At 43.0% G+C, this 72,089-nt stretch overlaps 2 protein-coding genes across 10 annotated transcripts in view; one reads left to right on the forward strand and one right to left on the reverse strand.

Annotated features, from left to right (window-relative positions):
- Positions 1 to 5,982: 5,982 nt before the first annotated feature.
- FBXO25 (F-box protein 25) lies at positions 5,983 to 44,184 on the forward strand. 7 transcript variants are annotated; one of them, XM_053286124.1, is made up of 12 exons: positions 5,989 to 6,098; positions 10,300 to 10,442; positions 16,422 to 16,445; positions 17,552 to 17,652; positions 23,022 to 23,071; positions 24,578 to 24,670; positions 31,749 to 31,842; positions 32,580 to 32,764; positions 34,452 to 34,634; positions 35,079 to 35,222; positions 37,671 to 37,697; positions 42,967 to 44,184. In XM_053286124.1, the coding sequence occupies exons 2-12, from the start codon at positions 10,306 to 10,308 to the stop codon at positions 43,054 to 43,056; spliced, it is 1,128 nt and encodes a 375-aa protein (XP_053142099.1). In that variant the 5' UTR covers positions 5,989 to 6,098; positions 10,300 to 10,305; the 3' UTR covers positions 43,057 to 44,184. The 7 variants fall into 7 exon arrangements, with proteins under 7 accessions (XP_053142104.1, XP_053142105.1, XP_053142099.1 ...); XM_053286128.1 differs by lacking the exon at positions 5,989 to 6,098 and adding an exon at positions 12,525 to 12,672 and having other exon boundaries at positions 10,310 to 10,442; XM_053286126.1 differs by lacking the exon at positions 37,671 to 37,697.
- A 10,422-nt stretch (positions 44,185 to 54,606) lies between these two features.
- The window catches only part of TDRP (testis development related protein), a 69,891-nt gene continuing 52,408 nt past the window's right edge, over positions 54,607 to 72,089 (reverse strand). For 2 of the 3 annotated variants that reach the window (XM_053286161.1, XM_053286163.1), the window contains 2 exons: positions 61,898 to 62,001; positions 54,607 to 59,890 (listed from right to left, as the gene is read on the reverse strand). In XM_053286161.1, coding sequence (XP_053142136.1) covers positions 59,545 to 59,890; positions 61,898 to 62,001 — 450 coding nt within the window. In that variant the 3' untranslated portion in view covers positions 54,607 to 59,544. Of the gene's footprint in view, positions 59,891 to 61,897; positions 62,002 to 66,153; positions 66,303 to 72,089 lie in introns of all 3 variants that reach the window. The other variant, XM_053286164.1, reaches the window with a different exon arrangement.

Raw genomic sequence — 72,089 nt, forward strand, 5'->3', positions numbered from 1 at the left:
GGCCTCCCCGGCCATGCCCCCCCCCACGCCTCTAGTCTCCTGGGTGTGCCGCCCGGCGCCCAGCCAATCAGCTGGGGCACTGGGATGCACATTTGAAGAAACACCCAGGAGAATATGTGTGTGTGTGTGTGTGTGTGTGTGTGTGTGTGTGTGTGTGTGAGAGAGAGAGAGAGAGAGAGAGAGAGAGAGAGAGAGAGAGAGAGAGAGAGAGAGATTGTATATTTGTAAAACCATATTGTTGCATGACTGTGACAAAGTGTGTTTTTCTTCATGTTTCTGTACTGGCCAAAGACTGTAATAAAGTTTATCTATCTACTACTGTATGTGTATTGAACATAACGCACGATAAACTATGGGCTGCCCAGCACTCATGATAAATTCAGGGATGCCCCCACTTGACATCACAAGAGGATGTCCTGATGTGCTCTTAGGGCATCCCTTAATTGTGTTAGGGAGGTGTTCATCTGAATCACCCTCTGCACATGCTCCAAAACCCCATTTAAACAGATGAACCCCAACCTCACGTGATTAAGGAGCTTGTCAAAATGTATTCCTGTGCATCCCAGATCTTAATCATGTGTGCCAGGCACACTTGTCCAGACTGGCCCATGATGTGCATATGGATCTGTGTATGCTGTACACAGGTTGTACGTGTATTGAACATAACTTGTGAATAAGGCTATAGAAACATGTACATGTATAGAGAGCTATACTCGTGTACAATGTAACATCGGGCTTGTCACAGTCAACAAATCAGAAGGTGATGAAACACAGTGAATGGAGGGAACAATTTGCCTTATCAAAACAGAAAAATATAGCATTTCCCTTACAAATATAGATGCACAGCTGGTTTAAACCAAAAGAAGTGCTTTGTCATACAGCCTATGGAAGCCAGAAAATCTTGCAATGAAGACTATATCCCATAAAATTTCACAAAGAGGCATTTGTCATGTCTGTCATTGATTCTTGATTGCAGGAAGAAAAAGTATGTGAAACATCTGTTTAAATAGCATGCTTGATGTTCTCTGCAAGCTTATTCACAATTTCAGCCTGATAATATTTGCTGGCATAACATCCCACTCTGAAGGCACTTTGATCATTTCATGCTGCTTCTTAGCTCCAATACAGATCTGAGTGTGTCACCAATATCTAAATAGCTATATTGAAATATTCAAGTGGCATGCCGATTGCTTGTTTGAAAAAAGGCATTAATGAAATAAAAGTCATGGCCACTTACTGCCAGTAGCCCTTGATGAAGAAGGTACTTGTTTATCTGGAACATCGCCCTTATTTCGGTGTGCATCCCAAAAGATTAAACTGTTATAGAGCCAATGTTTTAATTACCCATGCTATTTAATACATTTATTGCAACTCACAGAATGAACTTTAAATTGAAACCAAGTACAGTTATAAGTAACCCCAAAGCCTTTGACTTAAGACAAGAATTAAGATCCTATACATTTTCACTCATGCTCTAAAAAGAATTGAATTTGCAAGTTACTTCTATGCCATGGAAACTTTATATTTGTCTTTATATTTGTACAGTCTGGTATATTTTATTTATTTATTTGTTTATTACATTTTATATCCCGCTCTTCCTCCAAGGAGCTCAGAGCGGTGTACTACATACTTAAGTTTCTCCTCACAACAACCCTGTGAAGTAGGTTAGGCTGAGAGAGAAGTGGCTGGCCGAGAGTCACCCAGCAAGTCTCATGGCTGAATGGGGATTTGAACTCGGGTCTCCCCGGTCCTAGTCTGGTCTGGCACTCTAACCACTACGCCACGCTGGCTCTGATGATGATAGCTTTAGAAATGAGGCTCCTTCCGCCTACCCTTTGCCTTGATCAGAGATGCAGCAGGCAGAAATTCATCAGGGGCATCGCTAGGAAGTGATTTTGTGAAACTGCACCTGTTAAATGTCTGCCTGGATGCATCCCTTCCCAGCCCAATATCAAACTGAAAGACCAAGGAAAAGTGTGGGTGCATGGAGCCTCATTCATAAAACCATCATCATATACCAGACTGTACAAAGTCTTTACAGCTTATATGGCACAGAAATAACTTGCAATTTCCATTCTTTGCCACGGCGGGGGGTGTCTCAGAAGGTTCCCCCCTCCCCCACTGGCCTCCCCCAGGTCCTTTTCGGACCAGCTTGGCCCATTTTCGGGCCTTCCCGGCCCTCTGCCTTCTCGCTGTTGCCATTTTGAAGGTCACCGTGCATGAGCACTGGCCTTCAAATTGGCTGCCACAAGCAGGCAAAGGGCCGGGACTGGAGGAAGGCTGGTGGGGGGAGGGGGAGCCTTCTAAGACATGCCCCCTCCCAGAAGCTGCAGCAGCATCCCCCTTGAGAGGCCAGCATTATGACCTGGACCCAGCAGTGAGTTATTTTTATATATGCGCACACACACACACACATTTTACAATTAGAACCCCAAACCAGCTCAAGCCCGAGCCGAACAGGGGTTCTGGTTTGGGGTGCCAAAACCGAACATACCTGGTCCTGTTCAAGTCCAGTCTGGACTCAAACCGAACCAGGCAAACAGGTTTTGTGTGCACCTCTACTTCTCTGGCTACAGTATTGCTCTGACAGGCTGATATGAGCTCTTCTGGCCATGGCTTTTCTTTTGCTTCTAATAAAGATGTGGCATGTTTTAATGATACTTATTAGTGTCTGCCTAGAAAGAAGTATATCCTAAAGGTCGTGATGTAGCCTCTGAGGATAGACGGAGGAGACGTCTTCCCTTTAGGCCTCAGGCCTCCACTTATGGCTGATAGGATAATGGCTTATTCAAAGTAGTCTCATTGAAATTAAAAGGACATTAGGCATTCCTTAACATGTTATTTTAATTCCAGTAGGATAACTTTGAGTAATGTTCCTCATTATGTCAGTCACTATCTCTTTCTTTCTGTATTCTCTGCAACATAGGAGAGGATGGATTATTGGCATTTTTGTTTTAAATATACTAAAGATAGATGTGAGAAGCTTTGGCTCTTGTCAGATTCCTTGAGAATAATCTGTGTGCTGGATGGGGTGCTGGTGGGTTTACCTCATGGGATTTTTACATTGTTTTCCACTCACATTTTTAAAAGGATCTTTCCATTATTCTCCCCTCCCCCAACACCATTTTTCAGGGCTTAACTGTTCCCTCATTATATGGAAGCAAGTCCCACATAGAACTGCAGGTTCATTTATTAAAATGCTGCTGGGAAAGGCATGTGTACCCCAGCGCAGCATCTTCTTTCTCAGAGTATTCAGCTACATGCTTCCAGAAAGCTCCAAAGAAATGCAGCAGGAAATACCAGAAACCATTCCCACCCAGTGCCAACAAACTATTATTGTGTCATAGACCTCCCTTGAACATGGAGGTTCTACATGAAAACCAAACTGCCAGTGAATATGGAGGCTTCATTTCTTATGTATAGGCAAGTGAAAGTCTGGCTCTGATGTCGAACCTCTATGTTCAAGGGCAGTCTATGCCACAATAATAGTTTGTTGGCACTTGGTGAGAATGGTTTTTGGAATTTCCTTGAGGTTCCTCCTTCAGAACTTCCTTGCATGGGGTCTTTGGTTCCAATCCTATATATTTTTACTCAGAAATAAGACCCAAAGAAATAAATAGGGTACCCCCCTTCTATATTTTGCTGAGTGGCTGGTAGGAAGGGGGGAAAAGAGAACCCACATACTTGCCTAGGATCTCTGCTGGTCCTGATTTCAATGTGTGTTTACTCAGAAGGAAGCCCCAGTGGAATCAATGGACCTAATTAGTAATTTATTCCAAGCTTTGCTGGGAGACTTTGCTTCCCCCTTTTGGTGTGGGTGAGAGAAAGGGGGCAGAGGGAGAAAACAAATGCTCATGAAAGGAAAGGGAGGGGGAGGAATGGTTTTTTAAGTATACAAGTGCCAGAGTGCTCGTAGACTGTCCTTATCAGGCACCTATGTTCAGAACCAGGAAGTCACTCACTAGAAATTGCCAGGACTTGCCCCTCCCAACTTTGGCTTCAGAATTTTCAGTTGGCAGGCTCAGTTATGCTCTTAGCCAACTTTCCCTTAGTTACCTTCCCTGATATTATGGGGATTTCAAATAGTAATTAATCAAAAATCACTAGATGGATGTTTTTCAAACCAGCAAAAGGCACCAGTTCTGTATGGACCTGATTTTGGGGGGAATGCTAAAAAGACATCAAACATTAAAAATATACATTATTGGTGGTGAAAAAAGGTCGCTAAAACTTTGAAACCTCTTTTTAAAGAGTTGAAAAAAACTTAGACATTTGGCAATAAATTTTCACCAAATTTGGAGGAGTACTGTCTCTTGCCCTCTAGTTGACGTGTGCATGATTTCAGAGGGATTGTTTGGATACACTTGACTTTATAAGCAATAGAATGTTCAAGCTTATAATGGTGGAATTTTGAAAACACTCATCTTAACTATACTGGCACAATGGTGCCATTATAATTCAAATTTACAGGGCACAGATCACAAAGCCCTTCTGTTTGTACTGTCCACCTTTCCCATTTCTAAACTGCTGTATCTCCGCCATCTAACATCTGATCTGCACCAGATTTAGAGGAGTGATGTCACTTGGCAAGTAGCTGATACATGGAAATTTTCAGGCACATTGGAAAGGCAGTTTATATTTGATGACCAATAGAATATGCTAAGAACGTAAGAACAGCCCTGCTGGATCAGGCCTAAGGCCCATCTAGTCCAGCATCCTGTTTCACACAGTGGCCCACCAGATGCCCCTGGAAGCCTACAGGCAGGAGTTGAGGGCATGCCCTCTCTCCTGCTGACAGTCCTTATGATTGTAGAATGTTAAAACAATTCCTCAGCTTAATTATAAGTCCCACAACTCTAAATTTTTTCTGAGAGAGTTGCCCCCACCCCATTTTCCCCCTGATAGAAGCTCTATGCATTTAACAGCTACATGACAGGCAAAAATTCAACAAAGTCACTTTTCTCTGTTAGTACCCCTTCACTTTGGAAACACTACCTTATAGAATTCCAGGCTGCTATGCAGTTGTTAAAAGTAAACCTTTGTTAAGAGAAAAGGTGCCAACGCTGTCCCAGTAGCTAAATGGAGACAGTAAAGCATTACATTCCTGTTGTCCATGTGGGAGTGGGCCGGAAAAGGGCAAAATGATCATGAAATTGTGGTTAGGGTAGGGAGGTTTCTTAGTACGTTTGTTTTCTGTGGGAGCAGCGGATCAAGGTAAAAAGGGACAAGCAACAAAATATCCTTTGTGGCGAACTCCCGATGTCTATTGTGGGTGGGCGGAAATCGTGCAGTAGTAGGACCCCAATTCACACCTTATTTTTCTATGATCATTCGGATGACGAGCAATGCATTTCTACTCTGTTTGGAAAGAATCAATACTTTCTGAAAACAAAATTTTAAAACGCAAGCTACAAATTACTAGAACAACGCTTTCAATCCGACTGCGTCCTGAAAGTTGGCGTCCTTTCTAAAGTTTAATGCAGCCAAATCCTCCTATGCATAAGACCGGTTGAGTGGAGCGCGATTTATTGAGTAGCAAACTTTCAAGGCTTGCAGTCCCATCCTGAGTTCAGCAGGACTTTCGCGCAAACAGGGCAGCAATGCAATCCAGGACGACCTTGCCTAGAAGTCCCGTTGGAGTCAGTGACACTTCCGAGGAAACATTCTTAGGGTTCGTGCTACGTCCATGCCGCCATAAGATTAAACCTAAAACTGAGTTGATTAAAATGTCAGTTCCCCGCTTGCAACTGTGCAGCTGACCGCATTCGAAGCAAGACCAAGCAGGCTCAGCCGCCTCCCTCCCCGGCTACCCACATCCCACCCTGCCGAGAAACTTCCCCTCCCCTCCCTTCCCTCCCCTCCATATCAAAACATCGACACGTGCTCCGGTTTCCTCTCATCACGTGAGGCGGGAGCCCAGGAACGTCACAATGTCCAAAGCAGCCAATCGCCAGGCCGGATATCGGGTGGCAACAAGCGCGGTGGAAGCCGACCAATCAGGAAAAAGCAAAGGGGTGGGGAAATTGAAGCTCCGGGTTGCTTCCGTCAATAACAATAATAGCCTTTGGACTCGCCAGTGCTGCAGCTTCTGGGTGCTGGTAAGAAGTGAAGGGGTGTAGGAAGTACCGCTGGGAGGGAAGGGTAGGGGTTAAAGCTATATGTTCCAGAACCAAAAGGCGTTGCTAGAGGAGGAAGGGGCTGCCCTGGGACGAAGGTGCTTGCGGGGCGGGAAAAGAGCAAGAGCAATAATAAGATTATATAGATAGATACTGAGTATGCTTTGGAGTGATAGCTTCCCCCCCCCCCTTCAAAATCCTGGGTAAGAGCCGGACAAGGAGAGGGAGATCTTCAAGTTTGGGGCTCTAGTTCCTTCCTCTCCCCGCCCCACGTCTTTTTGCCTTTTCACATAAGCAAAGGTGGATTTCACGTACGGCAGGGTGCTGTTTTCTTTTGTCTTGTCAAAGCATTGCTAGGGTCTTAAGTGTGCTGACGTATAGCACGCATCCCGTTTAATGTATAGTCTTCCTCAAAGTTGTCTAGTATTCTAGGGAGAAAAATGCATCCCATAGCGCTAGTAAAAGAGCCTTGAACCTTTTTGGAAAAAGTATTTGGTGAAGGGCATTGCAGCAATATCCTTTTAGCTCTTCACTTTTTTCTGTATCTGTTCTGTATCTTTTGCTTAAAACATGTTTAGTTCCTTTCTTCTATAGAGCTCAAGAGGGTGCATGTGATCTTTCTTCTCCTTTAAAAAAATACATTTTTATCCTGCCCTTCCTTGGAAAAACTTAGATCATGGCAACGACATGGTTCCACCCTCTCTTTTTTATTCTCGCATTACAATGCTGTAGGTAGGTTAGGCTGAGAGTCTCTGACCAAAAGCATCTACATTGCAAGTGGTGTGACCAAACAGAGAATTGAACCCAAGTTTTCAAAGTCCAACACTCTTTAACCTCTGAATCATATACACTTCTGCACTGTGTAGCCTTTCCCATAAACTGATGTTAAATAGAGGGCAAATGTGGCATTTGGAGAGTTCAGAATGCATTGTAATACTATGAGATCAATTATAAGACCCTCTCCCCTTTGTTGTTCATTATCAACACTTGGATTGAAGCAGGGGCATAGCAAGGTTGGAGTGGGCCCAGAGACAAGATTTTTAAATGCCCCCACCCACCCTCACTGAAGTAAAATTTATATATACCTATGTGCCACAATAGAACATCATCCTAAACTATTTTTTAAAAGGATTTGTAAATTGTGGACAATGCAAGTCATTTAATAGTACGAGAGAAAGACTTGTTGTTCTGGTAGCTCCAGGTCTTAACACTCACATCAATTTCGGAGGATGAATACAACTGAAGGAAGCCTGGGTGGGTGCGCCGCTGGGGGAGTCAATCATGTGACTTGCCTCTGGGGTCCCCCCCAAGGCAGTGGGCCCCCAGACAACTGTCTCCCTTTGCCCTATTATAGTTATGCCCCTGGATTGAAGGTCCTTGGAGGCTGGGACTCTTCTCTTTTTCTTTTTGCTTATGAAACTGCGATGTGTCATGTATTGGAATGGTGCTATATGTACCTGTGACTAAACAATAAGCTCTGGATCACTGCACAAAGGAGTAAGTAGAATTCATTTAAATAGCAGGCCCATAAAAGTCAGATGCAAGCATTTTGGGACAAGTGATGTTGATCACCTTTATTCTGGAGGTGTGAAGGAGAGGGACCAAGCACAGCACTGACCAAAAGTATGACCACCTTCTGCAACATACTTCTTGTTGTTTTGGAAATATATCCTGAGCTTTTGATAACATATCGGGGTTTAAATTTCTTTCGTTAACTGAGATGACATTTTAGGATATGTCAACTTACTGTATAAGGCAAATAAAATTAAACACACACACCCCCAAGCTTATGTTGGTTACTTTTATTGGCGAATTAGTACATCTTTGCTGGTATGAGATTTGTTCCTTCACAAATGCAAGTAAGCATACTCACTCACCAACTGTGCAGGGGAACACCAGGTTTGAGTGGTGCCCGTGCTACTGCGACGCTCTCCAAGCAGGTCAGCACTGCTGTGGAGGTAAGCTACTAAACACTGTGCATGTTGCACTGCTACTTCCATTGAGCATAATGGAAATAATGCTGCAACTACACTTGCACAACCTTTAGTAAGTTACTGAGCAACCTGCCTCTTCAGAAGTGCTGATGTGCTTTCGAGAGCTTTGCTGCTGTGCTGTCTCTTTCACCCAGCAGCATTCCCCTGCATAGTATGTGAGCAACTATGTAAACTAGTAGCAAAAAGCTGCAAGCCCCAAATTGAGCCATGAGTGCTGGTGTGCTTGACACTGATTATTCATATTTGGATTTCACACTTCTCTGAACTGGCCCATTATTTCCATAACTAGAACAAATTCACATGGTAGCTATCATTGCGAGGGGTGCCCCAAACTCATTGAAAAAACTCTTGATCGGTGGCTAAAAGTTGGGAATGAGGGCAGGAGCAGCTGAAATGCAAGTAGAGGAAGGGGAAATTTCAGGGTGATAGAAATGCAGGAAACTGCTCTATACTGAGTCAGACCTTTGGGCCCATTTAGCTCATTATTGTCTACATTGGCTGGCAGTAGATCTGCAAGGTTTCAGGCTGGAGTCATTCCCAGCCCCACCTGGAGATGCCAGGGATTGATCCTGGGACCTTCTGCAACAAAGCAGATGCCATGACACCACCCTGGCTGGGGATTGTTGCCTATAGAAAATAGCATCCTGTTGGCTGGACTTTCCTCGCTCAGGACAACTGCCACTTCCTCCTCCTACATTAACTTGAATTTAGTGTGAATCCCCATCTCATTTTTTAACCAACAATGAAAAGATAGCATAGTCTGTTTTTATAATTCCTTTAATTTTCAAATTATGGTATGTAAAGGGGTAACTTAATTCAGATTAAATTGAGTGTGCTCCCTGTGTATTCCGCATGCCGTACTATCTAGGGCTAGCCCTCCGAAGAGGCTTGATGAGGTAGCTGCCTCAGGTGCCTGATTAGCAGAGGCAGCCAAGGGGCCCCTACCAGCCTTCCAGCCGCAGCAGGTTGCCTTGCTCTTACCCAACCTTGGTGGTGGTGCCATTTTTAGTCCTCCTCTGGGTGGCTAAGCATGCCTGTCTCTCTCTACCACCTGAAAAGATGTGGGAGAGGGAAGGTGATAAAGCAGCAGGAAGGATGGACTCCTCCTCACCCACGGCCTACCTTCTCAATAGGCAGGGAGAGGAAAGAGCTCGGTTGCCTGGAGGAGGAGCAGCCTCCGTCTCTCTTGCTAGGTGTTGGGGGGATTTTGTGTGGAACTCTTGCAGGGGTTAGGTGGGGAGCTGCCAGCTTTGAAGGCATAGCTAAAAGTGATGGTTAGAATGACCAGAACAAGCTGCCTACTTCCTCTGGCCACCCTGTGCAACTCCTCCAGCCCTTTAAAGCCTGCTGGGATGTAAAGCCAATCCAAGCCTTCCAAGCACTAGCTGAGGTAGCTAGGTGAGGACAGGAAGGGGCTGCCAGCAAGCAGATGCCTCTCTGCTGCTGCACCCCTTCTTATAGTCTGTAGGAGTTGGGTTGAGAGCTCCCAGCTCCTGATCTGATCCATGCAGGCTTTGAAAGGGGCATGGGACAAGAGAAGAGGGTGTTTTTCTTGTCCCAAGCCCTTTTCAAAGCCTTCATCAAGGCAAGGCAGCAATGTTTGATTCCTCACCTAAACATCTTGTGCTGTCCTTAATACTCTCTACAGCCAGTGTTGGGAAAGTGAGCACTTGCCAAGGGTGGTAATGGTATGTTTTTGTTCATTTGATGGAGTTTCTCATCTTATTGTGATAGAAGGCTCAGAGATATGAGAACAAGGAGATGTGGCCTGACCATCTCATTGATACTTGCATGTTTTGTGGTTGTGTCTTTTATTTGTTCCATCTCTTACTGCAGTGGTACTCCTAAAGTAAACTTGTACCCTCGAGTCAGTGTCGACTCCTGGCGACCATAGAGCCCTGTGGGGTTTTTTGGTAGAATGCAGGAGAGGTTTACCATTGCCTCCTCCCATGCAGTGTGAGCTGATGCCTTCCAGCATCTTCCTATATTGCTGCTGCCCGATATAGGTGGGAAACATACCAACGGGGATTTGAACCAGCAACCTCTTGCTTGCTAGGCAAGTCATTTCCCTCCTGTGCTATTAGGTGGCTAGTGGTACTCCTAGCCATATGTCATAAAGAATGTGCTGCTTATATAGTAGTGAAATTGAAGTGATGTTAAAATTGCATTGATTGCTTATTGCCTTTAAGGAAACCATGCCTTTCTTGGGCCAGGACTGGCGGTCTCCAGGGTGGAGGTGGATTAAAACAGCAGATGGCTGGAAGCGATGTGAGCCTTGCAGCTCAGAACTTGAGGATGAGAACAATCAGCTTAACAACATCAGTCACACTGTGTAAGTTTTCTTGGGGACAAAAGGTGGGCCTGCTTGTAAGCTGAATATTGCTATAGCTGCAGTGCTTGTTTCTGAGGGCATACTTATATGCTCTTTTTTGCACATGGAGGATGCTGGTAATGACCTTGTTTCTGGCTGTATTGCTTATCTCTTATCATTGCTGTCGTGTCTGGAGCCATTTACAATGTGGATCCCCTGAATCTGTGCAATACAAATAATATTTATATACCGCTTATCAACAAAAGTCCCCAAAGCGGTTTACATAGATATAAGTAGTAGTAAGTTTATTACGGTCCTTAGACCAGCTGAACATTTAAAATAATACATTTATAATTTACAAAATATTCAAGTTGCTAATACAAGCTCTACGAAGTTTGTATGCAACAAAACAAAACTTGGCCACATTAACAGAGGTAACAGATTTAGAATTTGTCAGCAAAAAATCCAAGTAAAATTGATCCGTATGGCCAGGATGATGCTTTAAGAGAGGAGCAATGAACTTAATATGAGCATCCCTATAAAACTGACAATACATAATAACACGAACAACTGACTCTTTATCCCCTGAGCCACTTCAGCGGAACTAGAAGGTAAATAGACACAACGCATATGGAACTTGTTTATATTTCCCATCTAGGAGTGTAGGGGTGTGTCCGAACCGGTCCGGTGGCCATTCTAAAGAATGGCCAAACTGCTGGACCGGTTCGGCCCTGGCTGGTTCGGGTCCGGGTGGGGGGTATTGCTTTAAGGGCGGGGAGGGCTTACTTACCCCTCCCGCCTGTTTGCCCCCTCCAGCGCCTGTATTCAACAGAATAACGGGGCGCTGGAAACCAGCCGCCGCCCCCCGCCGCGGGCAGATTTGGCCAAAAACTAAAGGTACAAATGCCGCCGCCGTCGCCCGCCAGCCCTCCCTCCTTCCCAGCTGCCCGCCCGAGTCCTCACCCAATCTCTTTGAAAAAAACGAGAGGAGCTAGCGAACAAAGCTCCTCTCATTAGGGAATCCTGTAGCATACTGAAGAAGCTTTGCGCGTGCGCGCCGCAAAGCACGCCGACCGCCGGAGGCCCGGTCTACCCGCCGGGAAAAGGCCGGGTAGGCCGGGCCTCCGATCGCCGGAGGCCCGGTCTACCCGGCCTTTTCCCGGCGGGTAGACCGGGCCTCCGGCGGTCGGCGTGCTTTGCGGCGCGCACGCGCAAAGCTTCTTCAGTATGCTACAGGACTCCCTAACGAGAGGAGCTTTGTTCGCTAGCTCCTCTCGTTTTTTTCAAAGAGATTGGGTGAGGACTCGGGCGGGCAGCTGGGAAGGAGGGAGGGCTGGCGGGCAACGGCGGCGGCATTTGTACCTTTAGTTTTTGGCCAAATCTGCCCGCGGCGGGGGGGGGGGGCGGCGCTGGGGGCGGCTGGTTTCCAGCGCCCCGTTATTCTGTTGAATACGGGCGCTGGAGGGGGCAAACAGGCGGGAGGGGTAAGTAAGCCCTCCCCGCCCTTAAAGTAAGGCCCCCCTTCGGTGCCGGTCCGGACTGCTCCGGACCATGCACATCCCTATAGGAGTGCAGAAGGAAGGGCATTGAAACGTGCAAGGGTCAAATAGATATAAATAAAATAAAATGACTCCCTGTCCCCAAAGGGCTCACAATCTAAAAAGGAAACAAGATAGACACCAGAAACAGCCACTGGAGGGATGCTGTGCTGGGGATGGATAGGGCCAGTTGCTCTCTCCCTGCCAAATAAGAGAATCACCACTTTAGAAAGGTACCTCTTTGCTCAGTTAGCAGGGGATATAGATATATACTGATACTAAAGCAGTGGATCTATGATATGGAAATGCAGATTGATCGATCTCTAATCTCCAAAGAAGTTTTTCTGGGATTACAAATGTATAACACTAAACCTGCGAACTACTTGGATAAGATTACGATTACTAAGTATCGCAGGATGTTTACACTGGCCAGATTTAATGTGCTACCTTCAGCTGAACTAGAAGGTAAATTTAAAGGGATACCAAAAGAGCAGAGATTATGCCCTTGTGGTTCTGGAGAACAGGACTCTATTTTTCATATTCTACTCCACTGCCTCTTTTATAGGGACTCTCGATCTCGTTATATTTCCCCATTATTGGCTGATTTCTACGATGTTTTCTACGTCAACTACCTGCTCTCAGATCAGAAGGAGGAAGTAACAATTAAAGCTGCTAAGTTCTGTGAGGCAGCTAAGAATGTTAGACAACAGATGGTAAACCAGATTACGTTAACTGGAAACTGCTGATCAGGATGAGATAATACTGGATCTTTGAATATATTATTATTATATTATATGTGTATTATTATGTATGCCTTAAATTTTGGTCTATGACCGCAAATAAACATTATTGATTGATATAGAAGTTATAGATAGGGATGTGCATGGAACTGATTTGGAGGTCCTTTATGGGCCTCCAAACCGGTTCAAATGTTGGGTGGTTCTGCCGGTTTGAAAGCTGCTTTGAGGGTGGGGGAAGGTGCACTTTCCCCTCCCGCCACTCTTCCCCTGCTGGCGCTCCATTTTTAGAAAGTCCATTGGGGTGGCAGTATACCTCTCTGCCGCCCCATTTGCCCCCTTTACTGGAACTGACCGGAAGTATCTGACGTGTGTGTGCACAGTGGGCGCAGAGTGTGTGCGTGTGTGTGTGCGGTGGGTGTGATGTGCACATGCCTGATACTTCCGGTTAGTTCCGGTAAAGGAGGCAAACGGGGCGGCAGGAGGGAGGTATGCGTCTGCCCCGATGGACTTGCTAAAAACAGAGCGCTGGCAGGGGAAGAGCTGCGGGAGGGGTAAGTGCACTCTCCCCCACCCTTGAAGTATCAGTTGAAGCTTTCGAGTCTCCCCCACCTGGTTCTGTGCACATCCCTAGTTAGGTGCAGTATCAGGCATGGAAGGAGGCCAGCAGCGGCCCAGGTTCTGCCACCACCGTGGCCCGCCTAGCTCCGCCCCCTGCATCTGGCATCAGACATGGAGCATTTAGCCGTTTCCCCCCCCGTCTGACGTCAGATGTGGCAGCGTAGTTTAGCTCCCAAACGTGGCTGCATGGCCTCTTTGGGGAGTTAGATTGGCCAGCGCTTCGTTTGCAGCACAGCCAAAATGACTCTCCCTTCCTTTTAAAGGCAGGGACAGTTGAATGCAACACTGGCTGATTTAGCTCCCAAATGGCCCGTGTGGCCCCATTGTGGCTCCTGTGTGGCCCCATTTGGGAGCTAAATCATGCCTCTGCATCTGACGTTCTTTGAACCTGTTTGCTTAATGATGGCTCCACCCCGTGCAGTAGAGACAAGTGGCCACACTGAAACAGTCTCTGATGCCCTCCAAGTGTTTCGTGTAGTGTGTAAACAGGCCCTTCAGAAGGCAAAAATGCTACCATTGTTGCCGCTAGGGCACGCAAGAAGTCAGAATTAAAAATGCTATTTGAAGAATGGGGGTTGAGAGATGAGCTTCATTATCACGCATGCTTTGAGCCTAGAAAGTGAAAAAGTTAAATTAAGTTGTGGATTTAGAAACTACAAATTGTTGGAAAATTTAGGCTAAAGCTGGCCAGCAGAAGGTGTTGATTTGTGGACATCAAACTTTAAGACTCTAGACACGATCACTTTTCTGGAATAAAACATTGGCAGATGTATAATTCTAGACTTTTCAAATAGCTACAAATAATGCATAATGTTTTGCCATCTTCGGTTTAAACCAAATTGCCTAGATTTTGCATTAGTGGATTGGTGGAATTAACCTAACTGGTGTGGTAAATGTTTCAAAATAATATTCTCCGTGATGGAGGGGGATAAGTACTTGAGTTATTTACGTAGTTGCACGGTGGTGCTGGCAGTCCATATTTCATGGGGAAGGGGCATCGGTTTAATGAAAGATCAGGGCAGCTGAAAGCTACTTTGGTTTATTTGGAATAATAGCTTGGTATTCAGCAGTAATGTAACAACCTAATTATCTGATAAGAGTGTTGCCATGGGGACTCTGCTGTTTTAAATATAAGATGGACTGTTAGATCTATATTGTTAAAAATGGGTTAATGCTGTAAAAAGCTCAAAATTGCAGGTGTGGAGAGACTGTGATTCTCACTACAAAGGCATGGAGGATGCAAAAATCTGCTTCCTGATGCCAGCCTTGGAAACCAAAGCCCTGTCTTTCCAGTGGTGGCAGAGGTGACAGTCAAGGAGACTGTTCTTGTGCCCAGCCTGGGTTAGGCTGCATGTGAGAACTGTCGGGATTGGGCCTGATCCTGGCGAGCCAGCACCACCTAGCCTGGCTTTTTAGCTTGGCTGCTAGCCAAGCACCTGTCTCTTGGAATCCCCCAATGCATTGTATGTGTTGTATGGTGCATTGTGGGATTTATGGAGGCTGGGGTGCACTCTGGCCTGTTTACCAGCACTGCTGGGAGCAGTGGAGAGATGCACCCGCGCTGCTCCTGGCAGTGCTGGTTGTGTGGGCGCGCCACTTGAGCAGTGCCCAGGCTTAGAGCGGTCATCTGGGAGAAGGTAGGTTGCACCCTGCCCCCCGCATTGGTCGTGTGAACAGCCCCAAGCATTCTCACAGATAAATTCAGGAATGGTTTCTGTTGGGAAGGCTTTTACATCTGTGTAGCATGCAGACTATGGATGTGCACAGAACTGGTTCCATGCACACCCGGGAGGCAGGTTGGGGGGTTGCTTTAAGGTGTGGGGAGGGTGCCCTTCCTTACTTCGCCATGCTTCCCCCTCCGGCGCTGCTTCAAAAACCGCTGGCATGGGGCGGCTGTATGCCCTCTTGCGGCCCCGGTCAGCATAAAATCGGAAGTGGCGGGCGCACATGCACACATCACACAGTGGTCCCCTCACTTCCGGTTGTATGCTGACTGGGGTGACGAGGGTATACAGCTGCCCCGCACCAGCGGTTTTTGAAGCAGCGCTGGAGGGGAAAGCACGGTGAGGGAGGTAAGGGCATCCTCTCCCGTGCCTTAAAGCGACCCCCCGCCCCCCTCCGCGTTCAAACTGGTTCGAGTGCAGGCTTTCCGAACTGGTTCAGTGTTCTAGGAATAGAACACCAAACCGGCTCCTGCATATCTGTAATGCAGACTTCCGTAGATCTGGGGTGAAAATCACTTCATACATGAGCAGAAGGTACAGATACATACCTTGTATTGGTAGTTCTAATCTTGGGGTGCTCTTTTATCTTGCCCCTTGGTTGTCTGTGCCAGATCCAGAGTGGCAACAGATGAGCCCATACTCTTACTGCTTGGTGCCAAGAGTGTGCATGGTGCTGCTTTTGTATAGCACACCCACCATAAAATATGCACTGCCTGCAACACCACAATAATTCTTAAATATCTCTAGTACTTAAGACTCAGTAGCAGGAGTATTATTAATGCAACGTTTACAATACCATTGGTAATGTAATTCCACCTGTTCAGCAATGCAGCATCTAGGCAATTAGTTTTAAACCAGAGATGGTAAAACTTGATGCCTTATTTTTAGCTATTTGAAATGTCTGGAATTATACACCTGCTTCCCCTCACCCCCGTGGAAAAATAATCATGTCTACTATATTTAAAACATGCTTTTCTGTAAAATTATAATCAGTGTAGCTATGAAACAATAACAATAGAAAATAAGTATTGAAATTAGGTAAGTATTGATTTCTGGTGTCTTTTGACTCGGATTCTTATAGGGCAGGTCATTTTTTTTATTGCCACACATGTATGAAATTTTTGAAGGCTTAAAAAAGCTTTTGACTACCTTTTGAGTTCTTGAGATGTATGTGAGGGAGACGGGGAGAGAGAGAGAGAGATGTTTGAGATGCAGTGTTAAATTCATCATTTGATACACCTTCGCTGTTTAGATCTGTTTGTGATTTTTTCCATAATTTCCTCCCTCTCTTGTCCTGGTGATTTACAACATCTGGGCTATATTGTGGTGCTTTTAAAACCTGAACTGACACTGATAAATACCTTCGTTTGACAAACTCAGCGGTTCTATTAAAAGTGAATACTGGTGAGTGGGAGAAATGCCTGTATACAATTTTCTTGTCAGAGGATGAGATGGGAAGATAAAGTAATTTCACTTTCTTATTGTTGTACCCTTTTGTGCTGTAAAGCTTCAGCCATTCTGCTTATCTTTGTGAGGCTAACTGATTTGCAAAGGGGACAGTCTTGGGTTATCATTGTTTTGGAAAAGTGAGTGCTTTTGTCTTGTATCCCTTTCTTTTTATTGCTACTGTTTCCTTTTAGTTTTCTGTATGAGGATCAAAAGCTTAATTTAGGATCTGCTGTAATCCTTATAGTAGCTTTTCACATCAAACTCACTTTTTAAAAGGAAGTTAAAAATAATCTGGCGCGGTGGGAAATAAAGTAACAAGAGATTTGTCATAAAATACTGTGAATCTTACTTGATGCTTGTGCAGTATTGCTGGACTGCCAAAGGACTCTGCATAGGGCTCTTAACAGCCAGTGCTTTCAAGGCATGACTTATATAGATGGTCTGCTCCTTGTTTATTTTTTAAGCTGTTAAAAAACCTAACATCTTGCATAGTGGTTTAGTGTTGGTTTAACACTTCCTAAAACTATCCCAGGCTAAATCGTTGTCCAAGATTAAAAAATTAACATTATTTTCCAGAGGTACTTTCTTTGTTTAATGAAGTGAATGATTAATGGGATTGCTTCTTATGTTTTATTAACTAGGTTATCCTGAAATCTTGTGTATGTATATATGATTGCATTGTTGTTGCCTTTCTGCTTTAAAAACCTGCAAATGAACTTAGACTACCAGCAACCAATAAAGTAACCATTAAAAACTCAAAACGGGAAAATACCCAACACAAAACCAGTAATTATAGAAGCATCTCAACTTTCTCTACTGAAGGAAAGGTTTGGAAAACTGTCCAGAATGAGAGCAAGGTAGACCTCCTAGTTAGTCAGTGCCTGATGATAATCTGTAATTTTGTGTTCTTTTAGATTTGGGGATGTCAGAGATTCTCTAGTCTTTGAGGATTTTTGCCCTCTAGATTTGGGGACTGCCCATATGTGTAAAACTTTGTTATGTCAAATGCATCTTAGAGCTTGGTTCTTTTAATTGAAATGTGGTTGTTTTTTTCCTTTCAGCATCTTGGATGATGAAGAAGAAATATACAATGCTGAACACTGTGAATTTACAAGCAAGAAAAGGAAAAAGGATCATTTTAGGAACAATGCAAAATCTCAGTGTAAGACTGAATTGCTTTTAATTCTGGAAATGTTTAAGTTATATCTCTGCATTATCAGATTTTATTTAGTATTTCAGTGGCCCCAGGCAAATTTAATGCTCACGTACATGGTAAGCATAGATTACATTGAGACTGTTTAATGAGAGTGAAAAGAATCATGGCATATGCTTATTCATTGCACAAACACACTTTACGTAAAAATGGCAAATTATATAGATGAAGAAACCTAATGGCTTTTCTTTTCAAGACACAATTCATTGCCTGATTTTGCCCCCTGACAGTTTTCTCAGGGAGATTATCTTTTTGTTTTGTTTGTTTTTAACCAGCAATTTATACTGGTAAAATAACTTGAATTCAGTTTTACTTTGGGGAGGAACATGATAAGCCTATACATGTTTGAGAAAGAATTAAACACTGATTTCAGAAACAAACTTGTAAGCACTGCCTATAGGCCTGAGGCTTTTAGATATTTGCTTGGAAGTTTGTTTCACTGAAATTGGTTAGAGCGCAGTTCATTTCAACATAATGCTTTGCATCCACAGAATGACTTTGGGTTTATTCCCTGGGGAATCATGTTATATTTGAATGGAATGTTTATCAGTGTGCTGGCAGCCAGGCAGATCCCACAGAAATAGACCAGAAATTGCTGAGGAGATGATGTTTAATTGCACTAGTCTGTTAAAGTTGGTGCACAAGCTTTTGCCCTGTACAGATTTCCTCCTTCTGTCCCTGCCTCAAAGCACAGTAGACACACAGAGGGGAGGAAAGATTTAACAAGCTCCAGCTACTTAAATGTTTGTGGTTATGATAGATGGTTCTTGATGATCTTTTTGTTTGGTTTTGGGGTTACCACCTGTTCCAAAAATAGCAGACTGGATTTTTTTTTTAAAGGCAAAACTATTAGGAAAGTAATTGAGGGCTATTCCATTCAAGCAAAACAGAACATTGAAGGGTGCGAGTTGGATGGCTAGGTGATATTATTCTGCTGAGCCTAATGCTGTTATCTTGTGTGCTCTGTAAATTTAAATTAAGCCCTAGAGCAAAACATTATAGTTTGCTATCATTTCTGTTTTGTTTAATGTATCAACCCAATGCCTACATAGCTTAAGGAGGAGGATTAATACATATTTCTTGTTTCACTTGGCCACTTTTAAATTCTGTAACCTGAGAACCAGCCAAAAATGCATGGTGCTCACAATGAGGACATACTATTTACTCTCAATGTGGTTGTGAGAGGGATGTGCATGTACTGGACAATTCTGTGCTCCTGTTTATTCAACTCATGGGAATAATTTTTGAACACTCTGTTTGACATATGGCAACAAAACATTACTCTATAGCAGAACTGCAGCCCTCCAACTGCTGTGGACTACAGCTCCACAAAATTATATATATATAATTTTTAAAGCCATTGCTGAGTGGCGGCAGCAGCATGGGATGGCAGCGAGTGCTCTCCCGCATCCCAAATGATGAATGGCTGCTGCTGAGGCAGGCACACTGGCTGAGGGACTAGCAGTGTGCTCAACAACTTACTGAAACCAAACCCAAGCACTCACCAGTGAGTGAGTGACTGACTGAGGAGCAGCAGCCAACTGAGGGAGGGATGGAGTCCGTTGGAGGAGAGAAGGTGAAAGACTGCCCAGTGCCTTCCTCCAGCCCTACCTTTCTCCAAATGAGGGAGACAGGCCGATATTAGGCTTCTGCACACACTTGCTCAGAAGCCTAAAATCGGCCCGTCTCCTTCATTCGAAAGGCATTCTTTCGCCAGCCACCTTCTCTTCTCCATCAGACTCTGTCCCTCCGTCGGTCGGCTACTGCTCCTCAGTTGGTCAGTCATTGGGGTTTTTGGTGGCAGGGCGATGCGCGCCTGCGCGTCCCAGCACCCTGACCCCAACCCTGGGAGCTGCAGCGGGAGTCCCAGTCCCGAATTGAGCCAACACGATGTTGGCAACCCCTTCCCCAGCCACGGTGGCTGATAGGGATTGTGGGAGATGTAGTCCAACATCTGCCAAAGTTCTGAAGCCCTGCTCTGTAGGGATAATTCCCAGAGCCATTCTGTGAATGAAAAGCATTGTGGGGAATGGCCATAACTCAAACTGATTTCAAGAAACTGTACTTCCAAATAAGTGTCCCTGAGACCGCAGCCTGGTGCCTTAACTCATTTTGGAGAAAATTCCAGTGACTTTGATGGTACCTCCAAAGATGTTTTTCAAACAATGAGGCTATTCACATGAGTGAGCAAAACTGGGATAAGGGTTCCCAGCTCAATCTTGGTGGCTACACAGCGGCAAACTTGCCTATTGAGTCACTTAGTTAAACGAGGTTAGGAGAGTGAGAGCTCCCTTAAGCTTGTTTTTTCAATTGTGTGTCAGCCGTGGCTCTCACACTCATGCGGGATCATGAGAAGAGCTCTCTTGTCTAATAATATTTAGGATGTTATCTTTGTCTTGAGTAAAACTGGAAGTATTGAATCATATTGCCAGAAGGTTATTTACAGATAGCATATGACTCCAGTGAATGTCAAAAGGGTATCTCTTGCACTTAATCATTGTGTTCCAGATTTGAGAGATAAGAATCAGAGCTTAATATATGGTGAATTTGTGTTAAAGTTGGGAATTTTTGGAACGTTGTGGCCTACATCCAAACTAAGAAGGATTCCCAGCTTCTCCCTTCTGTGGTGGCTTGTGCTTCCTGAAAATATGTCCTTAATGGTCCTGTGGCACTCAGGGACATATTCTTGGGAAGCATGACTAACTGCAGAGGATGGAGAGAATTACTGGAATTTTCCATGTACAACTTAGATAAAGGCCAGGAATTAGAGCAACTAAGGATGCTGGCTCACATACTGTGTAGCCAATCACTTGTCTAAGCAACAGGCAATCACTTGTCTAAGCAACAGAGCCTCTTTAAACCCCACTGGCATGGCTATAGCTTGGGTTAGGCTGCATGTGTGAAGCACCGGGATCCGCGTGGATCCTGGTGCTGCTCACCTGACCCAGCTTTTTACCTTGGCCTTTTACTGAACTTAAGGGCATGAATGCGCCCTTAACCCAGGCACCTGGGTTGTGTGACCACTTGGGCTGCTTGCAGCCTGAGCGGATGCAGAGATGGCCACCTAGAGCTCCTGTTGCACAGGAATATCCCCCAATGTACCACGGTCATTGCACGGTGCATTGTGGGATATGCCTCTGGAAATTTGCACTGTGTGCAGCAGTGCAGATCATGTGGGAGTCTGGGTGGGGAAAGGTAAATTTAGCACAGCCATTTGCCCTCCCTGCCTCTCGGTCATGTGAATACCTTATTGTCTCTAGAGGATTGCATTATCAATTTTTGGTAGTATGAAATAATGCCATTCTGCTAAGCTACAGTACACTATGGATTCCCGTGCCTGCCTATAAACCATAAAATGGTATGTATTTCAACAAACTTTCCCCAGCCAGCAAGAACTAACTGTGCGTGGGAACTTGCTGTTCTGGATACTGCCCCACAGGCAATAAAAAGGGTGCTGCACAGGGAAAGGTTCCCTGCTTCATGTATGCAATGTATCATGTTTGTATGTATCACTATAATTTGGAGATGTTCTGGAAGCCTCGATGGACTTGTCAAACTTTACCCATAAACCAGCCATTAGTCAGATAATTCTTGCTTGCAAGCTGATGGACTTTGCATTCCCCCCACCCCACAAATCCTGCATATCTGAGGCAGAATAGACAGAAAACCTGTTGCTTTTGAAATAGTTGTACATAAGCAGGACCTGCAATAGAATGTTGTTTCTCCAACTATGAGACTCACTCCAAGATATTGTAAATTAAACGCTTAAGCAGGATGTGTAGTTCTGGGAATTCTTATTTACAAACTTCTTGTGCAATCCCCCAAGTATGGTGAAATAATGACCTTATTTTGGAGTGGCCCTGTTTTGCTTCAAATTCAGCAGGCACTCAAACACCTGAGCCTGCTCTCAGGGTGTATAAACGGATAGTTAAGTGGGAAAGGTCAAGGCAGGTGCTGTATTTATTAACCAAACATATGCAGTTAGAGCAGGGTTTGGCAACCTTTGCTCTCCAGCTGTTGTTGATCGACAACTCCTATCATCTCTAACCACAATAAATGGTGGCTGGGGATCAGGTGTGGAGCGAGGCCAGTGGCAGCCTGGGTTCTGCCCCCGTGGCCCCCATAGCCCCACCCCCTGCATCTGATGTCAGGTGCAGGGAGCATTTAGCCACACCACTACATCTGATGTCAGATGTGGGGGGGTGTCTAAATGCAGGGGGTGGGGCTTGGGGCCGTGGCGGCAGCAGAACCCAGGCTGCCACTGGCCTCCCTTCCTCTGTGCCTGATCCAAAGCCACAATTTATTGTGGCTAGAGATGTTGGGAGTTGTAGATCAACAGCTGGAAAGCAAAGGTCACCAACCCTTTGCTGTAACTGCACGGCCCTGTTTGGAAGCTAAATCATGCCCCTCGCATCTGATGCCAGACATGAGGTATGCGTCTGGGGCATGAGGCGCGGCAGCCCACATTCTTTGAACCCATTTGCTCAATGGTGGCTCTGCCCCTGCTGGAGATGATGGAAGTTGTAGTTGTTAATCCACGGGAAGCCTTTTGAAAATAGTTAAAATACTAACTGTTTCTTGGGAAAGAGAAAGGTGACTGAATCAAGCACCCCTCCATATCCCAAAGAGCTGAGAGGTGCAATTGTAACCTTTTTGAAAGAGATGTGCACACATACATCCCCAGCTGCCAAATGGCACAAGGGAACGATTACAGCATCTGTTTAATAGAGGTTTTGTTAAGGCAGTATATAAAGCTCCCATCCCGCTGTGGAAATGCTCACAGAAATTTGGTTTTGCATGCATAGCATCTTGGCTGGATCAGGGTGATAGTGTTGCTTTAAGTTAGTTCTCTCTAGTTAGACTTTCCCCTGCCCCACTCCTTGTATATCTTAAGGTTCGATCTGTGTGAGCAGATTGCCTTCTGTGACTGCTATTAAAGGCGGTTACAGTGCTTTTTGCATGGACAGGCCTGTCCCTGGATAGGGATGTGCAGAACTGGTTTGATCGTGAACTGGACTGCCACAAACTGGGCCAATTCGAATGGTTCAGTTGCAAACCACTTTGAGCTGGTTCATTGAACCAACCGGCCCAGCCAGTCAGTCTGACCAAACCAGTTCACATACCTGTGGTTCTGTCTGAATTCAGTTCGAATCCAGACCACACCAAACGGACCATGCACACCCCTATCCCTGGATCTCCTGCCTTTCTATGTGATGATGTAGTTCATTGCCTGATTCCAGTTTTCCTATTTTGTAAAAGAAGAAGTTGTATACCAGAAAAGTTTAGAAATGGCACTTGTTTTTGATTTCTGCTTTCAGGTTTCTATCGTGAAAAATGGATTTATGTTCATAAAGAAAGTACCAGAGAAGTAAGTGTTCTGTACAGTGAGCATACTTTCTTTGTAATCATCCCATTGTATTCAGCTACACTTTACACCAGGGAAAGACTATTTTATTTATATATTTGCTTACTTGCTTTGGGATTGGTTGTGATCCAGCCCTTCATACTGATTGGGTAGAAACAGAATCCAGTAGGCTTCAGTAGCAAATTTCAGCTGGTCTCTTTACAGGCCTTCTTACTAGATATATGTTTACTTGATCATAGTGAAGTACAATATCACACACAAATCTCCATATATAGACAGATGGAGAGCAGGCATTCTAAGCATGGGAAACTGGCAATTGGTGGATGCAGTGGCAGAGTGATGTAAGACTTTTGCTGTTTTCAAAACAGCAGCGTCCTTTCTTACTGCCTCTGGAGATGCTAGCAAAGCTCACCAGACCTGGATATGAATTTCAGAGGCCCAAAAGGCTTGCTTCAAAAAAAGAGGTGGTTAAGAGCCTGAATTCTTCTCCATTAAAATGCAGATTAGAGGAGAATTCCTGGCTTAACCCTCCCACCCAGTTCAGTCCCTGAAATTTCTCCCTTAAAAAAAAAAAAAAAAAATTCCTGGCCAGGCTTGTGGCAGCCTTGGGGGAGAGGGGAGGGAGGTGAAGTGGCTCCTCAAAAACCCTTGGTACCTGGCAGTGCCCCTCCACAGAGGACCCATGGGGCAAAAGGGTCCTTGGTAGCTGTTACTCTGCCCTTAAAGTGCCCTTTTGGGTGCATTCTCTTTACTTCCCTCTTCTGCTAAGATTGCTTCTTGCCACCCGTCTGGCTGTATAGACTGGATTTAAAGAGACTAGGGAAAGGGATTGGGAGCTGGATTGATAGGAGGGTTTTATCTTAGTGGGAATTTAGATTGGCTCAGAAATGAGCCAAGCTACTTTTCATCGGGCGGAGCTCATTTTTGAGCCAATCCAGTGCAAATGGGGAGGGACACTATGTGGATAGATTGTGACTTAAGTGTAGTGGTACTTCAAAGGAAATGGACACCTGAGGTGAGGTGCCAAGTGGCGCCTGGATGCCTGGGCCAGAGCTCACTGCCTCCCTTTCTCCTCTCCTCCTCCCAGTAAACATTCTGCCTGCCCACCCCCACCTTGCTTCATTCATCTTCCTTGCATCTAGCAACTGAGCCAGATAATGGACACATGATGGGAGGTGGCAGCAAGCAATCTGGGAGAAGGCAGCAACCCGCCCCGCTCCGATGTTGGATATTGCTGGCGGGCCAGACACCACACACAAACTAAAGGCAGTAAAACCTTCAGTTTTGCAGGTTCCTAAGCGACTTGGTGGTGCTGATGGTGCAGCTGAGTCTGCCGGGGTGCTGGATGCATTTTGCCACTCCCCAAATCTGCCATTTGAGGTGACTGCCTCCGTTTGCCTCATGGGGTAGTTGCCCCTGTATGGGTGCCTGCATGATATTTTGCAGGTTCCTGCATGTATAGTAAGTTTTATTGTGCATATCTAATATGTTTTCATTTTTCTTTTTAAGAGGCATGGCTACTGTACTTTGGGAGAAGCTTTTAACCGCTTAGACTTTTCAAGTGCAATTCAGGACATCAGAAGATTCAATTATGTGGTTAAAGTAAGATGTTCTTGTACTGTTTAACTCCACGAATGAAATTACTATAAAAATAATCAGTTTCCTGTATGTTAGCAACCTTTTGAGAAAGTTCACCTCAACTGGAAGAAAGCAATTTCCTCCACTTCTTGACTAAAAAATTAATACTAGATCTTATTTAGTGCCTCACCACAGGCAGACATATTTCATATTTAATGGACCTGCCCCAAGATCATTCATTTTTGTGGACGATGATTCTTGAACAAATTCAATAATGTAAGTGGGTGCATCTTGCTAATAGACCTTGTGGTTATGTAAAAGCTGTAGTCCTCCCTAAAAAGGATCATCCATGTTTTTAACAGCAGTAAGAATATCCCTATGTTATAGATGCGTAGGGGGTGGGGGGAGGTAAGCCCTCCTTCTACCACAGGCTGGCTGTTAAGGGTCTGGGAAATGGCTTGTATGACTAAACTAACCAATATAGTTAGGGTTGGAGAAAGCAAGCTGATGAGAAACTGTTGTACTGATTGTGGGTTTCTATATATGTATGGAACAAGACTATTCAAGATGTTGTCAGCCATATATTGTACTTGTAACCATTTCAGAGTCACTACTACTAATTACTACAAATGTAAAACGAGGATTATTTATTCTTTGAAAATGCTGATTCTATTGTACAGTAATAATTTAGATATGTTGCTGGAATGATTATATAAATATCACTATTGCATATGACATTTAAATACACACACACACACACACACACGTATGTGAAGTAGCAATAGGCTGAACAATATCTCTGGCCAGTCCTGCTTAGCACCTGCTTAGAGGTATGAGTGTGCCTGTCCGAGCAGGCTGTTTGGTTTGCAGGTGTGTGTTTTTGATTTATATACCGCTTTTCATTAAAACAATCTCAAAGCAGTTTGCAATATAATTAAAACAATACCTAAATACAAAAGTGCAGATAATATAAATATAAAAATCTCTATTTAAAAATTTAATAACGCATAAAAACAGAAATATTATTATTATTATTATTATTATTATTATTATTATTATTATTATTAATACCTTGACCCCCAGTGAGGCACTACCTTGACGTGGTTGTGGGGCTTGCGTGCTCTGAGGAAGGTGAGAGCTATGCCAGAGGTCCAACCATACTGGACAGGTCTCACCAGAGGAGCCAGACAAAGAGTGCCTCTCCCATCAACAATATGGTGAGACGTAACTTTAATAAATCTATACCGGATCGGTCGTCGCCTGGGTCAACAAGGACCGCGCCAAGTGCTATAGTCCCTGGACATCTGGTGGCAAGTGGGCTACAGGACTCAGGATCTTCAGTTGAGCAACCAGGTGTAGAGACAGCAAAGCTACTGGTAGAAACGTCGCTTAACCAAAAAAAATATACAAAAAATGCCAACAAGGAAATAATGATCTGCTATTACAAGTCTAGTCCAACTAGAAGAGGTTATTTAAAAAGAATGTACCAAATTTGGAAAGAGAAGCATCCAGATACAGAAATAACAGAACAAAGGCTAGCAGACCAGAGAAGATACATAATAAGAAATAAAGTATTCACAGGAGTTGAGCTGGAAGAACTGCAAAGAGCAACACAGGCTCAAGATATGGAAGAAGAATTACCACCAACTGAAGCAGTTGCTCAGGCGCAGATGGAGGAGGTGTTGGAAATAGAGGATACCACCGTTGCTGAACTGTTTCAAAATCAAAACCAGGCAACCTCCCCTTTGACTTCACCTCAAAAACCCAAATGCCGTTTAACAGAAAAGCAACAAGAAATAAAGCAAAAAATAACTGAGCACATGAAGCAAACAACCACCAGGGTTCGACTTCCCGCTCTAAAAACAGTTTCCAAAAAACAACTTGCTCAGGCATTAAAAGATGTCAGTGCTGCACTTGCAGAAATAACAACCAATAATTTACAAGAAACAAACCAACTAATGTACAGTGCAGCAACAATAACAACACAAGAGCTCAGATATAAGATCAGTGGACCTGTAAAAAAAGAAAGCAGTACATCACCTAAATGGAAAATTCGATTAGAAAATAAAATCTCCAGGCTTAGATCAGATGCTAGTAAATTGAAAGATATGAAAGACAAGAAGCTGAAGAATGAAAACACCAAACAGTATCTGATCCAAAAATACCACCTAGATTCAAGGAAAATTAGAGAAGTCCTGGAAATAATAAAGCAGCAAATAACAGCAGTGTCAAAGAAGATTAGCAGATATGAAGCTAGAATTACACAACACAGGCAGAATCTCCAATTCCAGTCGAATCAGAGACGTTTCTACCAAAGCATAGAAGGAGAAACTGCAAGAAACGTAGAAACACCAAATAAAGAAGAAACAGTGCAATTCTGGCGGAAATTATGGGACAATCCAATAGATTATAATAAAACAGCAGGCTGGATGAAAGAGGTCAAAAAATGTAACCAACAAATGCAAGATCTAATAATAACACCAGAATTAATAAGTGAAAGAGCAAAGAAAATTAAAAATTGGACTGCGCCAGGCGACGATGAACTGCATGGCTTCTGGCTTAAACACCTAACAAGCCTTCATAAACAACTATCAAAACAGTTCAATCACATTATGAAAGGCGGTAATATTGAACAATGGCTAACAACTGGGAAAAATCATCTCATTATGAAAGACCCAGCAAAAGGTGCAGTTCCAAGTAATTATAGACCGATAACCTGCCTGCCAACCATGTTCAAATTATTAACTGGAATAATAGCGGATGAAGTCATGCAACACTTATTAACTAACAGCTTCCAGTTGAACAGAAAGGAAATTGCCCGAACACCAGAGGCACAAAAGTCCAGCTGCTGATTGACAAAATGATTTTAGAAAACTGCAAGAGAAGAAAAACCAATCTAAGTGTTGCATGGATTGACTACAAGAAAGCCTTCGATTCATTGCTTCACACATGGATACTAAAATGTTTAGAAACAACTGGTGTCAGCAAAAACATTCAGATATTTATTAAAAAAGCAATGAGCATGTGGAGTACACAGTTAACAATCAATGGCGAGGCACTTGGACAGGTTAGCAATAGAAGAGGCATTTTCCAAGGGGACTCACTATCCCCTCTATTGTTTGTAATCGCCATGACCCCACTTTCACAAATACTAAACAAAACAAGCCTCGGATACCAAACATCTAAAACATCCAGTAAAATCAACCATCTGCTGTACATGGACGATCTGAAGTTGTATGGAAAGTCCCAGGCAGAAATCGAATCACTGCTAAACACTGTCCGTATATTCAGTAGCGATATAGCAATGGAGTTTGGACTAGACAAGTGTGCTGCATTAATAATGAACAGAGGGAAAATAAGAAAAACAGAAGGAATAGAACTGCCCAGTGGAAGCAAGATCAAGAACCTGGAAGAGAAAGAACCTTACAAATACTTGGGCATTCTCCAGGCTGATAACATCGCACACACTGAAGTTAAAAGAAAAATTGGAATCATACATCAGGAGAGTTAGAAAAATCCTCAAGTACAAACTCAATGGCGGGAACATCATACAAGCCATAAACACCCGGGCTATACCTGTTATTAGATACACTGCAGGAATAATAGACTGGACCCAGGCAGAGCTAAAGACGCTAGATCGTAAGACCAGGAAAATCATGACCATCAATCATGCTCTGCACCCCCGCAGTGATGTAGATAGGCTCTACCTCCCTCGCAGCTCAGGTGTAAGAGGAATGCTGCAAGTCCATCAAACAGTAGAGGAGGAGAAAAGAGGCCTTGAAAAATATATAAGGGACAGTGAAGAAGATGCACTTCAAATGGTCAAGAACGCGAAACTATTGAACACCAATGAAACAAAACAGGCCTACAAGAAAGAACAAGTCAAGAACCGAGCAGAAAAATGGAGAAATACTGTAAGCCCCTGCATGGTCAATATTTACACAATATAAGTAGAAAATCAGACATCACCAAGATCTGGCAATGGCTTAAGAATGGCAACTTGAAGAAAGAAACAGAGGGTTTAATACTGGCTGCACAAGAACAGGCACTAAGAACAAATGCAATAAGAGCAAAAGTCAAAAAATCCACAACAAACAGCAAGTGCCGCCTTTGTAAAGAAGCAGGTGAAACAGTGGACCACCTGATCAGCTGTTGTAAGAAGATCGCACAGACTGACTACAAACAAAGGCATGACAAAGTAGCAGGGATGATACACTGGAACATCTGCAAAAAATACAAGCTACCTGTAGCCAAGAATTGGTGGGACCATAAAATTGAAAAAGTTGAAGAAAATGAAGATGTAAAAATATTATGGGACTTCCAACTACAAACAGACAAACATCTGCCACACAATACACCAGATATCACTGTCGTCGAGAAGAAAGAAAAAGAAGTGAAAATAATCGTCATAGCAATACCAGGGGATAGCAGAATAGAAGAAAAAGAAATAGAAAAAATCACCAAATACAAAGATCTACAAATTGAAATGGAAAGGCTGTGGCAGAAAAAGACCAAAATAATCCCAGTGGTAATTGGCGCCCTGGGTGCAGTCCCAAAAGACCTTGAAGAGCACCTCAACACCATAGGGGCCACAGAAATCACCATCAGCCAATTACAAAAAGCTGCTTTACTGGGAACAGCCTATATTCTGCGACGATATCTATAACCATTGACAATAAAATCCAGCCATCCCAGGTCCTTGGGAAGGACTCGATGTCTGGATAAAACAAACCAGTCAATAACACCTGTCTGACTGTGTAAACAAGAAATAATAATACATAAAATACAAAGCAGCAGCAGTAAAAACGATACTTTCATTCAAAAAAGCTGGGTGAAGAGCCACACCTTTACTTTTTTCCTAAAAACTGTCAAAGAGACTGAGGGGTGGATTCCAGCCGGGAGAGCATTCTAAAGCCCGGGGGCAATGATTAAGAAGGCCCTGTCCCACATGCTCAACCACCGAGCCGCTCTCACTGTTGCCATGTGGAGCAGAGCCCCCTCTGATGATTTGGTCAAGTGGGCAGAAACCCTTGGGAACAGGTGGTCCTTCAGATGTCCAGGGCCCTATCAACCATGATCCTATCAACCCTCACACATGATTTAACTACTGCATTAAAGTAACCTTTAAATCATGTGTGGAGATAGTTTGGACAAACTGCCCCACAATCCTGCAAAATGGAAGCACATGAGGAGGCCGAGTGGGACACAGGCGCACTTATGCCCCTCACCTGTAGTGGGCAGAGCTGGCGGACAGTATCGTCTGAGCCAGCCCAGAGTGTAAGTGATTGTGAAGGTGAGGGAAGAGCCATTCCCTGTTGAGCATAGAGTTGCTTTGTATCGCATCTGTGAGGCTTCTGGATTTGATGCCCTTATGGTTCTGGATTTATGAGTTATGGCCTTTTGTGAATTATGGAATTAGCCAACTTCTTTTTTTGTGCCCAGTGAGGAGTTTAGGCTTATTCTCCAGTAGCATCCCTTATGAAGTCAAGCAAACCACTTTTGAAACTGGAAGGAGTTTCAAGAGTCCTGTTAAGAGAATTAAAAATCCCACTGAATACATTTAAACCTTTGCCCCTACTTATAGGAAAGGCCCCTAAGATCTACTTTATTTCTCTTCCTTTCTGTAAACTTTTACTGGAATTCTACATGTAATGCATTTCCTTATCTTAAACTCATTATATTCATTCATTCATTCATTCATTCATTCATTTTCTATACTGCCTTTCCAAAAATGGCTCAGGTTGGTTTACACAGAGAAATAACAAATAAATAAATTGGAAATGTCTGATTTTTTTTTTTATGGCCATCTGTTCATGTTCCCATGAAAGTCAGATGGTTTCTTTGGTTTTCAGCTAGAGGTGCCAACAACTTCCCCCCTGAAGTGATTTCAAAAACCCTGGGCTGGTGCATGCATACTGCTGCCTGTTGCTGAACCGTTGCTAAGCAAATCAGGATTGACTGTGAACTCATGCATTCCTTCTTCCCACCCATTTCCTTTATAATATTGATTTCCCCCCTCTAGTCTGGTGTAGTTAACTTTCATTAGCATCAGTAATAATCAACCAGGGCTCCTGCATAACCAAGAATTTTGAAATTCACATGTTAAATGTGGATCTTCTTGACTGATATCTTTATAAAAGCTTGTATGTTTATCTTATATATTGACTGTTAAAAAGCTAATATATATAATGGAAATTGTATTTTTTCCCCATTCTATAACTTAGGCTCATTAATCATCAAATGATGATGGAGTTTGCTTGTTTAAATAATGTGCACTGTGAGCCTTGGCTATTCCAAAAATAGCTTCTTTTTTCCATGGGGAAGTTTACTTTTGCAAGTGCTCTCTCTATAGTGAGAGCTGGAAACATGTCATGTTTGAACACCTGCTCTTTCCATGTAGCAAAACTAGAAGTCTTAAGCTACCCAAAAAAACCAATGGTTCATAAAAGTGCTTAATTGTGATTTGATTGTACTGGAAATGTTCAGGAAAAGCAGACTGGACAGCAGTAATGTTTGCATCCCCTTTCTGTGGGTATATTATGAGGTATATCAAATGCATGTTCTAGAGTTCAAGAATATTTTAAAGGAGGTAATTTTGAAGGGATTTAATTTCCAGTGTGCTGTGAAGTAACTAAAAACAAAAAAGTCAAAGCTTTATATGGTGCATTTTTAAAAGCTCAGGTCTGCTCTGTCAGTGCTTTTGATCTGGAATCTAATGGAATTAGATGTGAGGAGAAATTGTGTAGCTGCTACAGTAGCTTCTGATGTAAATCACAAGTATTGATTAATGGATATGCAATTGCTTTGCACTCCTGCTGTAATGTTTAAAGGGGAATCGGGATGGATGGGAAGAGTAACCCCAAGATTCCAATAGAAGCAAATATCTCTCCCTCATGGATTCTCCTCTTGGCAACAGCAAAAGTGTCATTCACTTGCACATCTGCCTGGTGTCCAAAGCTTCTCTTAGTCTTTCTGTAGCCATTCACCTAACTCAGATGCCTTCATTCCACTCACCCACCAGTTCTGGTTTTTTGATTGTTCAAAAGAGCATAACTAATCATGATTCATTTTCCATATTCTAACTCAAACTGTTTTTGTTTAGCTTTTGCAGTTAATAGCAAAATCCCAGTTGACTTCACTGAGTGGTGCAGCTCAGAAGAACTATTTCAACATCTTGGACAAAATTGTTCGGAAAGGTAAGGCTGCAACATGCTTGATGTCCTCCATATGGATACAAATAGCTTCTTGTATTGTGCCTAATTGAAAACATCTTCAAACGTTTTCCTCACATGAAAACATATCTCAGGTTTCTCACATCTACCGCACAAATAATGTATGCTGCTTTCCTTTTTGAAAAGAAAAAGGCATCATAAGTACAATTAAAGCTGCTTGTCTGCTGTGGCTTGTTAGTTCTATATGTAAATCAGTAAATGATCTTGGTAGCTGCTGACTTTGTCTTTCTCACTCACTCACTCGCTCACTCACTTACTCATATGAAATCTCATTCAAATTCCATTAGTTACAACCTGACTGTTGACATGTGTGTTTATGGAATGGGGCTATAACTCACTAGTCGAGAATCTGCTTTGCATGCAGAAGACCTCAGGTGCAATCCCTGGCATCTCTAGGTTAGGTGAGGAAATATTCCTGCCTGAAAGCTTAGAGAAGCTGCTGCCAGTCAGCATAGACAATACTAAGCCAGATGGACCAATGGTCTGACAGTATCAGGCAGTTTCTTGTGTTCCTATGACTACCTGCCAGCAGTGCTGGTCTGTGATATTACATTGGTTCATTAGCTTCCACCATAAGCATCTATTTGCTGAGGTAGCAGGTCTTGGCTTTTAATTTTAAACAGCGTAAATGTTGTAGGTTAAGGAGGGAAAGGTTTTTGCAACATAGTAAAAATTGAAAGTTCTGTGTTTGTTTGTTCAAGTTCTGGAAGACCACTACAACCCACGTCTAATCAAAGACCTTCTTCAGGATCTGAGTTCTACACTTTGTATACTAATAAGGAGTGTGGGGAAGTCTGTGTTGGTTGGGAACATCAACATTTGGATTTGCAGATTGGAAACGATCCTTTTGTGGCAGCAGCAGCTCAGTAATCTTCAGATGACCAAGGTATATTCAACATATATGTCAGCTTGTGTGAGGACTTTAAAAAAAAAATACTATTTTAAATCAAATATGAAGTTTTAGAAATCCTTTTATCTGGAGATCTCACTAGGGTATCTCTCTTTCTTGAAAAGCAATTACAAGGAGGCATAAAATTCCTTATAAAATATTTAGCACATGTTGTGAAATAACTGTAACTAGCGAAAATGTGATGATGAAATGAACAAAATGTCTTGTATTGACTGTTGAGGTTATTTTTCAAAGCAGCGTTCTGTGCTGAGTTCTTTCCCAGGAGGATCTGAGTTTCTGTTGGTATTTAAGTCTTTAAAAATGTACCACAGCTGTAGAAATGTATATTTGGTTGTGTTCTTGTGTACAGCTTGGAGCCTAATTTGAAGCAAACTGTAGGCTAAATGCTCATTACCTAGAGAGGCTCTTAGACATGCACAGGTGTCTTTGTGCACACACAGGCCTTTCCCTAGGCACTTCTCCTGACTGTCCCTCCAAACAGGATTGGAGGCAACTCTCCCAAGTTAAGAGCAGATTACTAGGCAGTGCAGAGGGAGGGATGGTTGCCTCCAATCTCTTTGGAAGGGGAGAGGGGCCTTGGCCCTCCTCCCCTGTCTTATTGTACTTGCCACACTTACAGTTTAATTTTTAAACTGCACTATATAAATGGTACTTATTACTCCACAATAAGCATGCAGACAACTTGCAGCCATAATGTTGCAACTTGGCTTTAATTTGTGAAGTATAGCAAACTATCAACCTAGCATTGTTTAGCAGATATAATAGATCTGTTTATTTAGGAAAACATGAGACTTAAAATATTTAACAAATAGGAAAGGAAATTTCTCTGGCTTTTTTTTAATAATAGGAAAGCATTTATTCAAGCAACAAGACAGACCTATGAATGGGAGAACATTATTTAACTCATTATCTTAAAGTAAATTTGTCGCATAGTCTTGTGCATGTTTGCTCAGAAGTAGATTTCCCTGAGTACAAAGAGACTGACTCCTAAATAAGTGTGTAGTGGTGTGCACAGAACCACAGAGGCACGGTCCGGCACTGAGGGGGGTCGAACTTTAAGGGCGGGGGGGGTAGTACTTACCCCTCCTGCCACTCTTCCCCCTCCGGCACTGTATTTAGTAGTGAAGTTTGGGGGGCGGCAGCGTTCCTCCCTGCCGCCCCTGCCCCCGTCGTTGCCAGGAAGTAGTGTAACTAGCAGCACGCATGCGCCTGTCGTGGCGCATGCGCACGGCGGCGACAGGCGCGCCGCAATGGGCACATGCGTGCTGCTAGTTACACTACTTCCTGGCAACAGCGGGGGCAGGGGCGCCAGGGAGGAATGCTGCCGCCCCCAAAACTTCACTACTAAATACAGCGCCAGAGGGGGAAGAGTGGCGGGAGGGGTAAGTACTACCCCCCCGCCCTTAAAGTTCGACCCCCCTCAGTGCCAGTCCGCCAGCCCGGCCCGGTTCCGAACCAGTTCGGAGGGCTCCAACATGGTCTCCGGACCGGTTCGTGCACATCCCTATAAGTGTGATAGGACAGCAGCCTATCTTGAAATCACTCAAATGATTAACTCTTGGCTCTTTTGGGAAGAGTCTTTGAACTTTTTTTTGAGGGGGAGAGTTAGTGATCTTACTTTTTAAACTAAGAAGCCACTAATAACTATTACCTTTCTTTTCAGCATGTCAGCAATGGACTTACCCTCAGTGATCTTCCTTTACATATGCTCAACAACATCTTGTACAGATTCTCAGATGGCTGGGACATTATTACTCTGGGCCAAGTGACTCCAACGTTGAATATGCTCAGTGAAGACAGACAGTTATGGAAAAAACTCTGCCAGTACCATTTTGCTGAAAAACAGGTATGGGGAACTTTACTGGACATCTGGAGCTGTATACAGTAATATGGCAGAAAGTGGAGGAAGAGGCTTCTCATGTGGAGTTGCCGTGTATTTGAAGATCCCTGAAGGATGTACACACCAGCAGAAAGAACCACATAGGGGAGATCCCTCTTGAGCTTGTATGCTGTTCATAAGCATATTTGTGTAAATATAAATCCTTCTGGTTTCAGTGACACTTGCTTCCAATTAAGGGTGCTAATGATCATAGTCATAGCAACAGGTTTACTTAGAAGTCTGAATTCACTTGGACATAGTCCATAATAAGCATGCATATAAAATATTACACAAATAAGCAGGGATAGTTTTCAATAACTGTATTCCAATTTGAAAGGTTTTTTGTTTCAGTAGGCTGCTTATCTGATTTGATTCAACATGATAGTATTCAAATGTTACATTTATGTTTAGTTTTGTAGGCACCTTATTCTGTCAGAAAAAGGTCACATTGACTGGAAGCTGATGTACTTTGCACTTCAGAAATGTTATCCTATAAAAGAACAATATGGAGATACTTTGCATTTCTGTCGTCACTGCAGTATCCTCTTCTGGAAGGTAAGAAGTGAAACCAACCTCATCCCGCCACCCCCTTTAGAATTGAAGATCAGAAAGTGTTCTTCAGTTAGCTGAGGAATGTCTTCTTAAAAAGAAGTATTAAGAGTTTATAAATGCTTCTCTGAGGGAGGGCAGGATGCCTCCTTGCCTTAAGGAGGCCATTATTAGACTACTCCTGAAGAAGCCTGCCTTGGATCCCTCAGAGTTAAGTAACTACAGGGCTGTCTCCAAACTCCCATGGTTGGGAAAGGTGATTGAGAAGGTGGCGGCCTCCCAGCTTCAGACAGTCTTGGAGGAAACGGATTATCTAGACGCATTTCAAACTGGCTTTTGGACGGGCTATGGGGTGGAGACTGCCTTGGTTGGCCTGATGGATGTTTTCCAATTGGGAATTGACAGAGGGAGTGTGACTGTGTTGATCCTTTTGGATCTCTCGGCAGCTTTCAGTACTATTGACCATAGTATCCTGCTGGAACATCTGAAAGCATTTGCGGTGGAAGGCACTGCTTTGCAGTGGTTTTGCTCCTACCTCACAGGCAGATTCCAGATGGTGTTGCTTGGAGACTGTTGTTCTTCAAAATCTGAACTTTTGTATGGTGTCCCTCAGGGCTCTATATTGTCTCCAGTGTTGTTTAATATCTTCATGAAACCGCTGGGAAAGATCGTCAGGAGATTTGGTGCAGGGTGCTATCAGTATGCTGATGATACCCAAATCTATTTCTCCATGTCAACATCATCGAGAGAAGGCATAATCTCCCCATATGCCTGCCTGGAGGCAGTATGAGTGCCTGCCTAGGCTGAATTCAAATAAAATGGAGGTACTTACTGTGCAACCAACCTTAAGTAGTGCAGTTGAGAAATGCTTGATTAACAAGCAGAAGGTTGCTGGTCCGAATCCCTGCTGTTACTATATCGGGCAGCAGCGATATAGGAAGATGCTGAAAGGCATCATTTCAGACTGTGTGGGAGGAGGCAATGGTAAACCCCTCCTGTATTCTACCAAAGAAAACCACAGGGCTCTGTGGGTGCCAGTAATCAAAATCGACTTGACAGCACACTTCACCTTTACCTTAGTTACTGTGCAGGGTCAGAACTCAGGAGACAGTTTTGTTCTGCCAGTTCTGGATGGGGTCACACTCCCCTGGAAGGAACAGGTACGCAGCCTGCAGGTGCTTCTGGATCCAAGCCTCTCTCTGGTGTCCCAGGTTGAGGCGTTGGCCAGAGGTGCTTTTTACCAGCTTCGGCTGATGTGCCAGCTGCATTCGTTTCTTGAGATGAACAACCTCAAAACAGTGGTACATCTGGTGGTTACCTCTAGGCTGGATTACTGTAATGTGTGCTATGTGGGGCTGCCTTTGTACATAGTCCAGAAACTGCAGTTGGTCTAGAATGCGGCAGCCAGGTTGCTCTCTGGGTCATCTAGGAGATACCATATTACTCCTGTGTTGAAAGAACTGCACTGGCTGTCGATGCGTTTCTGGGCAAAATACAAGGTGCTGGTTATTACCCATAAAGCCCTAAACAGGTTAGGCCCTGAGTATTTAAGAGAACGTCTCCTTCATCATAAGCCCCACCACCTGTTAAGATCATCTGGAGAGGTTCATCTGTGGTTGCCGCCAATGAATGGGCCTTCTCTGTTGCTGCCCCTGGACTTTGGAATGTGCTCCCTGTTGAAATAAGAGCCTCCCCATCTCTGGCAATTTTTAAAAAGGCACTGAAGACACATTTATTCACCCAGGCTTTTAATTAGATTTATGATTGTAAATTTTTGATGTTGGTTTTAAATTATTTTAATGTTTAAATTATTTTAATGGTTTAATTTATTTAGTTTTGATTTTAATTGATTTTAATTGCTTTTATTTTGATGTAAACCACCCTGAGCCATTTTTGGAAGGGTAGTATATAAATCAAATAAATAAATAAAGTGAAATATTGACTTACTAGAATAGTGATTGATTCAGAATAACAGGCAGGCCAAACGAATACCTAAATGCATTTATTGACTGTGGTAGACATGTTATGTAGCATAATGTGGGCGTTTCTAAGCCATCCTCACTCCTGTGGGCTCCTAAGGAACCGCTGGCAGTCTTGGCACTACTGCTTCAAGAGTACAAAGCAAAGCATTTAGGGGCCTGCAGCAGAGGGCAGCTCAGAACCACCTGCATTATGTTGTGTAACATGTTGGCCGGTAGCTATTAAACATTTATAAGAACCTGTGTGTAATCTTGCAGTACTAATATTAAGTTATTTACAAGAGGATACTAATTCTGAAACTTTTAAAAAGTGGGAATAACTGTTTCCAGCCAATAAAAATTTCTAGATAGTACTCTGCAGAAAGTTATTGTAACCAGTACAGAACTTTGCTACTCTGTCATTCTCTCGAATATAATCTTCCTCTTTTTTGCTTTACTGCCCTCCTTCCTGCTTCTCCCTTCATGACCTCAAAAGGACTACCACCTTGCTTTGTTACTCAAGGTACTTCATGTGATTTTCATCCTGGCTTTCTTCTGCATCCGTGCTGCATAGCTGAAGTAAATAAGATGTTCCCTTGCAAACACAATGTCGCAACCCTGAGCAGGGTGCTCTTTTAGCAGTAGTCAACACTAGACTAGGTTGTCATTCTCATGACCAGCCCTACCTGGATAGGACAATACTAGCCTGGGTAGGGCAGGTTGTGAGAAGTGCCGGGATCACTCCCAGTCCACACCCTGGAGGAAGCACACGCCTCCTACCTCACGCCTGGGTCATGTGGGTGCTCAGGCTGCCAGCAGCTCCTTTCAGGCTTCCGGCAGCTAAGAAGCCAAAGACGGTCAAGGCCAAGCCAGTGAAGGAAGGCATCAAAGCCCGAAGCAAAACCCATGCATACCATAGAGCGGGGGAGGAGTGGTCTGGCAGCTGGGAGGATATCCCCATATACCATGCTACTTGCGCAGTTATTTTGGGATATCTGGAGGCCAGGCTTTGTTCCCCCTGCATCTTCTTGGATGCGCCGCCAGTCATGTGGGTGGCAGGGCCCTCTTCAGGATAGTGTGTGTGTGTGTGTGTGTGTGTGTGTGTGTGTGTGTGTGTGTGTGCGCGCGTGAGAGAGGGGTGATAGGTAGATAGGTCCTACCTTCCCTCCCCAGCCCCTAAGTTCATGTGAACAACCGTAATATCTTTTGATCATAATATATAACTTTTTAAATTAAGAAGTCCCTGCTAGATGTAGGGAAGTGCAAATTCCCATTTGCTTCTCTCTCAAATGTCAACAGGGGAAACTTCAACGTGGGTTTTGTCGTAAGAGAATACCTCTCAAGAAAAACGCTTAGTATTATTTCATGAAAAATATTCTTTTTATCTTGGATGCTGTGTGTTGCTTCTGTCCAGGTGCTATCAACCAGAAATGCCTTTAATGATCAGGCCAGAGTGTATTGTAAGCACAGAACAGAGTGCAGTGCAGAAAAGTGTCTGAGGAGCAAACAGTTCCAGATAACCTGTACAGGAGAGCTGAATCGCATTTTGCAATAGAAGGGATGTGCCGAACTGCACGTGGGCAAAATTTCCTTCCTAGCCCCTGGCAATTGGCTAGATCAGTTTTATTTTATTTATTTATTTATTTATTTTTACATTTATATCCCGCTCTTCCTCCAAGGAGCCCAGAGTGGTGTACTACATACTTAAGTTTCTCCTCACAACAACCCTGTGGAGTAGGTTAGGCTGAGAGAGAAGTGACTGGCCCAGAGTCACCCAGCAAGGATCATGGCTGAATGGGGATTTGAACTCGGGTCTCCCCAGTCCTAGTCCAGCACTCTAACCACTACACCCCGCTTGCCTTCTTGGCAAGGGTAGGCCATCACCAACATGCAGAATCTGAGAATGCCACTCTAGTACACAGTGCTGCTTTGGCTTTTGCTCTGCTGGGTTGAGCCAAGGAGCAGAGCGGCAGCGTAACACTGAAGAGGCTGGCAGAAATGTCTTAGTCAGACTCACAGGTCCTTCCGCTATAAGATTACAAGACTATGATATTTTTGTCATTTCCCCCTTATGACTCACATGTTTGCCAAAGGTTGGCCATTCATCAGTTAATCCCCTGCATGAACAAAAACAGCCCATCAAGTCCTTCCTTCAAATGTCCTTTCATACCACCCACAACCTGCCTCAGTCTAGGGGGTAGGAAAGGAACTTCTTTCTGTCTGCCCTTGTTCCAGGCTACTAAAGCAAAATCGATATCGATATAGTCTTGACCCTTTTGTTGCTGGCATGGGCTTCTGCTGAGTGTTGAACTGTGGTGGAGACCCAGGGAAACCAGAGCGTTAGTCAGGATAATCAAGGGGCTTGAAAATGAGGGGTGGAGGTATGGATTTGGCTCTAGAATGTAAGACAGACTGAGTAGTATAGAAGAGAGAGTGTGTGGGAGGGAGGGAGATGCCCTGAAATGGGCCTTCTTGCTCATAAGAGTGTGGAAAACAAATTAGAGAGCTGCTGTATTGGAAGTTTACTGAATAAGGAATGCTTTACCTCATTTGGCTGTCAAATCATACTTCACAATGGTTCATGAAGGAGCTGGGTGGAGAAGGGAGGTGGATGAAAGCTATAATGCTTCTGCACAATACAGCTTATATTTGATGTGTTAGGGCAATGGTTGTCATGGGAATAGTGTATCACAATTATGTTAAAACTTGGGCAAGAAAATAATTGCACTCATTTGATGATGGATCTTTGTAGGCAACATAAACTTTCCTCCAGCTTTTATATAAGAAACAAATAAAACCAAGGAAAGCTTGCATGCCTACAAAGATCATCACCCAATGAGTTTTATACAAGTGCAAAATCTGTTTCATATTTTTAAAGCATGCATTTAAATGTAATTGGCACTGGGGCAGTGATTAGCCTTAAAATGTTTTCAAAAAGCTGACAGGTGCCAAATTGATGAAGAGACGTGTTGTCGTCTTCTCTGGCATAAAAGTGCATGGCCTTTCAGTTGTGGTGTGTTTTATTGTAACATTGCCATTTGGGGGTAGGGACATTTTTTATTTTTTAGCTATGTTTTAAAAAAACATAGCTAAAGGATTTGGTTGTACTTCTAACTTATTATTGACTAAAGAGAGAGTTGTTCAGGGCCTAGAGATATTATTATGAAGTAGGAGACTAGGAAAGGTGTGTTTGTTTTTTAAACCCCCTCAAATCTCTGCTTTAGGAAATAAGTAGGGGAAAACAAAACTGACTGGTGTCCTTGTGAATGGCGCTCAAGTAGATTGGAAGAATGGTGTTCATGTATTTGGAGTGCAGGTTCTGTTAACACCAATAGGAGATACATGCTAATTGGTTGGAATGTAGAAAGTTGGGCGGAAGATCTGTTGATGTGGTTTGCAGAAACAAAGAAGCTTTGTTTTAAAGTATATAATCAAACTAAGAAAATGGGCCTGACCCTGTAAATTCTAAGCCAAAAATGGCCAAAAATAAAATAAAATAAAAAACATATTACATTCTCTAACCAACATGTTTTATGCAGAGGTTCCTGCTGTTTGCTTCATTCTACTTGCAAAGCTGTTCTATATATTCAGTACCCTTTACTAGTAGAGTGATGCTGTTATGGGCAACGAGAGAAACCCTCACTGATAGCAGGAGGGGAGAAAAGATTCCTAAATTTCCACTGCAATGAGCAACCCCCCTTTCAGCCATTCATAAAAACAGACTAGAATATAGATATCCGTTATAAGGAGATTGCAGTGAGTTATCCAATGAGGTGGAATAGAGACAGATGAAACTATGAATTTATTCTGAGTGACAACAGTATGCGTCAGATAATTTAGAAGCTGAAGGGAGTATGTGTTACTTTTCAGTACTAAAGCACTTAGAATTTTTGGGTCTTAAGTTACATAGTCTGGAGTTGGGGACAGTAATCAGACTTTATAAATCTCAGATTTTTCCTTGCCTGTCTTGTGATGATCAACACCATCATTCCAACCTAGTAGTCAATGTGTCACATTGGTTTTCATTCTTGCCCTATAACCTCGGCAGTTTGCTGCTCCCTGCATGGAGAATAGAGGAAGTAATGTCTAACCAGCTCTGCCAGACTGACAGGCACTGCTTCAGGGCAGCAATTCATCATGTTGTGGCCTATGTGTCACCTGTCACGTGTGTGAGCTGCCACAAAGAAGCAGAGGTTTCCATGGGGGTGCTCTACATAAGGTGTTTTGGAACAGAGCTACACAACTTCAGCCCTCCTGCAGATGTTACACTACAATCCCTAACTTTTGGCCACTGTGGCTAGGGATTATGGGGCTTTTAGTCTAAACACTGCTGGAGGGCCACAGTTGTGGAGCTCTGTTGTGGAGCTTCTGAACTGGGCTCAAGACAGTGGCATATTTCTGCTGCTGTAACTACAGGCACCAGTTCTTCCATAGACAAGGATTAATAACTTCCTACTCCACCTATCCAAAGGAAAGTATATGCTGCAAAATGAGCAAATTCATGGCTTAGAGAGTGTGTTGTTCAACTATAGGGTTAGTTGCTGGGTTCCTGCTGATGTTTCCTGGCCCTGCCTTGGCCTGGGGTGTGTGTGTGTGTGTGTGTGTGTGTGTGTGTGTTTAAGATGGAACTAGGAGATCTTGTTATCTCGCAGTACAGTTACTAGATCTATAACTAACCTCTAGCATTAGACATTGCTTTAGGACTGTGGTGGTTCTGGTTAATCCATTCCTTGATCTAGGTCAGCTCTAGAATGGGGCATTAGTTACTTTTTAATCCTGTGCAGACTGGAGGCGGGGCAGACAAACCACAAGCAGCCGGAGATAATGCAGCCTGCACTTACTGTAGTTACCTAAATTGAAGATGACCCCTTCAAAAGTAGAGATTAAATTCAGGTTATACCTGCATTTACTCCAAAGGAACAGGACTGTGGATTTAAGACTACCTCCCTATTCCTAATATCAAAAAACTTGGAAAAAACCTAGTCTTGGATTCAGGTAAATACAGCACCTTTCTGTAAAGAAGACTCCCCCCCCCCCATTAAACTAATAACCTTTTCAAGTGTACTCCCCTGCCCCGGCCTTGTGTGCCATAACTCTTTCCACTGCATTCTACAAGGACCAGTAAGGAACTCTCTGGATGTAGTGAGAAATTGACTTTTGGGACATGTGCTTCAGTTGCATCCTGTTGGACTACTGCAGTGCACTCTGTGTACAGCTCCTTTGAAAGGTGTTCAGAGAGTACTGTGGATATTGGGAGCATATTATTCTTTTGTCAAAACAACTTCACTGACTTTTGTCTCTATTTCCACACCCAACTTGAAATGCTAGGCTCTGACCTTCTAAAGCCCTAAATGGTTTGGGTCCAAGGTGCATGCCTTTCTTCATGTTAACCTGCCTGGGTAATGAAGTCTGCTGGGGAGGGACACTCCAGCATTTCACCAAAATCTGATATGCATTTGGTTGGAATGTGGAGAAGGCATTCCTCTGTGGCTGGGCCCAGGTTGTCTAGGGAAGCTGTGCTTATCCTTCCTCTGGCAGCCTTTCGTGCCATGCAAAATGCTTTCCTGTTTCATCATGCTTTCAGTGTTGTTTATTTGAGTGAGGCTTGAATCTGTTTTACCTGCTGCTGTTAACTTTTTGGCTTGGGTTGTTATAAAGTATTTAATGCTGTTATCTCCTTGTTTTAAATTGTTTGTGTATTTTGTAAGTGGAAAGGTAGAGTGAAAAGAAAGATAAGTAAACTTCAAAATAGAAATTACAAAAGAGAATAATGGTGCCCTTTGTTTCTTTAGGATACAGGACATCCTTGCACAGCCAATGATCCCAACAGTTGCTTCATGCCAGTATCTCCTCAGCACTTCATAGATCTCTTCAAATTTTAAGTCCAATTTTTTTTGTTTTCTTTTTTGCATAGTCATGCAGTATATGCTTTTTGTGCAATATTTCTCTGAATGTGCTTTAGTTAAAAAGGGATGTAATCAGCTCAAAAGGAAAGAATATTGACCAGAGCATCCTGTGAGATGTTCAGTTTGCAGAAGAAAAGTAAGCTTGGCAAGTGAAGATGGACCATGGAGGAAGAAGGCAGGATTTACAAAAGGCTGACTTTGAATCATTGGAGTTTTAGTCAGACTTTGGGACTTTATACATCAGTGACTTAACATTTTGCTATGGCTACAAGGAATTTCGAGTTGAGAGGAACAGACAGTTTCATTAGAGTGGCAAAAATCAAGTTGCTGAATTTGTCTTAATCCACCCCCCCCTTTTTTTGCATCCAATTCCAAACATACAGCTTGCATGTCCTATAAATATTTGGAGGATACTCTTTGGGCTTCTTTGTACATATGTCAACTGAGTGTTGCACATCAGTGGAAAGCATTGTGTATACCTGTTGTGGAAGCTGTTCTGAAAGAAGCCAATTCCATTTTGTAAATACATTATGCAGAAAATTTATTTTCTTAAAATATATTTTATTAATAATGTCAAATCTATCTGACCGTGAATAATGTGAGGTGCTGGTTGTGGGTTGCTGGAAAGTGATGAACTTTTCTGAAAGAGTTCCATTCTTTTTTCTTAACCCTCTGATTGTACTGCTTCTAGTCTTGTCTGTCACCAGGCTTCTAGAAAAAAGCACCACACCTTGCTGAGTTTTCAGCAAAGAAAGAAGTGTATTACTGGGCTTCTTATACAGCAGTGCTACGTGACACTAAGTAACTGAAGTTGTGGAAAGTCCTGGCTCATGCTGGAAAGGCTTGCTGTTGCAAGGAGCCTCTAGGAGTTATTCCAGTAGTGGCCAGAAGTCCTTGGGAACCTGTACTGCAGATATGGAAGAGGGTAGGAGATGAAGTCGCTGTAGGGGAAAATGCTAAAGTGACTTGGAGTGTTCTCTGGAAACCTTAATCATTTCAGCCTAATGTAGTAGACGGATGAATACAAGCTTCACATTATGTACCACAATGTGTTTTTCAATCTAGTTTTGTACACAAATAAATCATGTGTTTTCCCCCTTTTAACCTTTGTCCTGTCTTTAAAATATTGATCTATCACTCACTTGGATCCCAACCATGTTTAACTGATGGATCTACTGTTGCTTTCAACATTGTTTGTCTGCAGGTGTGCATGGTGTTCTTTATATTGGCTCCTTTTTGCCTGTTAGTTATGTAGGGGGATTGAGTCAGTTTTGCAGCCATGTAGTAATTAGTCATATTTTATGTAGTGCTTCAGAGCATTCAAAGTGCTTCACATTAACTTTCAACAACCTTGTAAGATAGGCCACTAAAAGAGGCTGTGAGTTGGTTATGCATACTTTGTGCAAGCTTTAGTTACATCTGTGACTTCATGACAGAGCGGAGATTTGAATGGGATCTTCTGATTTATAGCTCATTCTCCTCAAGGGAGCATAATCTCTTACACAATCTTAAGTTCATACAATTTTGCATGACATGCACACTTTCTCAGGAGGGAAAGGAAACTGGCAGGTTCTTAATCAGGCCTACAATGGCTTGAACTTGCTCAAGTAGGGATGTACCTGAACAGGCTCGGGCAGCCATGGGCAGGGAGTGGTTCCCTTAAGAAGCAAGTCCTTACCTGCTCCGCTACCGCCCCACTGCTTTTCTGGGTGCAGCGCTTGTTCTACCAAAGGCTGTGCGCGGCTGCAACACTATTCCTTGCAGCCTGTGTGCAGCGTCCCCTTCATTCCTGGTTTCTACATGACAACTGAATTATGGATAAATATTCATCAGAGAGATCTTTCCTTTTTTTGGTCCTGCTTTCCTTAACTTATTAATTGAGCAAGCATAACCTTGAGTAGTTCTTGGATACGTTTTGCCTAGAACTAATAAAGGCAGAAAACTTCTTTTGTGCATTTCCATTCTAAAACTAATTATAAATCTTCCTGGCAAGGCACTTAAAACATCTCCCACATGGGGAGCTAAAGCAGTGGTAGCAACTGAAAATGTTAATTGAAGTCACTGGGTTGCTGTATGAGCCGACGGCTTGACTGTCCTTGCTAATACCTGCACACTGTGATTGCTAGTGATAGCTGTGATGAACTGTCTATGTAACAGTTGGATCCTATGGGAGTTTTGCGGAAAAGTTAAAGAAAATTGTTTAAAATCACCCACTTGCCCATTTCTTTTGTGGGTTGGGTAGTAGGTAGCACCCATCATGCCCTAGCACCCAACCCACTTTGGTTTTCCCAAGAGCTACCCATGGGGAATAATAGGGTATTGAATTTCCCCGTTGTTCACTATGGCCAGAACAAGCTGCACTCACAGAGTGCACTCAGGTTTGCCAAAGCACACAGTAAAGGGGGATCTGTCCCGATTTTGAAGAAGCTTGAAGGGCTCTCTCTTCCTCCCAGTCCCTTTTGAAAACGTTTTGAAATTCCCTCCTTTTGTCCCCCCCTCCCTTCAGCCAATGGGGGCACAGTTGCCCATGACAGTACTTGATTTGTATTGTAACAAGCCAAGCAAGGAGATTGCCAGTCATTCAAAAGTCTGTGCCAGAAAACCAATCAGCAAGGGAAAAACTGGCCTCCAAAATGGCACTCAAAACGTTTTGATCAAAATAGGGTTGTTTTGTTCCAAGTTCAAAACAGGCCCTTTATTTAGAGGGCTTTTTGTTCCAAGCTTGAAATACTCAAAACAGCCCATTTTGAGTTGAAACGTTTTGCAACTCCCTGTTGTAGAACTAGAAGAATGTGTACGCAGATGAGAAAGTGATCAAATAATTCTGGCACAATTGATGGGAGTTATGGAATAACAAGAGCTTTTTTGTTGTTGGCAACCTAGCATGAGTTTCTGAAGAAGAGAAAAAGTTGCTTTTAGACATGTACATTAAGTTGACTGCATTTAACAACCAACACTGCAATATTGGGCTTGCACTGTGATGGTAGAAGTCCTGGCCAAAAACGAGTATGAGGAGGCCTATCATTTTTAGTAGGCAGGAAAGGAATACTGAAACCTTCCCCTTCCTGCCCATGATCTTCCACCTGAAGCCACTCTCCTTACGTTTCACATTATTTCTATTGGTGGGAGCTAATGCCACTAGGACAAAAAATTCTAAAAGAGCCATTGACAGAGGAAAGGAACACTTGGGCAAGGGAAGCACTCTGTACTCCCATGTTTGTATGCCCACCTGCCTACAATGCACTTTAAATCACAACCCCCCTCTTTGTTTTATAGAAATTCTGTAGCAGACCCAGTTTTGATACATGGGTTGTTACTGCTTTTTGTCCTGTCTAATTTGGCCCTGAGAACTAGGCCAGAGATGGGACCAACAACTGAACAGACTTGTTTTAAGGTTGCCAGTTGGACAAAAATGACCAAGTTCCTCCACCTTTTTTCTCTGGTGGAGAGGCAGCAAAGATTTTTCTCTGGTCATTTGGAGGCCACTGGGATCTGCCCTGGAACCAATGTTCCCTCCCCCACCCCAAGTGTTCAAGGACTGGCAGTTTTGGGATATCACCAGGCCATGACCCAGAATTTCAGATGAATTCATTGATTAAATATATGCAGAGTCTAGGTTTATATGCTCCAAAACTAGCAGACAGACAGCTCCTTATTCTACTTTATGCTGATGCTGTCATTTTGTTTCAGACCCAGATTGGCCTGAGGAGAGCTCTTAAGGCTATCACTCAGCATTGTAGGGAGAAGCAGTTGGTTATTAACCATCAAAAAGTGGTCATAGTTTTTTCCTAACAGTTTTAAGATTCACAAATAGCATATAGATAACCATGACATAGAACAAGTTAACTGTTTTAAATATTAGGGAGTCGTTTTCTAGGTGTCTAGAAGGAAGACTGTCCAAGTTAACCATGTCTCTTCCTTGGCTCAAAAAAGTGCTATGGCCATATTAAGATTTCACTGAACTCAGGGAAGGAATTTTCTTCCAGCTGCCATTAAATTATTTACAGCAAAATCAACAGCACAGCTTCTATATGGAGCACAATTAGGCCCTTATTCCAACTTGTGGCTTCTTGAAAAACTACAATCTGGATTCTTAAGATCGCTATTTTTGACCCCCTAGAAATGTTACTAATGCAGCCTTGAGATTGGAGACTGGGCTACTTGGAATTGAAACTAAAGCTTGGCTAGTTATTCTAAATGCATGGCTAAGGCATAATCTAATTCCGATTGGGCTGACCTCTTTAATACAGTCTGATAATTACCAGACGAATTGGTGGGAGAGCATTATATATAAGCTGCTTTCATATGGCCTCTCACCTGAGCATTTATTATCCTCAGGATTTGATAAGGCCAAGGATATTATTAAACAACAAGTCTGGGACATGGAGTTCCAGAACAATTTAAGTCAAAATTCAAGTATATACTGACCTCTTAGAGGGTCCATAAGATCTTTCAACAGCTTACCTATTCTCACTCACGTATTCTAAGTATTCATGGGCCTTCTCTAGAGCCCATCTTAATGCTCTCCACTGGGCATTTTTAGTAGGGATGTGCACAAAGCTTTTTTTTTTCAATTCAATTTGTGCCTGAATTGAATCACCCCTGATTTTTGTGTCTGAATTTGTACCCCTAAATCACCCCAAATTTGATTTGGATTCAATTTGATTCAATTTGGATTTGGATCAATTCAGACCACTTATAAAGGTCTTAGGGGCGCCACATTTGGATGGTGGTTAGGTGCCCATGGTTTCCACCTACCACCCAAATGTCAAGGCTGTGGGGCACTTGATTGATTTTTAATGCTTTTCTTTTTAGTTTTTTAATAGATTTTGTATATTTCCACCATAGGAAATAATGGGGATTTGAAGTCACCCTATCCTAACCCTAAAATGGATCCCAGCTTTTATATATATATATATAGCTAAGCTGTAGCCCTTGTAGAAGTGGAGTTATGGAGCAAAATGACTATTGTTCAAGAGTTTGGATTCTTTGGTGTATAATAATCTTTCCCATAATGAATCCCTATGAGGATTCATAATGAATAATCCCTATGAGGATTCATAATGAATAATCCCTATGAGGATTCATTATACACCTTCATTTCTTCTGTTCATTTTGACTGTCATTAGACAGTGCCAACTGTCAACTGCCATTTAACAGCTACACACCCCGTCACCTGCAAGGCAGTGGGGTGCTCAGTTTATTTTTTAGGAATATCAAAGTGTTTAGATTATTTGGTGTTTAATAACCTTTCCTCATAATGAATCTCTATGAGGATTCATTATATGCCTTCAGTTCTTCTGTTCATTTTGACTGTCATTGGATAGTATCGTCAACTGCCATGTGTCAACTACCCTCCCCACCCCACCCCCCACACTTGGGTCCTGAGTTTATTTTTTAGGATTTTTTGAAGTGTTTAGATTCTTTACACACCTTCATTTCTTCTGTTCATTTTGACCCCCCTGATTTGCGGGGGGGGGGGATTAGTGGCATCCCTTGTGATAACTACCCCACAAGCCACTGGGTACTCAGTTTATATTTCTTTATTATTTACTATTTATTATTAATTTTAGAAATGTTTAAGGTGTGTTGACTCTTTGGTGTGAAATGAATCCCCATAGGGATTCATTATGAGGAAAGCTTATTAGACACCAAAGAGTCTTAAAAAATCCTAAAAAATAAACTGAGTAGTACACAACTGCCTTGTGGATGGAAGTGGGGTGTAGGGAGGGTGTCTGTCACATGGCAGTTGATAGTTGGCACTGTCCAAAGCCAGTCAAAATGAATAGAAGAAATGAAGGTGTGTAATGAATCCTCATAAGGGATTCATTGAAGAGAATTATTATACACCAAAGAATCCCAGCACTTGAAAAATAGAGAGCACACATTTTGCTCCATAACTCCACTTTTACAAGGGCCGCAGGCCTGCTCAACTTCGGCCCTCCTGCAGATGTTGGCCTACAACTCCCATAATCCCTGGCTATTGGCTACAGTGGCTGGGAATTATGGGAGTTGTAGTGCAAAAACAGCTGGGGGGCCTAAGTTGAGCAGGCCTGGGCTAGAGCTTAGCTTTAAAAAAAAAATGAAAGCTGGGAATCTGGGGGAAATAGATTCGAATTGAATATGGCATGATTTGACTGGCACACGAATGTAGCCAATGAACCACTGGGGCGATTTGTTCTGTCTCCAAATCGCCCGAATAAGCTAGATTTGGGTACAAATCAATTTGCACCCAAATCGATTCGCACATCCCTAATTTTTAGAGGGCAGGTACTGCAAAATCCCAGTTTCCCAGAGTCCATGTGGCTCTGGTGACGTTAAGACAATTATTGTCCTTTCATGATGCATATTCTGTTCTGCCTCTCTATTAAGGTTGATCCAACCCTTATTTTAAAAATTTCCAGGCCATCCAGATGAATTTTATGACACATATCTTTTAGCCAATAAATGCCCCAGTGTACATATCAAGTAGCAAAATTGTGTTTCTTAGCTCTTGTTTCACAAGAACTCCCTGCAGTCTGGTAGCTCCTCCATGATTATGACCGTATTGGACTTGGAATGTTCATAAGCAGTATGTATGTGTTTTAATATTTAGTATTTTTATTCTTACTATTGATTACTTTGTTTATATTGTAAATTGTATCACTGCTTGAACTCTGGTCTATGACCACAATAAAGTAAGAATTTCAGATGTTTGGATGCATCTGACCTGGCAACCCTAGCTTGCTCATATATTCTTTATGACTGCACTACATGTCATATTCTCTGTGATTGCACTACAGTTAGGAGTCAGCTCAATTAAAGTGACTCCCATTCATTGGGTTGAGTGGGCATGGCATTTCTGATGTTTCCTCTCCTAATTGATGTTTTCCTCTCCTAATTTCTCTGATGTTTCCTCTCCTAAGAGCCCCTGGTGGCGCAGTGGTAAAACTGCCGCCCTGTAACCAGAAGGTTACAAGTTCGATCCTGACCAGGGGCTCAAGGTTGACTCAGCCTTCCATCCTTCCGAGGTCGGTAAAATGAGTACCCAGAATGTTGGGGGCAATATGCTAAATCATTGTAAACCGCTTAGAGAGCTCCGGCTATAGAGCGGTATATAAATGTAAGTGCTATTGCTAATGGAAGGTAGGATCTCAAGGTCAAGCTTGTTTAAAAAAAAAAAAAAAAAACAAGAGGAAGGAAGCTTGTACACATCCCCTGAATGTGGCCGAAATCCAACACATAGCTGAGGAGATCAGGAAGACATAAGATGGTCACAATGAGATGGTGTGTTTTCACACAGCTCGAGAACTCAGCTTGTCGTACCATTTCCTGGGAATTGCATACTATTTACCTCATATAAAATGTGTTTATACTGAGAATGTGAATGACTTGGCTGCAAGAATCTGCCATGTGCTTTTATGGTGCTTTCTCAATCTGAAGGAAATCAGCTCATAGATTTTATCAAACAATAGTTTACTTCCTAATGGGAAGCAAAGACTGATTTGTTTTCCTTTTGTTTGCCGCCGCCATATGCTGTGCTGCCAAGTTATTATCATGAGTCTGTTTACCTTTTACACAGAATGCCCTGCAGGGCAAGCGGGAGAGTAGAGGCCTCTGAGCAACACTGCAAAACGAGGGGATGTTGATGACACAGGCCAGTCTCTGTTTAAACAATAGTTCTTGTTGTTCATGTAAAAGAGAAAACAAAGAAAGCTGGTTAGAATGCACTATTTCACAGTGGGTTTATTTACAGTCATTTTTGATCCACTTCTTTCCTCTGTGTGAACTGTCCTGGGTCATGTGGCAAGGTTTAGCATGTGCCTCTGAGGCAGATGGGTACATTTTCCTGAGAGCTCTCTGTGGGGGCACACTCCAAAATGTATCGCTAACTTTGTGCAAAAGGCAGCCATGTGCAAAGAAATCTGTAGTAATCGTGACAAATCACAGTGTAAAAAAGCACAGCTGCCATGGATCTTCTAGAAAGGGCTAGAGGATATGAATGTATAAACAAAATTAAGAGAGATCTGTAAAACGGAGGTAAGAACTAGCAGTCGTACAAAAAAAACTTAAGAGCAAATGGAAAATCCAAGCACCATTGTGAAATTTGTTTTCATGGTCATTTGCAGAAGAGTTCTGTCTGGTACTATTTTTAGTACTTTATTAGTTCTAATTTTTCTTCCAAAGGTCAAGAAGAGTACATTATTGTTAGGACATTCAGGGGTCTTTTCAACATGCAGGAAGGACTGAACAGACCTGAGACCTGAAGGACTCATTTTAATAAATAACAGCTTAGTCAAAGAGCAGTTTACTTTGTATGCCAAGCATAAACATTTGTGGTGCATTTGTAATAAAACACCTTTTTGTAACTCCCAAGGAAGTGTTCCTGCAGTGAAGTCTGTATGGTCTGCAGTTCACTGCACATAGTTTACTGTTTACTGCATATGGTTTACTGTCAGTACTGCCTATTTGGAAAGAAATTTGATTATTTGCAAGGAGTCACAAATCTCGGCATAGCTCAGTAACTAGCCATTCATTATTTGTAGTTGCCACTCTTCCCTCAGATCCCTTTTTGGTACACGGACAGCGGTCTTAGGAGAGAATTGGGTCTTCTGTCATTTATACTGAGATGTTGCGATGGTAAGACCAGTGGGAGCCCTTTTGGACTGCTCAGAAAGGATTCCGGCTGTTTCTTACCTTCTCAAAGATGGCAGTGGAAGGAGAACTCTGGTGGGGAGATCTGCGTGGTCCTGGGTGTCCTGCTTGCCAGAGGACGGGGGGCACTTGCCAATGGCAAGTGGACTTTGTAGAAGCCTGGTTAATTGTAGGAGGCCCTGGATTGCTTCCACATATGCCACCTTTTTTGTAATTGCTATTGTTTGTTTACTTACCCTTTGGATTCTCTGAAAACAACATGATTCTCAAATGGTTGTAGACCAGTTTTTTTCTTTTGTATTGTCTGTCCATATTTTTTTCATACTTGCCCGATTTGTGGCAATTGGTTTAAAAAATAAAATAAAATCCTGCATTAAAATGTAGCAACACCAACTAAGGCTTTTCAGGACTCCTGTGTCTATTTCTTTTCTTTTCATTTTCTAGATCCTGCAATCTAATTGCTACCTCTTATTATAGGGAAATAGTGCTATAAAAGGGGACACCAGCAACTAAAGCCTTCCACTGCTCTGTGGGAACAAATCTTTAGAAAGAACTTTTGCTGAATGGAACTTGTTTGTGAATAAACATTATAGATGTATCTTGGTTGCAGGAAAGGGCACTGCTGGCTAATATAGTGTGATATTGTGAGAGACCTCCATTTTAATTCCATTTCCAGCTAATTATGAAAAAGCAGTGCCTCAGCAGCACTGCATTCCTGAAGCCCAAGATATGGCTAATCATTTTGAAATATGTGAAATTCTATTTTACTGTGTTATGTCTTCATTCCCTGCTGCTGGCTCAGACTGGGGGATCCTATATAGAGCTTCCATTTGCACATGTGATTTCTTCATCCAGCTATGGATAGTCACTGTCCTTAAGTATACATTACTCAAGCTTTACAAAGAAATTATCACAGACTAGCTCTTCTGTCTCAGCGGTTGTTTGAACTCTGTACCCATCATGTAGTGGTGTATGTTCATTGATTCCCTTACCTCTTTAAATATATTACTTTGTCTGCTGAAGTGGGCTCTAGTCCACAAAAATGTATCACAATGAATATACTGTATTAGATTTTAAGGTGCCACAAAACGTGTGTGTGTGTTTTTACATAAAGCAGTAAGTCAGCAATTATCTGCCCTAGATTTGCTTTTGATATTTGCAAAACTTCAATCAAGAAAGTGATGATTCCAATCAATGCAGTAAGTGATGTGCCAAGTGTTATAGTTCTTTACTGTGAAGAACATTAAGAGCCACACAACTCAAGAATTCTGCTAGAAGCAGAACCTTCAGTGGCTGGTTTGTGTTGTGCAGTGAAAGGAATGATTGCTTGCTATGCACAAGGGAGATGTATGACCATACCACCCCTTCACCAATATTCCACAAAGATTCTGATCAAAGTTATGGGGGTAGGGGAGGGATGCTGTAACTAAGGTTATCAGCCCTTTTAGTACAGAGACAGGTGTCCAAATACTGTTATTGGCACATAAATAATCTTTTATACTTCCTACATTAAAAATTGTTCTTAAAAAGCTGAAAGCAGTGAACTGAGTGCCTTCTTTAAGTGCCCTGCCTTCTCAGCAGCAAATGTCATTTGTCAGTTTCTTGGACAAGACTCTGAGCTCATTAAACTTGCTTGTACTACGGACTTTCAAATTACAACAAAGGTTTCCCTATTGTTCCTAAGCAGGCAGTTATCCCATCCAAAGCTGGTAGCTTCAGAATTCCTGAACCTATGGCAGTCAGAGCCTAGGATGATATCAGGTCCTTTAATTGTAAGAAATTATTCAAATAAAGGAAAATACCTTTCATTTAGAGGGCTAGTTATGGGTGTGGCACCTCCAGCAAGCAAATAAATTCGATGGCCCATTATGTTCATGCCATGAGGGCATGAGATTGGATGTTCAGTCTGATTATGGTTATGGCCTACAAAATCACAACTTGGTTAGGTCTTCCATGCTCCAAGGCACTACCTGTGTTGGCTGATGGGAACAGTAAAAGCTGGTGTCATGGTGCAGCTGGTGCGTGCCATTATTTCAGTAGGTAATGAGTAGTCATCTCTCGCCAACCACTAGGGTTCCATTCTGGCAAAGCCTCGCCGTTGGCAAATTTGCAGTTGGTGAGGCATTAAACTCTATGGGAAATGGGGCTAGGGAAACCACGACCGCAAGAAGACCTAAAAATTAAAAAAAGGCTAAATATTGCCACAAAAAACCCTGTAATATCGTCAAGAAGAATGAGCAGATTGAAACTCTGGAAATTTTTTGAACCCTCCCAAAAATCACTCAAAGGCATTTAAAATTGGCAAGGGATAGCAAGAAGAATGAGCAGATTGAACCTCTGGAAACTCCCCCACCCCATCACTAAAAAAACCCTCGCCAACCACAGATACTTGGGTCTCGGTTGGCAAGACCTGTCACAATTCCCTATTCACATATACTCAAAACCACGCTTGGCAAAGGATTACAGTACTGTTTTACCTCTCCACCCATAACACATAGGCACTCATGGTTTTAGGCCAGGAACGTGAGTCTCCAAAGAGTTTTCAGATCAAAGCAGGTTAGCCAATGGGACAGAGCAGGGGTGTAACTATAGTTGAGTGAATGGGTTCAAAGAACCTGGGCCCTCCAGCTCCACCCTCCCTATTTTCTTCTTTATCTCCCTCACTCTGAGAGGCTGCAAACTCTGAGAGGCTGCAAACTCACTCTGAGAGGCTGCCAGGGAGAGGGCAAACACGGGCTCCCTCTTCCCTAGCTAGGTCCCTGGCCCAGAGAGGTTCTGTATGCCTGCAGAGGGTGTGTAGGCTCTTCAGGAGTAGCTGCAGTGGCAACCACTACTTGCTGTTGTATGGCCAGGCCTTTAGATAGTAAATAAATAAAATGAAGGAATTCAGAATTTTGATTTCAACTAGATTTTTTATTCATCTGTGAAAATACTATATTTTTTTGAAGTGAAACTAATAAAATAGACAGAAGGAACCAAGTGAGCATTAAGTGACTAGTCTCAGCCACATAAAGCATTTCACCTTCATTGAGTTCAAGCCAAGAATTGTGCATATGTGGAGTGAAAAGGCCACAAAAACAACATTTGAATCATTATATATGTCATGTGCAATCTTAGGATGCAATCGTAATGGCATCTTCTTTAAAACCAGTGGACATAAAAATCAAATAGTTACACAGCAAAACAGAAAGGGCATATACCATTAAAGGGAAGGCCCATAAATGTCTAGGCAGCTGTATTTTAAAAGAAGAATAAAAATTGACCAAACAAATAAGCCACCACAAGAGAAAAACCTCATTTCAAACAATTCTACAAAAGCCCAACAATAAATTATATTAAAATTTAATTACTGCCACTAAAATCAAGCAATTATGCTTTAAAAAAACATGGGCGTAATCCAGCCAAAGTTTAAGTACATATAAGTCCCACTGAGTTGAAAGGGAGGCTTAACACACATTAGACACCACAGAAATCAATGAGGTGTGAAAGTGCATAACTCTGGCAGGATTATGTCCCATCCTTTAAAACATTTCTTTCATAGCTTAAAACATAATCAGGCCACACGGTCTAGATCTCAAATTTCTACGTCTGGCCTGATCCTCTGGACCAGCCATTCACCTCCAGAGTGCATAGAATCCAGCAAAATGAGCCCTCCGTCTGGAATGAGGGGGCAACACATTCCCTCACTCCAGTGCTGGGGCAAGGATCCAGCACAGCAGCTGGCTGTCAGTGCTTCCCTCGGAACCCCTTGGGAAGAACTCCCACTGTTAAGTGGCCATTATGTGCCAGAGTGGGGGTAGGGTGGAAGGAAGGCTGGGTGTGCCTCATGGTCCACAGGTCATTGTGGAATGCCTGCCTGGAGGCCACAAGTGGGCAGAACTAGCCAAACTGGTCCTGCTGCTCAAGCACAGGATTGTGCTTCAGCACCACAAGTCAACTCGACTGCAGCAGCTTAAGCCAACAGGTAGGATGCTGAATCCTACACTAGCTGTTGGATGTTTCTTTGTCTTACATGATGCTTCAGCTGTGTAACTCTACCCTTCATTGGCTATCTAAATACAACACACTAATGTGTGAACATTAGTATCACATTGAATTAAGCGGTGCATCACAAACATATCACTGAAGTGAAGTACAGGCACTTGACAGTATAATGTGCAAGGCAGAATCTTTGTCACAGTAGAAACAAGCTTCCACACGTAGAAAATGGTGAGCTCCTGACCCTGTCTCCCCTCTAGATCCTGGGGGTCCTCTCTGTGTCAGTGCTCGCTGCCAACACATCACACTTCTGTAAGGCCTTCTATAAACTGTAAACTAGAGGAATCTTTGCATAAGGAAAATTGCTATTTTCTGCAATTATATCAAAGACATTAAAATGCAAGGCATGATCCAGCTAATGTTACGCACTATCAAGTTCCAGTGGGGCTGACCTTCCACAACGTGCTTCCTATCTTACTAGACACTTCCAGAACTCAGGGAGCACTCCAGACTTAGCCCTCTTGCTCAACAATGTGAGGGCAGGAGGAGTTCTGCCAGGGGTACTGCTCTATGCCCACACCCCTACCTTACACAAGGGCTTTGTTAGGCCATCAGCCACTGATTTCAGCAGAAGAAAGTGAACTGTGCATTTAGCTCTCCCACAAAACTGAAAGGGATTTGAGTGTGGTAAACTTTGACTGGCTTGCACCTTCAGTCTGTTCTTAACTTGCCTAAACTAAACCTGCGTCTTTCATCACAGGTTCAGTTGTAGTGTCAATTCAAAATCTTTGCACTCCGCAGAAAAACTACTGAGTTTTGCCATAGCAATTGTCTTCTGGCAAAAACCTTACAGGTTTGTGACAGAAATGATGCATGCTATATCAGGCTATTGGTTTTAAATACCACTCCTCCTCCTCAAAATAAGAAGCATGCAAGAATAGGTGGGCTAATAACCCCCCAATTCCAAGCGGCAGGTTCTCATGCTGCACGAGTGCTCCCTGGTTGTGCCAGTCTAGTCCCATAACTCTATGATCTCCATAAGGTTTGCAAGGTCACAAGCTCCCTGCAGGCATAGGAGTGCCCAAAAATGGAGCAGGGGCGCCAAGGGAAAGGAATATGCCATATTCAGCAGCACTGGGGAGTATTTACATTGCTGCAGGAGGCTGCAAAGCCTGTGCGTATGTAGATATGCAGGAGAAGGGCTACTACACCTTAGGATTGTAGGAATCCCTTCCTCTGCTATTCAACAGTGTTGTAAAGTCTACCTGTGGATTAGGCAAATGGGAAAAAATCTATACAACGGAAATTATCTGCATAGTTACAAAATAGGTTTTTTTTTTCAATTAAAAATTGTGGATTGTTGGAAGCAAATTTTAGTGTTTTGGCGTCTATATTGCTAAATAAGATTGTATTTCATGAGCAGTGGTACATAGACTCAGCATTTGTGTCAAGTAAACATTCCAGCTCTGTAGCAACCAAGGGAAAGGAAACATTTTCGCATCTTTGATTAAACATTCATTTTATGACATCTTAAGACAGAAATTCAAGAAGTGTACATAAGAAACAGCAAGAAAGTAGTTAAGTCTAACTGAACATTTACAGGATGGAGCAATTGAACAAGGCACTTTTTGCATTTTCTTCATATTTCAATTTGGTAGTAGCAGTAGTTCACTATTGGCTCACTAGTGGGTCCTGTCTTCCAAATTCCCGAGAATGTGCTTTTCCCCCCAAGAGCCATCAGTGTTGGATTCTCTTCTGCAAGGACATAACACTTGCTGTGGCAAAATTGGTCTCAGCCATTTGGATCTCTGGACCTTGAGTGAACCTTGTACTTGGAGCCAAGTCATAAGAACTAAACATTATGTTGCTCAATTATTCTGGCCATTGTATTATATCTCAAACATACAGCTTGGGATTAGAATTCATCTTTGGATGATGCAGAAATGATGCATATGTACTGACACTTCTGCAAATAATTTTTAAGTTGATTGAAAGGGAGTTATTAAAAGTGATGTCACAGTGGTATGCTGGCATTAATACAGTTCCATCACCACTATCCCATAAACTGGATAATTTTCAATAAAATGGGCATCTGAAAATGCTCAATTAGGACAAACTATCCTTATAATAGATTTCTAATCTCCTATGTGCACTTTAATGCATAGCTCATTTTCAGTAATTAAAAATGTTAGCAGCAACCAGTAAGACTCACAATAACAGCAAACACACAGACTTGAACTAGGGGTGTGCACGGACTGGTTGGGGCAGTTCGGTCTGAATCGGACCGAACTGGGCCAAAGTGAACTAGTTCGGTCAAACTAATCGGCTGGACTGGTCGGTTCAACAAACCAGCTTGAAGTAATTCATGTTCGAACCGCTTGAACCTGCCCAGTTCGTGGCAGTCTGGTCTGATTATGAATCGGTTCTGCACATCCCTAACTTGTACACAACAGAGACATAACATTGACCTCTGTCACCCTGAAAATTCAAAAGAGAGCATCATCAAATCCTATGGAAGAGCAACAAGGGATAATGTAGCTTAAAGAGAATGAGGGCAAAAGTTGAGAAGCAATGTTCCTCTAAATGGAGGAATATGATTTCTACACAGGCTGAATTTTCTGAAAACCTGGCCTGATATATCTATAGTAGCTGCTGGAAACACTAGGGATGTGCCCAAACTGGTTTGGCACCTCCTTAGAGAAAAGCCAAAATGGTTTGGGCGGCTGCGTTCAAACCAGTTCAGTGCGGCATGGATTAGTTCCTTTAAAAAGCAGACAAGCAGGTTCTTACTTGGTTGTCTTACCAGCCCTGCAACCGTGCATGGCCTTTTGGAAAGCAGGCACTGCTCCCGGAAAAGTGCTGAGGTGGCAGAGGAGCAGGTAAGGACCTGCTTGCCTGCTTTTTAAAGGGCCCGGTCCCCAACCTGCCCGTTGCTCCCCAAGATGGTTTGGGCACATCCTTAGGAAACACCCACTTCCAAGCTGTTAAGTTCCACATTGCAGTGGTAAAGCATGCATGGACCCAGTGGAAGAGGGCTACTGACATGGGAAGTAACCAGGTGGATCCAGTAAGCTAATGGCTCTGATTTTTGTTATTGCTGCAACATGGAAGGTTTTTTTTTGGGGGGGGGGGGTTGGCAGTTACTACTGTGGTACATGGAGAATGTATGAATTGGACCTTAGATGTTATCTCAGTAATATGTGGTATAGGGGTAATGACAAACTTGTTTGAGTTAATTACAAACCAATCAACATAATATGTGGAAGCCTTATTTTACTCATCTGTGAAGGCTTTGTAATAGAAGAAGAGAAGCACATGCACATGAGTATGGAGTTCTCATACTGTATATACTATTCAGGACTTTTGGAAAATGCAAGCTCTCTGATGCTCCAGCCTGAGAAGCATGTGTTCATGCTAAGGACACAAAAAGCAACGCAACAATGCAGTGACGAGCTGTAGAACAACACTGTTCTGTAATGGGGACAGCGTTCAAAAGACAAACTTGTCATATCCAAACACCAGGAAATCCAGAACTTCAAACTAGGAGGTTCTCCTGTAAGGCAGTCAAATATTCAACCAGTGTATACATTCGTTGAAAGTTTTTTTAAAGAGCAAACCAAGCTCCTATACAGTATGAATGTGAAAAATATAGGCACAAAGTAAGTGCTTAACTTTGTTCAGTGTGCAAAACAAAGTACCCTTACAATATGGTGAGCAAACTATTGGACTATTTGAATAAAACCGTTTTGTAAAAAGGTGCAATATTAAGCAGGTTTGATTTTGGTTTGAAAAGAAGAGATATATCCATCATTTAGTGTATCACCATTTATGGAGCATTTCACATTCTCTGTATCATTCTAATTCTTCCCAGTTATCAGTAAGGTTACCTTTGCTCTGTCGCCTAATGCTAACCAACCTTCCAGCTGATTTGATACTCCACCTTGAACTATTTCCTGAGCTTGCCAGGTTTGTGTATTTCATGGAGCCTTTGGTTTCATCTTCCCAGCCTGACCAAGATGGATAGTCACATAAAGTATTTCCTGAATCGCTGAGGTTGTCACTGGGAGGGATCTGTGGGGGCTCCCATCCTTCGATCTCATCTGGCTTCCTGGACTGGATGTTCTGTTTTATCGCCAAACTGTCCCAAAATCCTGCTTTCTTTTCTGACTTGACATCCTCTTTTAGTTTTAAACTTGTTCTAGGGAACAATAAAAAGTTACTTTTATTTTCTCACTCATTTCAGGGAAAGAAGTATTCAGACACATTTACTTAAGACAGATGAAGATCAGAGCAGTTCAATGGGCCAACATCCTTATATAGCAATGTGCCTTGCTCAGTATATTTTTATTTATTTCAGTGTTCTAACCTACTTTTCTAGCCTGAATGAATGAATACTAAATTAATCAGTATACCATAAATTAAAATCAGATGAGATACAATGAAACCATAATTCCTTGTATACATGTATTAGGGCTGTGCATGGCTGAAATAATCTAATCTGACCCTATTCCAACCCATTGCAAGTGATAATAGCATCATCCATCCAATATTAATATCAGTTGGGATCAAATAGTTCAAAGCATCATTATCGGGTCAATGCATCATCCCATAGGATGCCCATAGGAAATAACAAGAAATTATCAAAGTGTTTATAAAGATATTTTAAATTAGAATGGGATGAAACTTCCAGACATGGTAGATCTTTCTTAGAGTTGATCGTGGACCCTTGTTACAGAAGTACCAGGCTTTCAGAGAAGCAGGCAAACCTCTCCTGACCCTCACCCTTTTCCTTTGACATCCTTTCTTTACTTGGATGCTTGGAGGCATTCAACAACAGCAACAACAATACTTATATACAGCTTTTCAACAAGTTTCCAAAGCAGTTTACATAAAGAAATAATAAATAAATAAGATGGATCCCTCTCCCCAAAGGGCTCACAATCTAAAAAGAAACATAATCACTAGCAACCATCACTGGAGGTAATGTGATGGGGGTGGATAGGGCAAGTTACTCATCCCCTGCTAAATAAAGAGAATTGCCACATTTTAAAAGGTGGCTCTTTGCTCAGTTAGCAGGTCAAAGAGGCACCTTCAGAACCCCTCCTGGAAGGACCATGTGCGCCAAAGTGCAGAATGATATGTGCTAAGGTTTCCAAGAAGGAGATCCGCCTCCTGCCCATCTTCACACTTCTTCTTTGCTTAGATACTTTGCTTCTGTGAAGATTTTGCTCCCCAAGTTATAGGCAGATAGGTACCAGGTGTTTTTTTGTGAAAACACAGAGGGATGCAGACCTGAGGGAATGTGCTAAAATAAGAACATAGAAGAGGCATCAATTGCTGGTATTTTGTCTAGTGAAGTGGAAAAGCCAGGCAGGCAATCAAAGCCCCTTAATAATAATGTATTATTTTATGTCCCTCCATACCAAGCAATGTGATTAGAAGGGACCAGAGATGCACAGGAACCAACTGCAGCTTGCTTTGAGCAGCTGCAAGTCTGAGGAAGCACTGAAGCAATGTGCAGCTGAAGATGTCAATCACATAACTGCTCTCCTTCCTCCAAGCATTTTTCACATATGGCACCTCATCAGATAAAGAGAAACAAGTTTTGGGTGGGACATATGCAACAGAGAAAAGCACAAAAACAGCTATTTGATACATTCCGATATGTTATGACGAGCAGAGGGAGGAGGGCTATATTGAGTGGTACCAATATATAAAGCAAAATGTTGTTGATAGGAGGTATATCTTATCGGATATGATTATTGTTCTGATTCCATGCACAGACCAAACATGTATCCATAATCAGTTTATTGGAAATGGTGCCGATAGCAGGCTTACAGTCGTACAACACTCATTTGGAACATAAAATCTAGACTTAGTGCAACAGTTTTGCCCTAGGGCAACATTCTCCTGCATGTGGTTTGCTGTTCTGTACATCGGCCAGTATCCGTTGTTGTTAAGATAAATCCCATTCAACTTTAATTGCCTACATTAACTGCTCCTCCTTCTCCACACTGGCCCTTAGTTTACGCAGAACTTTAAATCTGAAGAACAATACAAATATATGAACATAAACATGTAATAACCATTTCAGTTTGTAAAATTCCGATTTTTTTTCTTGACTTGATTATTCTGATTCTAGCCTTAACACCACTGGCATATACACAACTTATTAAACGTACATATTTTAAAATTCTCTACGTACCCTTTAGATTTTGGAGATTTACATCCTGTTAGTAACTGCTGTTCATCATCCTTATTGAAAATGGATGTTACTTCTTTCCAACCCCGAAAACCTGCACCTTGAACCTAAAACAAAAACAAGATACTGAATTAATTGATAGGAACTAACTCTTTCTGTGGGGAATATATGCTTATAATTTTATATATACCTATCTATCTCAGATCACTGGTATAATTTTTTATTATTATTATTATTATTATTATTATTATTATTACTGGGAACAGCCTATATTCTGCAACAATACCTACAATAATAACAGCAGCAACATTGATAATAAAATTCAGCCATCCCAGGTCCTTGGGAAGGACTCGATGTGTGGATAAAACAAACAGTCAATAACACCTGTCTGACTGTGTAAATAAATAATAATAATAAATAATAAAATCTCTGTTCAACACTGACTATAGATTCTTTTAACCTGTTGGAATGCAAGGTAGACAGTCAGATAAAGCCTAAACAACATGGAAAAGTTATGTGTGTTATTTCAATATTGGTGGCTTGCATGTTAAAGACTCTTGGGAATTGTAAATACTGGATTTAGAATCAGTGCGCTTCTCTTTCTCTCAGAGTTTGCAAGCAAATTCCCTATGAGCTGCCTTTGGTTACCAGCAATGGCCAAAATGTAACTGCTCAGCTGTGAAGTATAAACTAACCATATAATCTCTAGCCAAGATAACACTTTTCAATTAGTTTTATATTAATAAAAGGTAGGATGTGACTATGCCATTGATTATTTTTCCTGTTAGAACAATGATGTCTGCAGGTCATATTTCTAGTGAAACTTTATATTTATTTTTCTTTTAAAAGGACACATGCCAAACAAGGATAACAGATCTATAGGAGAGATTCTTTGTTCCCTCTGTTGCATAACGCAATCTAGAGGGACAGTGAATGAGGCTTAGTTCCAGAACCTAAATGACTGATTTTGCAATAGTCACTATATATGGTTAACTACCTTGCATTAAAGTAGCCATCATTCTTGTGCAGAGATCAGGTATCCAAAAGTCAGCCATAAATGTTATTGGTTGACATGCAGACTAACAAGCTGCTAACTAAACAGCTTAGGCTCTGGGTAGTCTTCTTCGCCATGAGCCCCACTGCTTTTTAAGATAACCTGGAGAGGTTTGTCTGCGGTTGCAGCCAACTTGTTTGGCGGCTACTTGGGAACGGGCCTTCTCCGATGCTGCCCCTAGACTTTGGAATGCACTCCCTGTTGAAATAAGAGTCTCCCCATCTCTGGCAACTTTTAAAAAGGCACTGACGACACATTTATTCACCCAGGCTTTTAATTAGATTTATGGTTTTAAATTCTTAATGTTTGTTTTAAATGATTTTAATGTTTAAATGTTTTTAATTGTTTTTGTTTTTGATGTAAACCGCCCTGAGCCACTTTTGGAAGGGTGGTATATCAATCAATCAATCAATCAATCAAATAAATAGCAAAGCGTGCATGCAGCAACACTGTGCATGCTATGAGGGAGGGCTAATTTTTATGCCTCCCCCCTTTCTGTAACCAGTTGTGATTTCTGAAAACATGTCCCTGAGGGTTGCACAGCTATCAGGATATATTTTTGGTAATCACAGATCACTAAAGAGGAAAGGAGATATCTATGAAAACTGCCTCTCCCCCTTAGCGTGTGCTGAGCGTCCCCACAGATGGCAATTATCCTTGAACAGGCACTCAAGAAAAAGGCACAATGCTTATTAACTTGTTTGGGGATATATATTTATTTTTATTTTATTTATTGTAAAATTTATATACCACCTTCCATTAAAAACAATCCCAAGGCGGTTTACAAAAGTTAAAAAACATACAATAAAAATGACAGTAAAAATATTAAGCTAAAAATATAAAACCAATCTAATTTAAAATCTATAAAATATGAACGTAAAAACTATACCTGAGTAAAACACATAGAAGCAGCAATAAAAACAATCATGTAAAGGCCTGGATGAAAAGCCAAGATTTAACAAGCTTTTGAAAAACTGGGATGGAGTCAGAGAAGCGAATGGCCACTGGGAGAGAATTCCAAAGTCTGGGGACAGCAACAGAGAAGGCCCTGTCCCGAGTGCACGACAGCCGAGCCTCCCTCATTGTCGGCACCTGGAGCAGAGCCCCCTCAGATGACCTTGTCAAGCAGGCGGTCACTCAAGTAACCTGGGCCCAAACCGTTAAGAGCTTTAAAGGTCAAAACCAGCACCTTGAATTGGACCCGGAAACGAACTGGCAGCCAGTGCAACTCTTTCAGAATGGGTGTGATGTGCTCCCACCGGGCAGTCCCATCCAGAACTGGTAAAATCTCCTCATCCCGATTGGCTCTCCTACTGACCAACAGTACCTCTGTCTTGTCTGGATTCAATTTCAGTTTATTAGCCCACATCCAACCCATCATGGCCTCCAGCCCCCGATTCAGGACAGCCACTGCCTCCCTAGGATCCGGTGACAAGGAGAGACAGAGCTGAGTGTCATCTGCATATTGCTGACAACTCAGTCCAAGCAGGGGCGTATCTAGGGTAGGGCAGGCAGGGCACGTGCCCTGGGTGCCACTTGAAGGGGGGCGCCATTTTTTAAAATTAAAAAAAAATTAAAAATGGCCACCAAAAACAAAATGGCCACCATGCATGCTCAAATGGCCTCTGAGGCCCTAGGCCATGCCAGGACTCACAGAGGCCATTTGAGCATGTGTGGTGGCCATCTTGTTTTCAGTGGCCATTTTTTAAAAAAAAGTTATTTTTAAAAATGGCCACCGCAAATGCTCAAATGGTCCCTGTGAGGCCCTAGAGGCCAGTGGGGGGGGAACCTTTGCAGACCCCCTCACAGCCTTTAGGAAGCTCCCCAAAGGGGCCACAGGTTTAAAAAAAATTAATTTTTTTTAAATATAATATAAGTCACTGTACACATATTCAGATTGGCACTATGTACAGAGAATCAGGGCTTGAGAATACTGAGCTGAAGCTTATGAGCTAGGATAGTATTCATTTGCTCTTATTTTGCTTCTTGTGATAAATGAGTTAAATGTGATGTCTTAATAATATGGCTATTAATGGTGAGTTTGTCTTTGAATCAGTGTGAAATCCTTAGTATTAAGCCCCACTGGGAGTTTCTTGCTCTCTTTCTCTCATTTTAACTGTCTTTCTGAAAGTCTAGAATATATTCCAAGCAGTGACACAGTTTACTCTGCATATCCTTTAATTATTTTCAGAGTATCTGGGAAAAGTCAAATTCTCCATTTATTTTTAAAACTTATGTAATAGTGTTGCTACAATGCATAGTAGAGAATTAGATATGCACTTCTGTTTAGTTTTCCAAGTACACCTCCACATAGTATTTGGATATTTCATGAGCCCCAGCATACTGAAATTGGTAGTTTTCCAGCATTTTTTGGTCTGGCTACATCCACTGCTAAATAGTTTTTGAAAGATTAAAAGATTAATGAGCTTGACTTGTATTTTTCAGCTGATATTATGGTAAAGTTATCTGAAAGATGGGTGTCAGATGTTTGGACAGGGTGCGCAATTTCAGTGCTTGCCCTAGGTGCTATTTTCCCTAGATACGCCTCTGAGTCCAAGTCCCCAGATGACCTCTCCCAGCAGTTTCATGTAGATACTAAACAGCATGGGGGACAGGACCAAACCCTGCGGGACCCCACAGGCCAATGGCCACAGGGCTGAGCAGTAGTCCCCCAGCACCACCTTCTGGACCCTCCCCGCAAGAAAGGACCGGAACCACTGCAACGCAGTACCTCCGATTCCCATACTCGAGAGGCGGCCCAGAAAGATACCATGGTCGATGGTATCGAACGACGCCAAGAGGTCCAGCAGAACCAACAGGGACGCACTCCCCCGTCTAGTTCCCAGCATAGGTCATCCACTAGAGTGACCAAGGCAGTCTCAGTCCCATATCCGGGGTGGAAGCCAGATTGAAAAGGGTCCAGATAATCCATATCATCCAAGACCCTCTGCAGCTGGGACGCCACCACACGCTCTATCAACTTGCCCAAAAAGGGAAGGTTAGAGACCAGTCTATAGTTGTCCAGGTTGGAGGAATCAAGGGAGGGCTTTTTTAATAATGGTCTTACCACCACCTCCTTGAGGCACGATGGCATCCTGCCCTCCCTTAATGAGGCATTAATAATCACCTCCAACCATCTACCTCTACCCTCTCTGGCAGCTTTTATTAGCCATGAAGGGCAAGGGTCAAGAGCACACGATGTCACCTGCACACTGCCCAGGATCTTGTCCACATCCTCAGGCTGCACCAACTGAAAAGAATCCAACACCATGGGACCAGATAGTACCAGAGGCACGACTGCCGGAACTGCCAAATCTCTGGAGTCCAAGTCGGCACGGATGCGAGCGACTTTATCTGCAAAGTGACATGCAAACTGGTCACAGCAGGCTGTAGATGATTCCTCCCCCATTAACTGGGGGGATGTGTGCAGCAATGTCCTTGCTACACGGAACAGCTCCGCCGGTCTGCACTGAGCAGATGCAATGGAGGCGGAGAAAAAACATTTAGTCACCACCCCCACCGCCACGGAGTAGTCCCTAAAATGGGCTCTAGCCCATGTTCGGTCGGATTCGGCACGACTCTTCCTCCAGTGTCATTCCAGCCCGAGTTGTTTCATCGCCCTAAGCTCTGAGGAAAACCAAGGAGCAGATCAGGCTCCAGCAAGCCAGAGAGGGCGTGCGTTTAGGAGCAACCATATCAACAGCCCGGGCCGCCTCTGCATTCCAGAGATCAACCAGGGCCTTGACAGGATTACCAGCTCTGGACACTGGAAACTCCCCAAGGGCTGTCCCAAGGATCCATAAGCCTCCAGGGTAGGATCATCCTAATCAGTCCACCACCCCTGCAGAGGGCAGACGGAGCAGTCAAACTAAACCCCACCAGATGATTATCTGTCCATGACCTCCAGATCATTTATTTCCCGGTCGGCAAAAACCAGATCCAGAGTATGTCCTGCCATATGGGTAGGGCCCGATACCAACTGAGACAGGCCCATGGTTGCCATGGAGGCCATGAAATCCTGAGCCACACCGACTAGTGGGGCCTCAGCGTGGACAATGAAATCCCACAAAACAATAAGCTTGGGGGAACCCAAGGCTACCTCCGAGACTACCATCGCCAGCTCAGGTAGGGAGACTGAAGTGTAGCGGGGTGGTCGGTACACCAGCAGAATCCCCAGCCTATCTTGGAGGCCCACCCTCAAGGACAAACACTCGAAATTCTGAGATTGCCTGACCGGGCATCTGGAAATGGGGAGGATCTCTCGATAGATGACTGAAACGCCCCCTCCCCAACCCTCAAGGCGGGGCTGTTGCACGATCTGGAAACCTGGAGGACAGAGCTGAGAGAGACCAACCCCACACCGCTCATCCAACCAGGTCTCCGTCACACATACCAGGCCAGCATGCTCATCCATAATCAAATCGTGGATGAGAGATGTTTTAGCACTGACTGACCTGGCATTCAGCAGCAGCACCCTAATCCTTGAGGGAGTGTTCTCAGAGCTCCCTGGGTTCAGAGGGTTGGGAGAAGAGCTGGAAAAAGGAACAGGCATCAATTGCCTGGACCGCTTTCCCCTGTAATGGTCTGCCCAACTCCCACCACCATACCTCCCTCTGCCCGCTACCCGTGTAGCATTCCGAGTCCTATACAAAAAGGACTCCTAGCTCAGGATCTACCATACATTAGGCAGCCATTTTCTGGAATGCTAAGTGATTTCCCTTGCATAATATATGCTTGGGAGAACAACAAAGCTTGCCTTGAATTGAGTTCACATTGTACAAGTCACCAGCCTTGTCCCTCCAAATTTTACATTGATAGAATACAGCATCATTATATAGCATAAATAAAGACTCTATTTTGCTGTAAATAAACCTGCTTAATGATTAGATCAAGCTATTACTACACATTTTTGTTAAGGAAATATTTGGTTTAAATAGAAAACTTAAATCAATTATTTAAATTCGATCTTTGGAAGATTGAAATCATGATATAAACCAATCCACCCTGCAATATATACTGTAACGTGAAGCCCTATAATTACCACTACCACATGAGCACTATCATGCACCACTGTTTCTTGACAGACCTTCCACAAAGCTGTTTGACATGATGATATATTAATTCTTGAGAAGCCATCTTCTCTTTCCTGTCATTTCAACTTGACCCAGCCTCTTGGAACAAGCTCTTACACTTTCAGTACCCAAATCCTCATCTCCTAGAACTAACCTTCTGCCATAAGTAATTGTCATTTAATGACCATAGCTTGTGAAACAAGGAATCTGAACAGCTATGTGTCAATGTTAAAGGAAAACAGATGAGGATTACAATCCTGAATCTACTTGTATCATCAGCACAGTGAACTCAGAGCTAAGAAATTCTGCAAGGCTCTTAAATCGTAAAAAGTCACATCAGCTCTAAAAAAAGGTCAGCTGGAAAAAAACAGACTATCTAAATTACAATGTGCACATGACAAACCTCCACGAAAAGCAAAACGGAAATGTATGCATTGTTTGGTGGTAGGGGAAGCGAGCAGAAGTGACTGTCTTCCAGAACATTATACTTAGTGGTGGGTGGTGGGGAGACACCTTCCCCCATACACAATGCAGCAAGAACCAGATAATAATAGAGGTTACTTGGGGCAGGGAATTTTGGGGAAACAGAAAATGAGAAATGGAGGCCATGAATGTTTTAGCAGAAATTTAATCAAGAAAAAGTTTCAGATTGGAATTGCACCATCTCCAAAGAAAAAGAGGTTGTTGTCATGACACAAACTGCCTGTGTTACCCCAGGCAACTAGTGTTGTCTGGAGAGCTGAGAGCCCTGTGGCCCTGGCTGCTGCAGTCCTGGGTAGCCCAGCTCTTCTACTTTAGGGCTTTACTAAGGACAGACTAACCTATGGTAATGCAATACTAAGAGCAGCCACTCCTCTGCTTGTGCAATGCCTTCTGGGTCCATGGAGGACCCAGTGTGACTTTGAGCTCTGTTGCTCGCTGGTGCATGAGTGGCAGGGGTTTAAGAAACCTCCAGTCGTCTGTGAGGAGGCAGGTAGGACCCCACCTCCCTGCCCACCATCCCCACTGCCTGGGTAAGAGGTCATGTGAACCACTTTAAAGTGTTACAAATGAGATTTAATTATGTTAATATAAAATCACAAGCTCAGTGTGGTATAGCCAAAATGAATTTTTGGTGTTCTTAACACCAAAATTATGGATAGAACAAGAATAAATTTACTGAAGTATGCACAGACATTTAGCATGTCTTAGGAAGAACTGTTTCAGTGTGTGGTTTTTGGATGATACTAGATCCCCATTCAGACATTATTAAAAAGGAGTCTATACCTGAATGCAGCCTCCAAAAGGTTACCAGAATTCGTACCTGACACATCCGTCAATCATTCAACACGTTTATAGTGTTTGCCACTTCAGACAAACGCTGTAAGCATATGGGGCACATCAGGTGGGACTTCTGGTAAGCTTTCAGATGCTGCACTCAAGGACAGCATCCTTTTTAATAATATCTGAATGAGGCGTAGATGTGCAAGTGTTGTGCTTCCGAGGTTTAAGACATGTATGATTAATAATTAATAATAAAATACATTAATAATAATAAACATACTTATTAATTTAATTAATACTTTGCAGTTAATAATTAAAGGGTGGTGGTGGGGAGAGATGGTTCATAATGGAAAGGAACACTATGCTGTCTCACTGCTATATGATGAGCTTTTTGCACATACATAAAGGAATATCCAGGTACCCTTGGGCCAGTTTTGTAAGGTTGCTTGATACATCTTTCAAAGAGATGATTGTTTTTAAGGAAATAAAAACCAGCTTTTAAAACTATTCCAAATATTTATCATTTCAGTTCTATTAAGTATAGTAAAATTATCTTAATCCATATAAGGGGAGAGCTAAAGTACATGCCTTGCCTGCAGAAGATAGGGATGTGCAAACCGGTTCGACATCAAAATGGTTCGGTTTGACAATTCGGGGTCAAGCCAAACTACCCCCGGTTCAGCGTTCAGCGGAGTTTGTGAGCGGTATTTTATTCAATTTTTTTTTAGTACTTACCCACTCCAGGGGGCTTCTCTGAGGCCCCAGGGGGTCCATGGAGGTTTTCCCTTCCCCCGCCAGCCTCCATTTTGCCAAAACCCAGTTAGGCAGACAAGGAAAGACTGAGGATGAATCCTATGTCCCAAGCTGGTACAGGCGTTCTTCAACCCGTTCCAGGCCTTTCACCCTTGTGGTGGCAATTTTGGAGGCCGCTATGCATGTGCAATGGGCCCATGGCCCCTTGCCTCTCTCCCTGGCAGCCCCTCAGAATAAGACAGATAGTAAATAAAATAGGGAAGGGTGGAGCTGGGGGACTTGAGTTCTTTGAACCCATCTGCTCAATTATAGCTACAACCCTGGGGCCCTGCTGTTGTGGGGCTCCTGGCACCACTGGTTAACAATAAAACTCATACACTGCACACACCCCTTCCACCTAAACCCTTCCAGACCTAAGAGTGATCTGGGCTGCTTTGGGTGTTCAAACAGTTCCGGTTAGGCAGACAAGGAAAGACTGAGGATAAATCCTATGTCCCAATCTAATAAGCACTGCCTCGGCCCGACGGTGCGGTGAATACAAACCAGCCACTGTGAGGCACTCTGGGATGGGACACCCGTGAATAAGAACGGTCCCTGGCCATCCAGGTGACCGTGAGCAGCTAAACTGAGCATGGAGATGTGTTGCTGGGAAACCAGACTCTTCTAAGGAGAGTTTATATTTTCGGTTCCTGTCAGTCACCGGGACCAGGAGGGAAGTTGCCGAAGGATATTTCCCAGGGCTTTGGTGGAACTGTCAACTAGGAATGTGTGAATCAATTTGAATCGATTAGGCTTGAATCTAGGCAATTTGAATTCAAATCAAATCTCCCCTAAAAAGGGGAATTCGATTGGAATTTAAATTGACCTGATTCAGATTTGAATCAATGTGACAACCATTTTGGTGCCTTTTTTGAACCATTCAGACACTCTGATTGGCTAGAAGCAGCACCAAAATAGGGCCAAATCAACTCTGTTTTCATCAGTTTCTATTCAAATTGGGAAGATTCAATCCAGATTCGAATAGCAAAATTCAATTTGTGCACACCCCTTCTGTCAACTGGACCAGGTGATAAAAGTCCTTCAGTCAACATGGACATCTCTATGGCCAGGCACTCTCATGAGAGAGTGGTCTGCTCTGGAGCAGGATTCATCTGCAGTGCATAAGAGGACTATCTTATATGATTTAATCCTGCTCTAGATGGATGGTTCTTCTCACGAAGTTCGGCAGAGACCAAGCATGTTTGCTGCCAGGGGAAGGGGCTAGAACCCCCACTTCCCCTACTAACGTATACAAAAAACAGAACAATACTACCAAAAATAAAAAGGGGCAAATCCTAAGTAATCTTGCCCTCTTCCTAGCAGTCTCATCCTACCTATCCATACACAAGCACTCATACATGGGTTAGGAATGGGGGTCTAGAGGAGGGGAAAAATAGAAGTCCATGGAGAAATGAGAGGGTGGCCATGCATCTCATGGCTTATCTGTTGGAGAGTGGATTGGTGTGGGTGTGCCACAAGTGATCATTGCCGGTAAGAAACACATTCTGCAAACATGTGAGGAAAAGTAGAGGGATTGTTTGAGCAGTCTATCTTTAAGCAGTACAAGTGGGAAGAGAGGGGCCCAATCTTCTTTCCAGGGGAGGGCCTCACCAACTGCAGGAGACAGTGGTGCAAGTGGTGTGAGGAAAGGGTTAAAATGTTTTTGTCCTGCTGAGGGTGGGCGAACACTGCCGAAAGGGCACAGTTGTGCCGAGCACACCCCCTCTAACATCGCAGCCAATGGTTGCAGCTTTACTAACATGCTAGTACTTTGCCCACAGTCTGGCGACGAGAGTGGAATAGAGTTTGCTGGGATGCAGCCTGAACAGAGGGGTTTCTCTGCTCAGAAGCCAGGGGTTGCCAAACCGCAGTTGATCATCTGTGGCATGATTCTTGGTTTCACAGATTAGCCACAGCTTGGTCTACTCGAGGTTTCACGCTATGTCCGAATGGGGCCAGAGTATACATAACTGAAACCTGAGCAGCCTTTTACAATATTTCCTCCTAAAACTAT

The sequence above is a fragment of the Hemicordylus capensis genome, chromosome 1 (genome assembly GCF_027244095.1).
Source record: "Hemicordylus capensis ecotype Gifberg chromosome 1, rHemCap1.1.pri, whole genome shotgun sequence".
Classification (NCBI taxonomy): Eukaryota; Metazoa; Chordata; class Lepidosauria; order Squamata; family Cordylidae; genus Hemicordylus; species Hemicordylus capensis.

What these genes read in the sequence shown, in the direction of transcription:
- FBXO25 (XM_053286124.1), top strand. Translation starts at nt 10,306, where the DNA reads ATGCCTTTCTTGGGCCAGGACTGGCGGTCTCCAGGGTGGAGGTGGATT. An exon ending in GATTCAATTATGTGGTTAAA is followed by an intron (nt 24,671 to 31,748) that starts GTAAGATGTTCT and finishes GTTTTTGTTTAG; the next exon opens with CTTTTGCAGTTAATAGCAAA. An exon ending in GGACAAAATTGTTCGGAAAG is followed by an intron (nt 31,843 to 32,579) that starts GTAAGGCTGCAA and finishes TGTTTGTTCAAG; the next exon opens with TTCTGGAAGACCACTACAAC.